At 35.4% G+C, this 72089-nt stretch overlaps 6 protein-coding genes across 6 annotated transcripts; 2 read left to right on the top strand and 4 right to left on the bottom strand.

Annotated features, from left to right (window-relative positions):
* Positions 1 to 3628: 3628 nt before the first annotated feature.
* Positions 3629 to 9551, bottom strand: LOC311607353 (olfactory receptor 8U3-like; the record flags this gene model as incomplete). The annotated part of the gene is made up of 2 exons (XM_084799005.1): positions 3629 to 4593; positions 8618 to 9551. 2 exons carry the CDS (start codon positions 9549 to 9551, stop codon positions 3629 to 3631), a joined length of 1899 nt encoding a protein of 632 aa, XP_084655131.1.
* A 5976-nt stretch (positions 9552 to 15527) lies between these two features.
* LOC311607354 (olfactory receptor 8K5-like) lies at positions 15528 to 18242 on the bottom strand (the record flags this gene model as incomplete). Its single annotated transcript, XM_084799006.1, has 2 exons — positions 15528 to 16504; positions 18197 to 18242. The coding sequence occupies 2 exons, from the start codon at positions 18240 to 18242 to the stop codon at positions 15528 to 15530; spliced, it is 1023 nt and encodes a 340-aa protein (XP_084655132.1).
* Positions 18243 to 22536: 4294 nt separating this feature from the next.
* On the bottom strand, positions 22537 to 37357 carry LOC311607356 (olfactory receptor 8K5-like; the record flags this gene model as incomplete). The annotated part of the gene is made up of 3 exons (XM_084799008.1): positions 22537 to 23516; positions 31261 to 31270; positions 37295 to 37357. The coding sequence occupies 3 exons, from the start codon at positions 37355 to 37357 to the stop codon at positions 22537 to 22539; spliced, it is 1053 nt and encodes a 350-aa protein (XP_084655134.1).
* A 462-nt stretch (positions 37358 to 37819) lies between these two features.
* Positions 37820 to 38758, top strand: LOC311607357 (olfactory receptor 5J3; the record flags this gene model as incomplete). Its single annotated transcript, XM_084799009.1, has 1 exon — positions 37820 to 38758. The coding sequence occupies one exon, from the start codon at positions 37820 to 37822 to the stop codon at positions 38756 to 38758; it is 939 nt and encodes a 312-aa protein (XP_084655135.1).
* A 9400-nt stretch (positions 38759 to 48158) lies between these two features.
* Positions 48159 to 49100, top strand: LOC311606815 (olfactory receptor 8K5-like; the record flags this gene model as incomplete). Its single annotated transcript, XM_084798225.1, has 1 exon — positions 48159 to 49100. One exon carries the CDS (start codon positions 48159 to 48161, stop codon positions 49098 to 49100), a length of 942 nt encoding a protein of 313 aa, XP_084654351.1.
* A 14626-nt stretch (positions 49101 to 63726) lies between these two features.
* Positions 63727 to 64650, bottom strand: LOC311606866 (olfactory receptor 8K5-like; the record flags this gene model as incomplete). The annotated part of the gene is made up of 1 exon (XM_084798270.1): positions 63727 to 64650. One exon carries the CDS (start codon positions 64648 to 64650, stop codon positions 63727 to 63729), a length of 924 nt encoding a protein of 307 aa, XP_084654396.1.
* Between the last annotated feature and the right edge of the window lie 7439 nt (positions 64651 to 72089).

Raw genomic sequence — 72089 nt, forward strand, 5'->3', positions numbered from 1 at the left:
TTTATTCAGTTAGTGTTTTGATTATTCTGTGGCAGGTGGAGTTTCTTTTCAGGTCTATATTTGTTGTTCTTTAGGCCTCTTGAATGTTTAAGAGCATATCTTTTTTTAGGGCGGGGAAATATTCTTCTATGATTTTCTTGAAAATACTTCCTGCTCCTTGGAAGCAGGAATGTTCTCTTTCATCTATTCCTATTATTCTAATGTCATGTCTTTTCATGGTGTCCTTGATTGTTTTGTATGGTTTGCGTCACAAATTTTTCTGTTTTATTATTTTCTTTGAGAGATATATTAATTTCTTCAATTGTGTCTTCAACTCCTGACATTCTCTCTTCTATCTCTTGGATTCTGTTGATGATATTTACCTCTACTATTCCTTATCTTTTGTCTATGTTTTCCATTTCCAGGGTTTTCTCTGTTTGTGGTTTCTTAATTGATTCTAATTCCATTTTCATTCCTTAAACATCTTTAATCATTTTATTCCTCTGTTTCTTTGTGGTTTCCTGTTTGTCCTTGATGGTCTCTATTCATTTTCTTTGTATTTTGCTGTAATTGTTGGAAAAAGGAAAAATTTCCTTTTTATATTTCTCAAATAAGTGCACAAGCATAACTTTAAGGTCATTTCTCTGAGACTCAGCTGCATTGAAATTTTTGGTGGAGCAATGCCGTCCTGGTTTTTATTGTTTGTGTTATTACTCCTTTAGCCACCTGCTGGGGGAACTCTGGTTTTCTAAGCTGGCAGTCAACGGGACGAGCCCCTTCAGAAGGCTGATAGTTGGTTTACAGGCTTAGCAGATACTGTCCTCCTGAAACTTAAATTCAATTGAGCTCTAACACCTAGGATCCAGGATCAGTAGGGCTCCTCTGACTACTTGGTCTCTTCAGGGGGATCAGCAGCACAGTACAACAGTGGCTTGGACCAGAGAACCTTGTATATGGGATCCAAATGCTGTTCTTGAGGATCTCCTAAGTGAAGAGAGCAAGGCATTTACAGTTCGTGGCTCCGGAACCAGGGGCTGGCTTCAACCACCCAGCTGTCCCCTTCTGTCTGAGAAGCACAAAATTCCGTGTTTCACATGCAGTAGCCTGTTCTCTCATTAGTTTCCCTGCGTTGGCTACATGTGCTCCTCTGCTCCCCGACGGGGCTCTGTACTGAGCTCTACTATGTGAAGGGTGCAGGTGGCCAGCAGTTCCTGATTCCTGAGCAGAGGCCCAGACTTCGGCTGCTGGAGGTTGGCGGTGGTGGGGGCGGGGCTGAGAATGAGAAGTTCCCAAGTCAGTATTTTGGATTGAGCAGCCTTTTCACTCACTGGCTTCATTGTGCGTATTCTTGGTTCCCCAGGGGCCCTGCACATGGCTCCAGTGTTCTGATCAATGTGGGTGCTCAAAGCCTGTGACGCCTGAACTCAGGGTATGTCTAGTTGTGATGCGGTGGGCTGGCTGGTTCTGATCCTCCCCAATTTCCTGGGTTGTTCTCTTCAGTCAGTTTCACAGGCTCCAACCCTCTGCTCCCTAGACCTCCTCCTCCTCTTCCTCCTCCTTGTCTTTCTCCTCCTCCTCCTCGTCTTCCTTCTCCTCCTCCTCCTTCACCACCACCACCTCCTCCTCCTCCTCCTGTTTTTCTTGGTCTTATTCTTCAAATCTTCCTTCTTATCCTCCATATCATTATTTTTCTTGGTACATTTTTACTACTAACGTTCATTTCTTCTAACATCGTTTCTTGTCTGTCTGACATATGTTACTCAATAATGTTACCTGGAGTCCCTTAGTAGTCTGACTATCTTAAAGATAAATGTAAACTGACACTATTTAAGTCTATTGGATAATGTACTTTGTGTGTTAACAGTGACATTACTCTTTAAACTTGTATTGGGTGCATATAGAATTTTAAAAAGAATTATTTATTGTGTGTGTGTGTGTGTGTGTGTGTGTGTGTGTGTGTGTGTTGTACGCAAAGCTTAAGATCACTATCTGTGTTTAAGTTCCTACAGAAGACAGATGCTCTCTAACTGGAATTATAGACCACTGTGATTTTGCCAGTATAAATTCGGGAAACTGAACTCAAGTCCTTTGCATGCTCTGTAAGAGTTCTTAATTGCTGCGATATGTCTTTGGCTCCTAAAATTATTTTTAATGAATGCATATGAAGAAAAAAATACTAAGATATTTTGAAAAGAAACCCCAACCACTGTTAGAGCTAAGACTAAGGCATGTAATCATAGTACTTGAAAGGTGAAAAAAGGAGAATGCTGTACATTTTCTCAAACATGCATTACATAGTGAGTTCTGTGATGATCTGGGTTCTAGTGTGGGCTTGTCTCAAAGACATGAAAAAACCATTTTAATAATGAAATATCAAATTGTGCCAGCCCATGTAGTCACCTATTTTAAAAATTTAGGTCAGTTCTACTATTTTTGTCCCTACACCATTTGGAATTAATTTGTTACATTGCTTCTTTTTAGCTTGAAGAACTAATATAACATAATACTGCTAAGAAATCTAGTAACAAGTTCTCAAAAATAAAATGTTTGTTTACTTAAAAGTAACCTTTTTGCATTGGAAAATGTAGAAAATGACTTTGAACAATTACATATCAGACTCACTGTAACTCAGGGGACTTAAAACCATCACATGAGAAAAGAGAAATAAGTGAAATATATACTATTACTTGATTTGTGACTCAGGAACTGGCTAGTACATTGAGATTGTCAACTAATGAGAATCAGTGAAATCATAGTTGTATAATGTTTGATAATGAGATATATAAACATATGGAAAAGATACAAAAATTATTTCAATGTGGTCTTTTTTACAGAAATATAGAAAACATACACTTTACTTAGGGTTTAACATACCAATGTGGATAATTTTTACAAACCTCTATTACTGGGCAGATAGATAACTAATAGGGCCAGCAACAGGAATACAAGCACAGTATAGTTATGAATGGCTTTAGAGTACTGATCATAAATGTTACATTCATGATTGTCAGGAAAATGAGTTGGGTGAGACAAGAACAAGGGACAGTTAGGATCTTTGGATTAGTGAGTTACAGGTAACAGAAATATGTGTTAAAATGAAAGTATTGATGAAGAAGCAATGTGGTGATAATGTCTGCGATAGTCATTTCTTCAAAGCCACGAGAATTCTATTTTATGTAAATGAATACTATAGAGTACAAATAAAATAACTATTTTGAAAAGTGAAGGCTAAGTCTAAGAGAAAGCAGTTGCAGAGTCCAGTGAACACCACAGGAACAGGAAACTTGAGCTTTATTCCAACAGGTTATAACCTCCAATAAACTTTATATATATTCATATACATGTATGTATATTCTCATTATTTCTCATGACTTATAATTGTTTCACACTCCTTAATGTTAATGTGTGTGTGTTTGTGTGTGTATTTAGGTGTTGATGTGTGTGCTTGTAATCTCTTCATATTTGTGTAAAATTAACTTAATATGCAAAAGATTAATTAATTTATTTTGAAATTTGTTTTCATTATTCTCTACGTATAGCAGTTAAAATAATGTGATATGAATATAATACATTGTATAAACTCACATTGGTAATATTGTTTTCTTATGTTTTCTGAATGTAGGTGAAACAAGCATTTAATTAGTGATATTTACATTTTATGAAAATTCAAAGAAAATAATTTATGCAAATTATTCAATGTCCTTTTCAGTGCATATTTTACATCTTTGTTCCTTAAGCTGTAGATCAAGGGATTCAACATGGGAATAACCAGAGTATAGAATATGGAAGCCACTTTATCAGTGTCAAAAAAGTGGCTGGAATGGGGCTGCACATACATAAATATCAAAGTTCCATAGAAGACAGTGACCACTGTGAGGTGGGACCCACAGGTGGAGAAAGCCTTCCACCTGCCCTCAGCTGAGTTCATCCTCAGAATGGCTATGAGGATTAGTAGATAAGACACAAGGACAACCAGAAGAGAGAAAATCAAATCAAAGGCTGCTAAAAGTAGAATTATCAGCTCAACTTCATGGGTGTCTGAGCACAGCAGGGGTAACAAGGGGAGACTGTCACAGTAGAAATGACTGATAACATTGTAGCCACAGAAAGATAAAGTGAAAATCTTAATTGTGACAAGAAGAGAAACAAACATGCAATAAGGATAAGGAATTGCCACGAGCACCCAGCATACCCTGTGTGACATGATGACAGTATAGAGCAGAGGCTTACAGATGGCCACGTAGCGGTCATAGGACATTGCAGACAGAATAAAAAGCTCACTAACAATGAATACAAGAAAGAAAGCAAGCTGTGTAGCACAAAGTTTAAATGATATTGTATTTTGATCCACAACAAAATTTACTAACATTTTGGGTCCCACGGATGTAGAATAACCAAGATCTGTGATAGCCAGGTGTCTGAGAAAGAAGTACATGGGTGTTTTCAGCCTGGGGTCCACTGTGGTAAGGATGATCATGCCCAAGTTGCCCACCAGCGAGATCAGATAGATGATGAGGAACAGCCCAAACAATGGTACCTGCAGCTCAGGGCGGTCAGTGATGCCCATCAGGATAAATTCAGTCACCACTGTGAGGTTGTGTTTTCCCATCCTGGCTTATTAGAAAGGCTGTTCAAAAGAGAGACAAGAGTCCTGTCAACAGATATCTTAGAAATTAACTGGCAGATTTTAGAATATCATGTAAGTATAAATAAGTATATTTAAATATAAAAAATTATGACTTGTAAATATAAACTCATGTTATTAAATGATGTGTTTTATGCATATAATTGCAAAGATAGACTCCCTATTAATTTTTATTTATAATATGAAGGTAAGCATGTATTGCTGCTATTGCACTGAAGCCAAATATGCTTCAACGCATCTCACTATATCCAATAACCTTTCCTCAAAAATACAGGTGATAATATCTCTTTGATCCAATGAAACATAGAGATAGATATCTAGGTAAGTGCTAGATAAATGTGTAAATAGATTTTAATTATATTGTAAAAAGAGATAGATAGATAGATAGATGATTGATTTATGACTAATGCATGGCAGACATGACTGCAATAGAAATATAAGGCAATGATTTATAAAATTTTAACAAGAGGACTCCGGGTTCATCTGGAGCGTCTCACAACGTCTATAACTTTAGAACAAGAGAAGGTGCCTGGAAGTGACTATTAGTCTGAGATCAACCAGGGATACACAGTGTGGTCTTGTCTCCAAAACCCAGAACTAAACAAAAAGAAAATGAAACAAATATAAATCTTAATATCATATGATTTTTGCTTTCTAATAAGAAAATAACATCTATAGCATTTCTAGATCCTTGACACTGAGCAACTAATTATAGGAAACGGATAAAATCTTGGTCATTTCACTTAGACATTGATATCTTTATAGTTTCTGTTTTTACTCTCAGTTTTGTCAGTTAGAGGAAACTTGCGCGTACCGACATAACATCTTTATATAAAGAACAGAATAATGACATTTTAAGAATATATGTTCTTTCAGCCTATAAAATATATAAAATATAAAAAGTTTCATGTCAATTCAAAGGAGAGAAGTCATATTTTAGCCCATTTACATTTGGTGTCAGGCATCACTGACTATTGAATAACAAATGACAATTTGCTATTTCCTTGCCATTCAAGGTAAACTGTACATAATGTCATTGACACATGATGTGTATATGTGACACATAATAGTCATTTTACCTGCTAAGTATCGTCTATCTTTCATGTCATGTGCCCTTTAGCATGGAAAAGTGAAGATAATTTATATATTTTTTTATGTTTTGATGTTCTCCCTTGGGAGATGAAAAGCAATATATTGAATAATCCCAGAGCACTTCAAGGTTTAAATAAGTGTCTAGAGGATATGTAATAAACAAGAGCAATCAATTTATCTTCATTAGTGTATTATAGTTTACAATGAAAAATGTGCATACACATGTATGCATTTCTTACAATTTGAAACTTCATCTCCAGATAGTTATAGAGGAGAGAGTACAACACAGTAATCATCCTAATACACAGGGTAAATGAAACTACAAATATGAGGCACTTCCAGACTACAAGTCGGAGATCATCCACGAATCCATCCTCCTATAAAATGACTCAAATATTTTTGAGCAGTTTAATATGTGTTTTAGTATGATTGAGAAATTAACAACATATTAGAAACAATCTGGAGTGCTTATTAATAAGTTACCCAATCATAAAGATAATAAGATTTATGTTGATATAATTTAAGCTAAGTACATTAGATGCTACAATGTGAGGGTATGAAAGACAGACACATGGCAGTAGCAGTGACAACCTATCAAAATTTCAGGATCCGACTGAGATAGAAGGTTAGCACTACCAGCTTAGAGAAGTCATTTTTATAATCCTTGTCTTCATCTTAATTGACTAATTCATAGGAAATAGTCTTATACCTGAGATAAAGCAAAAGAATATTATGCAATCTAGTTTATGTTGTGCGTTCACACACACACACATATATATGTATATGTATTACAACAACAATAAGGTTGTCATGAATTTCAGAGGTTATCTGGATGAAGGGATGGACTGCAAGGGAAAGAGGGATTGTCAATAATGCAAATGCAGTGAACTCATATAAAGTTCACAAAATATAAAAAGAATAATTGATATTAAAAATTTATAAATTATCCTTAGGACAAATATCTGGGCCAATAACTAAAGAGGAACCTTACAAAGATGTTCAAGGGGAAATTTGAAATTTATCATACTTCTGAAAGATGGTAGCTGCATTTCTATAGAGGTATTAAGATGAGGTTTAAAATGTAGTAAAGCATTATGATCCTGCACTAAAGTAACAATAGAAGATTCTTTTTCAGGTATATGACCTCAGTAGATCTGTGAAGCAGATCACATTGACAGAACCACACATGGCTTCCATAATATTGAGGAGACATTTTTTATTAGAGAGCTGTTATTTGCCACAGATATTTGACTTCCTGGATCTTTTCAGTTTTAAAACTGAGCATATGAATTTGCTTGCACTTGGAAGGTTGGTTCTATTCTCTTTGTGAGGATGGTTCGTCGGTACTAAACCAGAACATGAAGGCTTAAGCAGATACACCAGCACCTACGTGATTTCAGATATTACTCCAGCTGTAAAGAAATACCAGCCTAGGACATGAAGTTTCTCATAGTTGGTTATTTTATTAGTTGCTTTCTTACTGATGTGAAAAATACCACAACCAAGATGCTCATACAAAAAAGAGTTTATTGGAGCCTTCCATCCCATGGCTGTGATGGTGGGAGCATGGCTGCAGGCATGTGGGCAGGGTGCTAGAGCAACAACAGAGCTCACATGTGGGTTCACAGCAGGCAGGAGAAGGTAAATGTGCGTCATTACATGTTTAGAAACCACAACGCAAGCCCCTAGTCACACACCTCCTTCAGTAAGGCCACATCTCCTGATCTTTGCCAAAGAGTCCCACCAGTGAGGACCTGGTATTCAAATATAATTAGCCTTTGTGAGCCCTTCTCACTAAAACCACAGTGACTATTAATTGGAAACTCATGATTGGAGGATATGTCAGAGTTTACTAATGTTGATCAAGAGATCTACAAATACACCAACAAATAACAGACGGTTTCATTCACTTTTGGAGAAACAGAAAAACTTCTGATCAATTACTAATTTACATCCGTAACAAATGCACAGATATTCCTATTGAGCACATGTTACAATGAATATAAACTCTTTATCAACAAATTCACCAAGCCACAAAAATAATAGCAATAGAAACAATACTAAGAGAAGTAAACCTAGTGGTGGTGTTTGTTCATTGGAACAGGGTATTAAAGGGTGTGTGTGTGTGTGTGTGTGTGTGTGTGTGTGTGTGTGTGTGTGTGTGTTGTGGTGATATTTTTGTAAACTGGTAAAAACATATTCCTCTGATAATTCTTCTGATGATCTTGTAAGTAATCAGTAGAGATCTACAAAATAGTGAAAGTAACCACAGATGTGAGATATTTTAAAGAATAAACGGGACGAGAAATAACTACAAATGCATGACATTCAGAAAAAAATAAAAGGGCCATAAATAATGCCTAGCGTAGACCATCTATAATTACTTTCAAAAATAAATAAGTGTCTAATTAAATTTAATATGTCATTAGCACAGAAAAGCAGACAAATTAAAGATACATGGTGTTCAAAGACAGGCGGTCTATAGGACATCAATAGTGTTTACAGTAATTTTAGGTTCAAAATATAAAGCTAAAATCAGATCATGCAGAAAAATGTCGAAACTCACAAGAGAAAATGCACAAAGAAATCCATGCAAAGCAATCAACCAAATCATTGCATAGACATATAGTTAAACCTGAGTTCCCATTCACAAAATATTATTTCATAGGAAATGCTAAACACATATTGAATCAATAGCAAGCAATGTTGTGTGGGGGAAATGACAATGGAGTTCTTTCATCTAAGAAGTATTTTGTGAGACTACAAAGTATACATTCTTATGTTCTATAGGTCATCTCAATGTTGTTTTCTGTGCATCAAATACTAACATAAAGTTGTGGTATTGACTTATATTTCCTTTATCACATTTTATTAAAACATTCCATATTAAATATTAAGTACACAGTTTACATCGTTTGTTAAAGAGTCTTAGTACGGCATTTTTCACTTCTTTGTTTCTAAAGCTGTAGATCATGGGATTAATCATGGGAATCACTAAAGTAAAAAACACAGAGGCTATATTATCTGTTTCAGAGGAGTGGGTGGATTTAGGTTTTAAGTACACGAAGAGCAGAGGCACATAAAATATTACCACGACTGTCAGATGAGAACCACAAGTCAAGAAGGCCTTTTTTCTTCCCTCGGCCGAATGCATCCCGTATATGGCCAGTACAATCAGAAGGTAAGAGACTAAGATAATGAAGAGGGAGGAGATCAAATTAAATGCACAAAATAATATGATCATGAGTTCTATCTGCCGTGCATTTGAACACAGTAACAGTAACATGGGGGCGTCATCACAGTAGAAATGGCTAAGGACATTAAAACCACAGAAAGTCGAGGTAAAAATCTTAGTAGTTAACATCACAGCCTCGAAGACACTGTAGATGTATGGGATGCTCACCAGCGCAAAGCAGCGTCTCTCAGACATGATCACACTGTAGAGCAGAGGATTGCAGATGGCCACATAGCGATCATAGGCCATCGAGGACAATATAAAAAGTTCACAGATAATGAAAACAAGGTAGCACGCCATCTGTGTTGCACAAGCATAATAGGAAATGACATTTTGATTCATCGCTATATTCACCATCATCTTGGGGTAAATGACAGTAGAGTTACCAAGGTCAATGAAAGACAAGTGTCTGATAAAATAATACATGGGTGTGTGCAGGCGAGAGTCCAGCTTGGTCAAAATGATGAGCGTCAGGTTGCCTATCAGGGCAACTCCGTAGATGACCAGGAAGGCCGCCAAGAGCAGAAGCTGCAGCTCAGGCTTGTGTGTGATTTCTGCCAGAATAAATTCAGATGGCACTGTTGAGTTCCTCTGGCTCATTTCCACCTTCTGAAAAGACACACAATGGTTATCAACTTCTGCATAGAACCATTCAAGCACATTTAAAAATGATGAAAAGTTACTTTCAATGGCTCATAGAAAACTGATTAATATCTAATTCTAAAGGTTTAATAAATATGAGAAGCTCTGCTTTCCAATGGCAGACTTTAGAATACAATGTAAGTATAAATACCATATATATAAATTTTAATAATTATGACATGTGACTATAAACTCATTGTTATTAAATGGTATGTTTCATACATAAAATTGCAAAGATAGACTGAGTGTATTTATTATGCTTGGTTTCATTCACCAAATATTTTACACTCCATATTCATTTTTATTAGTAATAGGAAGGTATGTATCCTTTGCTGTTAATTCATTGAAGCCAAATAAGCTTCAATGCATCTCACTATATCCAATATCTTTTCCTCAATAAGACAGGTGATGTATCTCTTTGATTCTATGAATTTTGTATATATATTATATATAATATCTCTTTGATTCTATGAATTATAATATTCGTATTCTTGGTAAGTGGTAGATACCTGTCCATATAGGCTACTGTCATATTATAGATAGATGATAGTGTTATATTGACAGACAGTAATTAGATAGATGATAGATAGATAGATAGATAGATAGATAGATAGATAGATGATAGATAGATAGATGATAGATAGATAGTAGATAGATAGATAGCTTGGAACCTAGATAGATAGATTTATGATAGCTCTATGGCAGACATGACTGCAATAGAAATAGAAGGCAAAAATTCATAAAATTTTCGCAAGAGGACCCCGGGTTCATCTGGAGTGGCTCACACGTCTATAACTTTAGATCAAGAGGAGATGCCTGGAAGTGACTGTTAGTCTGAGATCAACCAGGGCTACACAGTGTGGTCTTGTCTCCAAAACTCAGAACTAAACAAAAAGAAAATGAAACAATTATAAATGTTTATATCCCACTTAATGTGTCATGTACAGGTCGTATCCTATAGATATCCTAATTAAAATAGAGATATTAGGTTTGCATTGAATATTATTACTATTTTAGACATGCAAAAATTCATCGTTGAATACTTTTAGAAATGAATAAAATTTACTTGAGTATGATTATCTGAAAATTCTAACATCTATTGTTTGTACAGGTCAAACTTTAACACACGGTACAGATGCTGGATATAAGTATAAATAAGACTAAAAGACTATGTCTCCATGTTAATCATTTGTAGGAAGTGTAGATTATATCAGAGGATTTGTAATGGAGAAAGTATCTGTACTGTTGCACTGCCCTCTATTTAGGAGACAGTTATGTTTACTTTGAACAAGCCTCTTTCCCCACTTTTGCCAACACTTAACCTTAGGCTCTACCTAGTGTATAATATGTTTAAATGTTATTTAGGAAAAATATTGCAAGGGATAAATAAAATATACCATAGACAAGATATGCAAGATTCACAGAATTGACAAGAATCTTTTTGATACTATAGGCAATAGGAGTTTTTTTTTTTTTAGTTATTATATTATGTGAGATAAAACAGGAAAGCCTATGGTTAACAAGTAGAACTTTGAGTGACAGAAAGATCAGAGTTTGAACAGATCATGCAATAAAACATATGTGGAAAAAGAATTATTATTATTGTTGATATTATTATTAATATTTATTAAATTTTGTCAAGAATAAAGATAGGTTCTCAATTCTTTGTTGCCTCACTACAACTCTGTGCATGGTTTCCATAAAGAAACAATGAACCTGTAACTCTAAACAACTTACATCAGTTAACGTGGATAACGGCATCACTTCCCTTCTTCTCGCTCCTCCCACCAGCTCTCCCCATGTTCATGTCCTTCATCTCAAATTCTCTAACCATTGTCCTCTTTATCACTATTGTTATATAAACGTATAAGTTGAACTTGTCTCGCGATTTAGTAAGTAAATTTAGTAAGTAAATTGTATATGGTTAGAGGTATGAACACTTTGTTATGCATAAAAAATTGGAAGTTAAACTCAAAAATTCTAAAAAAGAGAGAAAATTATAGACATATATGCCAGGAGGAAGTATAAGATCAATATGCTCAGGAATTGCAATTTAATGCAATATTAACATTTATTCTGAAAACTTGCACTTTTTAATATTTGGTAGCCAAAATTAAGTGAGAACATTTAATAAGTGTTTATCTTCCTTAATTTTTAACTTAGAGTACAAATTAATGCATCAGAGAGTACTCATGCATATGTGTAACTATACTTTGTTCTTAATTGTCATCCTCTTTATTTTCCATTCATCTTTAAATGAAGATCAGAAGGATCCCAGTTTTTCTCCATCTTGTTCCCCTTCATGATCTCAGGCCAGAAGAGGGTATTGATTTTCTTTTTTAGTCTGTAAACAGCAAGGACACTCCTTTCAGTAGCTTTGCATTTCTATGGGAAGAACCAGCTGCTCTTTTACATTTCTACTCTCAGTTGGTTCATCTCATGCTTTGGTTCTATAAAAACTCTTTACCCTATAATAAAATTGTGTGCACATTTGTCAGATCTCTTTGAAAATCAAAGGTCTTTCAGATATTATATTTACCATGAGACTGGCTGCTTACATATCTTCTGTCAATTTAAATATTTACTGAGAGCCATACGATTTTTGCTTTCTAATAAGGAAATAACATTTGTAGCATTGCCAGATCCTAGACACTGAGCAACTAATTGTAGGAAACTGACAAAACCTTCGTCATTTCACTTAGACACTGATATCTTTATAGTTTCTCTTTTTTACTCTCAATTTTTGTCAGTTAGAAGAATCCTGTGCATACAGGCATAGCATCTTTATATAAAGAACAGAATAATGACACCTTGTATTTTCCTTCAGCCTATAAAATATATAAAATATAAAAAGCTTCCTGTCAATTTAGAGGAGAGAAGTCATATTTTAGCCCATTTACATTTGGTGTCAGGAATCACTGACTACTGAATAACAAGTGACAATTTGCTATTTCCTTGCTATTGAAGGTAAACTGCACACAAAGTCATAGAAACCTAGTGGATATCTGTGACAATAATAGCCATTTTACCTGCTAAGAATACTCTATCTTGCATGTCATGTGCCCTTTCGCATGGAAAAGTGAAGATAATTTATATATTTTATTATGTTTTGAGTTTCTCTCCTGGGAGATGCCAAGCAATAGTTTGTATAATCCCAGAGCATTTTAAAGTTTAAATAAATGCCTAGAGGATGCCTACTAAACAAGGGCAATCAAATTATGTTCACTGGTGTATTAGAGTTTACTATGAAGAGTGTTTATGCACACATGGGCACAGTTTGCAATTAGAAACTTCATCTCCAATAGTTAGTAGAGGAGAGAATACAACCCAGTAATCATCCTAATGCACAGGGTAATTGAAACACAGATAGGAGCCACTTCCAGACTAGAAGTCTGAGATCATCCATGAATCCAACCTCCAATAAAATGACCCAATTATTGTTAAGCAGTTAAATATGTATTTTAACATGACTTGGGAAATTAACAACATAATAGAAACAATCTGGAGTGCTTATTAAGAATTGTACAATCATAAAAATATTAGGTTTTATGCTGATATTATTTAACCTTCATACATAGATGCTACAATGCAGGGTATTAAAGACAGACACATGGCTGTAGCACTGACAACCTAACAAATTATCAGGATCTGACTGAGATGGAAGGTCAGCACTACCAGCATGAATAAATTATTTTTTATAAACCCTCTCTTCACCAGAATTGAATAACTCTAAGAAAATAGTTTTATAACTGAGATAAAGGACAATAATCTTATGCAAATCCTGTTTATGTTGTGCATAGACACATTTATTCCAAAAATAAGGAAGTCATAAATTTCAGAGGTTTTCCTGATGATGGGACGGCTTGAAAGAGAAATTAGGATTTGTGAATAATACAAATGCAGTGAACTCATATGAAGGTCTCAAAAAAATATATATAAAGAAAAAAATTGATTGTAAAAATTAAATCTCTCCTTAGGACAAACATTTAAGCCAATAAGTAAAGAGGAACCTTACAAAGATGTTCAAAGGGAAGTTTAAGAAATTCGTCATATTTCTGAAAGATGGTAGCTGTACTTCTTTATAGGTATTAAGTTAAGATTTAAAGTGTGGGAAATCATTATGATGGTGCAGCAAAGGATAAGAGAAGATTCTTTTTCAGTTATATGACCTCAGTACATCTGAGAAGCAGATCACATTGACAGAACCACACATGGCTTCCATAATATTGAGTGGGCATTTTTTATTAGAGAGCTGTTATTTGCCACAGATATGTGATTTCCTGGATCTATTCAGTTTTAAAACTGAGCATATGAATTTGCCTGCACTGAGGGGTTGGTTCCATTCTGTTCGTGAGGCTGGTCGTGGGTACTAAACCAGAACATGAAGGCTTAAGCAGATACACCAGCACCTACATGATTTCAGATATTACTTCAGCTGTAAAGAAATACCAGCCTAGGACATGAAGTTTCTCATAGTTGGTTATTCTCTTAGTTATTTTCAAACTGATGTAAAAAAAAATACCACAACCAAGATGCTCATACAAAGAAGAGTTTATTGGAGCCTTCCATCCCATGGCTGTGATGGTGGGAGCATGGCTGCAGGCATGTGGGCAGGGTGCTAGAGCAACAACAGAGCTCACATGTGGGTTCACAGCAGGCAGGAGAAGGTAAATGTGCGTCATTACATGTTTAGAAACCACAACGCAAGCCCCTAGTCACACACCTCCTTCAGTAAGGCCACATCTCCTGATCTTTGCCAAAGAGTCCCACCAGTGAGGACTTGGTATTCAAATATAGTTAGCCTTTGTGAGCCCTTCTCACTAAAATGAACATAGCTATTAACTGGAAACTCATGATTGGAGGACATGTCATATGTTACTAATGTTGATCAAGAGATCTACAAATACACCAACAAATAACAGACGGTTTCATTCACTTTTGGAGAAACAGAAAAACTTCTGATCAATTGCTAATTTACATCCATAACAAATGCACAGATATTCCTATTGAGCACATGTTACAAAGAATATAAACTCTTTATCAACAAATTCACCAAGCCCCCCAAAATTATAACAACAGAATCAATTCTAAGAGAAGTAACCTTGGTCATGGTGTATGTGTGTTGAGGGAGGGGATTAAAGTGAGTGAGTGAGTGAGTGAGAGTGTGTGTATGTGTGTGTGTGTGCATTTGTGTGTGTGTGTGTTGTGTGTTCTATTTCTGTAAACTGGTAAACACATAATCCTCTGGTAACTCCTCTGATGATTTTGTAAGTAATCAGTGGAGATCTACAAAATTCTAAAAGTAACCACAGACTTGAGATATTTTAAAGAATAAAATGAGACCAGAAATAACTGAAAATGCATGACATTCAGAAAATAAAAGGCCATAAATAATGTGTTGTGTAGACCAACTATAATTACTTTCTAAAAAATAAATAATTGTCTAATTAAGTTTAAAATGTCATTAGCACAGAAAAACAGACAAATTAAAGATATATGGTTTTCAAATAAGGCAGTGCATAGGACATCAATGGTGTTTACGGTAATTTTAGGTTCAAAATCTACAGTTAAAATCAGATCATGCAGAAAAATGTCTAAACCCAAAGACAAAATAAGCCAATGAAATCCACGGAAAGCAATCAGTCAAACACAGTGCATGACATCTAGTGAATCCTGAGTTCCATTTACATAATATTAGTTTAGAGGAAATGCTAAACATAAAATAAATCAATAGCAAGAAATGTTGAGTGGGTGATGTGACAGTGGAGTTCTATCATCTAAGAAGTATTTTGTGAGACTACAAAGTATACACTTTAATGTTCTATATGTCATGACAATGTTTATTTTTTTACTGTGCAGTAATACTAACATAAAATTGTGGTACTGACTTAAATTTGCTTTATCACATTTTATTAAAACATTCCATATTAAATATTAAGTACATAGTTTACATCGGTTCTTAAAGAGTCTCATGACGGCATTTTTCACTTCTTTGTTTCTAAAGCTGTAGATCAAGGGATTAAGCATGGGAACCACTAAAGTATAAAACACAGAGGCTTTTTTCTCTGATTCAAGGGAGTGGGTGGATTTGGGCTGTAAGTACATGGAAAGCAGAGGCACATAAAATATCACCACAACTGTCAGATGAGAACCGCATGTCAAGAAGGCCTTTTTTCTTCCCTCGGCCGAATGCATCCCAAATATGGCCAGTACAATCAGAAGGTAAGAGACTAAGATAATGAAGAGGGAGGAGATCAAATTAAATGTTGCAAATAATATGATCATCAATTCTATATCCCGTGTTCTATAACACAGTAATGGTAACACAGGGACATTGTCACAGTAGAAATGGCGAATAACAGATCCACAGAAAGCCGATGTAAAAACATTACTAGTTATCACCAAGGACTGGAGGATACTATGGAGATACGGGATGCTCACCAGTGCAAAGCAGCGTCTCTCAGACATGATCACACTGTAGAGCAGAGGATTGCAGATGGCCACATAGCGATCAATGGCCATTGAAGACAATATAAAAAGTTCACAGATAATGAAAACAGTGTAGAATGCCATCTGTATTGCACAGCCATAATAGGAAATGACATTTTGATTCATCGCTATATTCACCATCGTCTTGGGGTAAATGACAGTAGAGTTAGCAAGATCAATAAAAGACAAGTGTCTGATAAAATAATACATAGGTGTGTGAAGATGAGAGTCCAGCTTGGTCAAAATGATGAGGCTCAGGTTGCCTATCATGGCGACTCCGTAGATGACCAGGAAGGCTGCCAAGAGCAGAAGCTGCAGCTCAGGATTGTGTATGATTTCTGCCAGAATGAATTCAGATGGCACTGTTGCGTTCCTCTGGCTCATTTCTACCTTCTGAAAAGATACACAATGGCTATCAGCTTCTTCATAGAACCATTCAAGCACATTTAAAACATGATGAAAAGTTACTTTCAATGGCTCATAGAAAACTGATTAATATCTAATTCTAATGGTTTAATAAATATTGGAAGCTCTACTTTCCAAATTTCAGACTCTAGAATACCGTGTAAATATAAATAACATGTATTTAAAATTAAAAAATTATGACATGTCAGTGTAAGTTCATTGTTATTAAATGGTTTGTTTCATACATATCAGTTCAAAGATAGACTGAGTGTATTAATTATGTGTGGTTTCATTCACCAAATAATTTTACCCTCATATTCATTTTATTAGTAATAGGAAGATAAGCATTGCTACTATTGGTGCTAATGAATTGAAGCCAAATAAGCCTCATTGCTTTTCCGTATATCCAATATCATTTCCTCAATAATACACATGATAATATCTCTTTGATCCTGTGAAACATAGAGATGGATATCTAGGTAAGTGCTAGATCCATGTGAAAACAGATTATAGTTATCCTGTTCATAAATTATATATAGAAACAATGCATGAATAGATAGATATAGATAGATAGATAGATTAATAGATAGATAGGTAGATGACAGATAGGCTTATGACAGATGCATGGCTGACATGACTACAATGGAAATATAAGGCAATGATTTATAAAATTTTAATACTAGCACTCAGTGTTCATATAGGAGCGTCTCACATGTCTATAACTTTAGATCAAGAGAAGGTAACTGGAAGTGACTATTAGTCTGAGATCAACCAGGGCGCAAAATCCGAAACTAAACAAAAAGAAAATGAAACAAATATAAATCTTAATATCTTACTTAGTGTTTCATGTACAATTCTATTCTTATAGTATTCCTCACTTTAATAGATCATCAGGCTTGCATTGGATATTATTACTATTTTGATCATGCTAGAAGTCATTGCTGACTATTTTAGAAATGAATAAAATTTATTTGAGTATGATTATCTGAAAATTCTTACATCTATTGTTTGTATAAGTACTAACTAAACACACGTTAAAGATGTTGAATATATTTATAAATAAGAAGCATAGACTATATCTCCCTGTTAATTATTTGTGTGAACTGTAGAAAATATTAGAGATTTTTAATAGAGAAATCATCTGTATTGTTCCTCTCGCTTCTTTTTAGGAGACAGGATTTCATTGAAAACTACAGCTATGCTTACACGTTAAACAAGCCTCCTTCCTCTTTTTGCCAACATGTAACCTTAGGCTCTACTTAGCATATGATATATTTAAATGTTAATTTGGAAATATATTACAGGAGATAAATAAAGTATCCTATAGAAAAGATGTGCAAGATTCACAGAAATGACATAGATCTTTCTGTTATTACAGACAATAGGAGTTTCTTTACATTATAGTATATGAAATAGGACAGGAAAGCCTATAGTTAATCAAGGAGAACTTTGCTGAATGACAGAAAGATCAGAATTTGACTAGATTATGCAATAAAACATATGTGGATAAAGAGTTATTATTATTGTTGATATTATTATTAATATTTATTAAATTTTGTCATGAATAAAGATAGGTTCTCAATTCTTTGTTGCCTCACTACAACTCTGTGCATGGTTTCCATAAAGAAACAATGAACCTGTAACTCTAAACAACTTACATCAGTTAACGTGGATAACGGCATCACTTCCCTTCTTCTCGCTCCTCCCACCAGCTCTCCCCATGTTCATGTCCTTCATCTCAAATTCTCTAACCATTGTCCTCTTTATCATTTTTATTATATAAATGTATAAGTTGAACTTGTTTCACAATTTAGTGTAAGCAAATTGTATATGATTAGAGGTATGAGCACTTTGTTATGCATAATAAATAGAACTTTATTCCTCAAAAATTCTAAAATGGAGAGAAAATTATAGAGATATATGGAAGGAGGCAGTATAAGATCAATAGGCTCAAGAATTGAAATATAAAGCAATATTGACATTTATTCTGAAAACTTGCACTTTTTAAAATCTGGTAGTCAAAATTAAATGAGAGCATTTAATAAGTGTTTATCTTCCTTAATTTTTTAGTTAGAGTGTAAATTAATGCATCAGATAATCCTCATGCATATGTATAACTATACTTTGTTCTTATTTGTCATGCTCTTTATTTTCCATTAATCTTTAAATAAAGCTCACAAGGATCCCAATTCTTCTCCAACTTGTTCCTACTCATGATCTGAGGACAGAAGAGGGTATTGATTTCCTTTTTTAGTCTGTAAACAGCAAGGACACTCCTTTCAGTAGCTTTGCATTTCTATGGGAAGAACCAGCTGCTCTTTTACATTTCTACTCTCAGTTGGTTCATCTCATGCTTTGGTTCTATAACAACTCTTTACCCTATAATAAAATTGTGTGCACATTTGTCAGATCTCTTTGAAAATCAAAGGTCTTTCAGATATTATATTTACCATGAGACTGGCTGCTTACATATCTTCTGTCAATTTAAATATTTACTGAGAACCATACGATTTTGCTTTCTAATAAGGAAATAACATTTGTAGCATTGCCAGATCCTAGACACTGAGCAACTAATTGTAGGAAACTGACAAAACCTTCGTCATTTCACTTAGACACTGATATCTTTATAGTTTGTTTTTTACTCTCAATTTTTGTCAGTTAGAAGAATCCTGTGCATACAGACATAGCATCTTTATATAAAGAACAGAATAATGACACCTTGTATTTTCCTTCAGCCTATAAAATATATAAAATATAAAAAGCTTCCTGTCAATTTAGAGGAGAGAAGTCATATTTTAGCCCATTTACATTTGGTGTCAGGAATCACTGACTACTGAATAACAAGTGACAATTTGCTATTTCCTTGCTATTGAAGGTAAACTGCACACAAAGTCATAGAAACCTAGTGGATATCTGTGACAATAATAGCCATTTTACCTGCTAAGAATACTCTATCTTGCATGTCATGTGCCCTTTCGCATGGAAAAGTGAAGATAATTTATATATTTTATTATGTTTTGATTTCTCTCCTGGGAGATGCCAAGCAATAGTTTGTATAATCCCAGAGTATTTTAAAGTTTAAATAAATGCCTAGAGGATGCCTACTAAACAAGGGCAATCAAATTATGTTCACTAGTGTATTAGAGTTTACTATGAAGAGTGTTTATGCACACATGGGCACAGTTTGCAATTAGAAACTTCATCTCCAGATAGTTATAGAGGAAAGAGTACAACCAAGTAATCATCCTAATGCACAGTATAATTGAAACTACAGATAGAAAGCACTTCCAGACTAGCAATCTTAGATCATTCATGAATCCAACCTTCTATAAAATTAATGAAATATTTTAAGCAGTTTAATATGTGTTGTAAGATGACTGGGGAAACTAACAACATTTTAGAAACAATCTGGAATGCTTATTAAAAATCATACAATCATAAAAATATTAGGTTTTGTGTTGATATTATTTAACCTTCATACAGTAGATGCTACAATGTAAAGATATTAAAGACAGACACATGGCAGTAGCAGTGACAACCTAGCACATTATCAGTATCTGACTGAGATGGAAGGTCAGCACGACCAACTTGGAGAAGTCATTTTTATAGTCCCCGTCTCCACCTGAATTGACCAATTCAAAGATAATGGTTTTATAACTGAGATAAAGCAAAGGAACATTATGCAATCTTGTTTATGTTGTGCACACACACACACGTTTATATATCAATGTATCACAACAATAGTAAGGAAGTGGCAAATTGCACTGGACGATGGGATGGCTTGCAGGAGACAGCATGATTTGAAAATAATCTAAATGCAGTGAACTCCTGTAATGTTCTCAAAACATAAAAAAGAGAAAAATTGATTTTAAAAATTCATAAATTCTCCTTAGGACAAACATCAGGGCCAATAACTGAAGAGAAACCTTATGAAAATATTAATAGGGAAGTTTAAGAAATTTGTCATATTTCTCAAGGGTGGTAGCTGCCCTCATCTGTAGGTGTTAAGATAAGATTTAAAGTGTAATAAATCATTACGATGGTGCAGCAAATGACATCAGAAGATTCTTTCTCAGGTATATGACCTCAATAGATCTGAGAAACTGATCCCATTGACAGAACCACACGTGGCTTCCATACTATTGAGTAGGCCTTAATGATTAGAGAGCTGTTAGTTGCCAGAGATATGTGATTGCCTGGAACTATTGATCTTTAAATCTGGGCATGTGACTTTTTCTGCATTTAGACAGTTGGTTCCATTCTCTTAGTGAGTCTTGTTTGTGGGTACAAAAGCAGAACTTGAAGGCTTAAAAACATATACCAGCACCAAGCGATATTCTATATTTCTTCAGCTGTAAAGAAATAACTGCCTAGGACAAGAAATTTCCAAAGTTGGTTATTTCCGTAACTACTTTCCGATTGCTGTGAGAAAATACTACAATGAAGATACTCATTGAGGAAGGATAATAGACACCCTATGAGCATACACAGGGGGAGGAGGTCCCCCTCAGTCACAGACGTAGGGGAGGGAGTAGGGGGAAGCGGGAGGGAGGGAGGAATGGGAGGATACAAGGGATGGGATAAAAATTGAGATGTAATATGAATAAATTAATTTTAAAAAAAGACTGCGAAAAGAGTTTATTGGAGCCGTCCAGTCCCTGACTGTGACAGTTGGGAGCATGGCTGCAGGCATGTGGGTGTGATGCTAGAGACATTACATAGAGCTCACATGTGGATTCACAGAGGCAGCAGAAGGTAAATGTGAGTCATTTAATGTTTAAAAACCATAAAGCAAGGCCCTAGTCACACACCTCCTTCAGTAAGGCCACATCTCCTGATGTTTGCAAGCAGTCCCACCAATGAGGACCTGGTATTCAAATCTAATTAGCTTTTGTGAGCCCTTCTCATTAAAGCCACCACAGCTATTAATTGGAGACTCATGATTTGAGGACATATCAGACCTTAGTAATGTTGATCATATGATCCACAAATATCCCAACAAAGAACAGCAGATTTAATTCACGGTAGGAGGATCAGAAAAATTTCAGAACAATTGTTAATTTACACCCACCACAGACACACAGAAGGTCCTATTGAGCACATGCTATAAAGAATATAAGCTCTTTATTACAAATTCACTAAGTAAATGAAAATAATAGCAATAGAAACAGTTCTAAGAGAAGTCACGCTAGTGGTGGTGTATGAGTGCTGGGAGAAGGGATTAAAGTGTGTGTGTACCTGTGTGCATGCGTGTGCGTGTGTGTGTGTGCATGCGTGTGTGCATGTGTGTGTGCGCGTGTGTGTGTGCGTGTGCGTGTGTATGCGTGTGTGTGTGCTATTTTTTGTAAACTGTTAAATATATAATCTTCTCATAATTCTTCTGATGAAATCGTGTATACACAGTTAAGATCTCCAAAATTCTGAAAGCAACAGCAGACCTGTGATATTTTAAAGAATAAAATGAGACCAGAAATAACTGAAGATGCATGACATTCAGAACATAAAGGGCAATAAATAATGCCTTGTGTAGACCATTGATAATTACTTTGAAATAAACAAAAGGTGTCTAATTAAATTTAAAATGTCATTCACACAGAAAAAAGAGACAAATTAAAGGTATATGGTATTCAAAGACAGGCAGTCTCTAGGACATCAGTTTTGTTTACAGTAATTTTAGATTCAAAATATAAAGTTAAAATCAGGCCAAGCAAAAAAATGTCCAAGAGAAAAATACACAACCGAAATCCATGTTAAGCAGTCAACCAAATCATTGCATAGACATAAAGTTAAACCTAAGTTCCAATTTACGTAATATTAGTTGAGAGGAAATGTTAAATACTTTCTGAATCATAAGCAAGAAATGTTGTGTGGGGTAAGTGATAATGGAGTTATTTCATCTAAGTATTTTGTGAGACTAGAAAGTATACATTTTAATGCTCTATATGTTATCAAAATGTTTCTTTTACTGTTCATCAAATACTAACATAAAATTGTGATATTGAATTATATTTCCTTTATCACATTTTATTAAAACATTCCATATTAAATATTAAGTACACAGTTTACATCGTTTGTTAAAGAGTCTTAGTACGGCATTTTTCACTTCTTTGTTTCTAAAGCTGTAGATCATGGGATTAATCATGGGAACCACTAAAGTAAAAAACACAGAGGCTATATTATCTGTTTCAGAGGAGTGGGTGGATTTGGGCTGTAAGTACACGAAGAGCAGAGGCACATAAAATACTACCACAACAGTCAGATGAGAACCACAAGTCAAGAAGGCCTTTTTTCTTCCCTCAGCCGAATGCATCCCGTATATGGCCAGTACAATCAGAAGGTAAGAGACTAAGATTATGAAGAGGGAGGAAATCAAATTAAGTGCTGATAATAATATGATCATCAGTTCTATATCCCGTGCTTTTGAACACAGTAATGGTAACACGGGAATATTGTCACAGTAGAAATGGTGAATGACATTAGATCCACAGAAAGTTGAGGTAAATATCTTACCAGTTATCAATACAGACTCAAAGATACTATGGAGATATGGGATGCTCACGAGTGCAAGGCAGCGTCTCTCAGACATGATCACACTGTAGAGCAGAGGATTGCAGATGGCCACATAGCGATCAATGGCCATTGCAGACAATATAAAAAGTTCACAGATAATGAAGACAAGATAGATTGCCATCTGGGTTGCACAACCATAATAGGAAATGACATTTTGATTCATCGCTATATTCACTATCATCTTGGGGTAAATGACAGTAGAGTTACCAAGATCAATGAAAGACAAGGGTCTGATAAAATAATACATGGGTGTGTGAAGGCGAGAGTCCAGCTTGGTCAAAATGATGAGGCTCAGGTTGCCTATCATGGCAACTCCGTAGATGACCAGGAAGGCCGCCAAGAGCAGAAGCTGCAGCTCAGGCTTGTGTGTGATTTCTGTCAGAATGAATTCAGATGGCACTGTTGAGTTCCTCTGGGTCATTTCAACCTTCTGAAAAGATACACAATGGCTATCAGCTTCTGCAAAGAGGCATTGGAGCACATTTAAAACAACACTAAAAATTACATTTAATGATTCATAGAAAAATGGTTTCAATATCTAAATCTAAATGTTAAATAAATATTGGGAGCTCTACTTTCCAAATGGCAGACTTAGAACACGATGTAAGTATAAATAGCATATACTTAAAATTTATAAATTATGACATATAAATATAAACTCATTTTTATTAAATGGTTTTTTTCATACATATAACTTCAAAGATAGACTGAGTGCTTTATCCAGGCATGGTTTCATTCACCAAATATTTTACACTCCATATTCATTTTTATTAGTAATATGAAGGTATGTATCCTTTGCTGCTAATTGACTGAAGCCAAGTAAGTGTCAATGCATCTCACTATATCCAATATCTTTTCCTCAATAATACAGGTGATAATTTCTCTTTGATTCTATGAAACATAGAGATAGATATCTAGGATGGTGTTACATACATGTGCAAATAGATTTTAGTTGTATTGTAGATAGATGACAGATAGATATGATAGATAGATAGATAGATAGATAGATAGATAGATGATAGATTTATGATAGCTGAATGGCAGACATGACCGTAATGGAAATATAAGGCAACGATTTACAAAATTTTAACAAGAGGACTCAGGGTTCATCTGGAGCAGCTCACACGTCTATAACTTTAGAACAAGAGAAGGTGGCTGGAAGTGACTATTAGTCTGAGATCAACCAGGGCTACACAGTGTGGTCCTGTCTCCAAAACCCAGAATTAAACAAAAAGAAAATGAAACAAATATAAATGGTCTATATCCCATTTAATGTTTCATGTACAGTTCTTATCCTATAGAAATCCAAATTAAAATAGAGATATTAGATTTGCATTGACTATTATTACTATTGTAGTCATGCTGTAACTCATTGCTGAATATTTTAGAAATGAAGAAAATTTATTCGAGTATGATTATGTGAAAATTCTTACATCTATTGTTGTACATGTCATAATGTTAACACACTGTACAGATGTTAAATACATGTATAAATAATAGCCATAGATTATGTCTCCCTGCTAATCATTTGTATGAAGTGTAGAAAATACCAGAGGATATTTAATGGATAAATTTTCTGTATTGTTCTCCCTCCCCTCTTTTATGAGACAGGATCTCAAAATGCTGTTACACTTTGAACAAGCCTCTTCCTTCACTTTTGCCAACACTTAACATTAGGCTCTACTTAGTGTACGATATATTTAAATGTTATTTTGGAAAATATCACAAAGAATAAATAAAATATACTATATAAAAGATGTACAAAGGTCACAGAAATGACACAAATATTTTTGTTACTATAGGAAATAGGAGTTTCTTCACATTATGACATTATGTGAGATCAGACAGGAAAGCCTATATTTCATGAGGTAGAACTTAGGTGAATGACACAAAGATCAGAATTTGAACAGATCATTCAGGAAAATGTATGCTGATGAAGGGTTATTATTATTATTATTATTATTATTATTATTATTATTATTATTATTAAATTATGTGACAAATAAAGATAAGTTTCCATTTCTGTGTTGCCTCACTACAGCTCTGTGCATGGTTTCCATAAAGAAACAATGAACCTGTAACTCTAAACAACTTACATCAGTTAACGTGGATAACGGCATCACTTCCCTTCTTCTCGCTCCTCCCCCCAGCTCTCCCCATGTTCATGTCCTTCATCTCGAATTCTCTAACCATTGTCTTTATCACTATTATTATATAAATGTATAAGTTGAACTTGTTTCACAATTTAGTGTATATAAATTGTATATGGTTAGAGGTATGAGCACTTTGTTATGCATAATAAATTGGAACTCTATTCTTCAAAAATTCTAAAAAAGAGAGAAAATTATAGAGATATATGCCAGGAGGAAGTATAAGCTAAATAGGCTGAAGAATTGCAATATAAAGCAATATTGACATTTATTCTGAAGACTTGAATTTTTTCCAATTTTATTACAAATAATAAAAAGGAACATTTAATATTTATTTTCACTGATTTTTAGTTAGCCTGTAAGTTAATGCATCAGATAATATTAATGCATATACATAACTACTATTTGTTCTTATTTGTCATCCTTAAATAAAGATCAGAAGGATCCCAATATTTCTCCAAATTGCTCACCCCCATAATCTGTGGACAGAAGAGGGTATTGATTTTCTTTTTAAGTCTGTAAACGGCCATGACATTTCTTTCAGTAGCTTTGCATTTCTATGGGAACAATCAATCAGCCTGCTCATTTCTATGGGAAGAATCAATCAGACTGCTCATTTACACTTTTACAATCAGTTGGTTCACTGTCATGCTTTAGTTCTATAACAGCACTTTACCCTATAAGAAAATGTTATCCACGTTTGTCAGATGTTGTTGAAAATCAAATGTCTTTCAGATATTATATTTACCATGAGACTGGCTGCTTACATATCTTCTGTAAATTTAAATACTTATTGAGAATCATATGATGTTTGCTTTCTAATGAGAATTTATCATCTACAGCAATATCAGAGCCTAGACACTGAGTAACTCTTTATAAGAAACTGACAAAATCGTGGTTATTTTATTTAGACATTGACATCTTTATAGTTTCTGTTTTTTACTCTCAGTTTTTGTCAGTTGAAATAACATGGATACAGACAGCATCTTTATATAAAGACCAGAATGATGACATTTCAGAATATATTTTCTTTCAGTCTATAAAATATAAAAATTTTCAGGTCAATTCAGAGGAGAGAAGTCATATTTTAGCCCATTTACATTTGGTGTCAGGAATCACTGACTACTGAATAACAAGTGACAATTTGCTATTTCCTTGCTATTCAAGGTAAACTGCACACAAAGCCATAGAAACCTAGTGGATATCTGTGACAATAATAGCCATTTTACCTGCTAAGAATACTCTATCTTGCATGTCATGTGCCCTTTCGCATGGAAAAGTGAAGATAATTTATATATTTTATTATATTTTGATTTTCTCTCCTGGGAGATGCCAAGCAATAGTTTGTATAATCCCAGAGCATTTAAAAGCTTAAATAAATGCCTAGAGGATGCCTACTAAACAAGGGCAATCAAATTATGTTCACTAGTGTATTAGAGTTTACTATGAAGAGTGCTTGTGCACACATGGGCACAGTTTGCAATTAGAAACTTCATCTCCAATAGTTAGTAGAGGAGAGAGTACAACCAAGTAATCATCCTAATGCACAGGGTAATTGAAACACAGATAGGAGCCACTTCCAGACTAGAAGTACGACATCTTCCATGAATCCATTATACTACAAATTGAACCAAAAATTGCTAAATAGTTTAATAGGTGTTTTAAAATGCCTTGGGAAATTAACAGCCGTTGAGAAACAATGTGGAGTGCTTATTAATAAATTACTCAATCATAAAAAATATGATTTTTGTTGATATTATTTAACCTGTTTACATTAGATGTTACAATGCAAGGGTGTTAGAGACAGACAAAGAGCAGTAGCAGCTACTACGTAGCAAATTTTCAGGAACTGCCTGACAGAAGGTCAGCACTACCAGCTTAATGAGGTCATTTTTACAGTCGCTGTCTTCACCTGAATTGACTAACTCAAAGAAAATAGTTTTATGACTGACATAAATGAAAAGAACATATGCAGCTCTTGTTAATGTCGTGCGTATAGACATATTTATTTGTATATGTATCACAAAAATAGTAAGGAAGTCATGAATTTCAGAGGGTATCTAGATGATGGGATGGATTGCAGGAGAGAGAGGGATTCATCAATAATACAAATACAATGAACTCATAGGAAGTTCACAAAATATAAAAATATATATAAAAAAGAAAAACTGATTTTAAAAATTCATAAACTCTCTTTAGGACAAACATCTGGGGCAATAACTAAAGGGGAACCTTGTGAAGATGTTCAATGTGAAGTTTAAGAAATTCATCATATTTCTGAAGGATGGTAGCTGCACTTCTCTATAGGTATTAAGATGAGATTTAAAATGTAGTAAAACATTACAATGGTGCAGCAAAGTAAGAATAGAAGACTCTTTTTCAGGTATATGACCTGAGTAAATCTGTGAAGCAGATCACATTGACAGAACCACAAATGGCTTCCATAATATTGAGGAGACATTTTTTACTAGAGAGCTGTTATTTGCCACAGATATGTGATTTCCTGGATCTATTCAGTTTTAAAGTTGAGCATATGACTTTGCCCTCACTTAGAGGCTTGGTTCCATTCTCTTAGTGAGGCTGGTTTGCAGGTAAAGAACCAAAGTGAAGGCTTCAGCAGACACCAGCACCTAAAAAATTGTCTATATTTCTTCAGCTGTAAAGAAATACCTGCCTAGGACATGAAGTTTCCATAGTTGGCAATTTTCTTAGTTACTTTCCTACTGATGTGAAAAAAATACCACAACCTAGATGCTCATACAAAAAAGAGTTTATTGGAGCCTTCCATTCCATGGCTGTGACAGCAGGGAGCATGGCTGCAGGCATGTGGGCAGGGTGCTAGAGCAACAACAGAGCTCACATGTGGGTTCACAGCAGGCAGGAGAAGGTAAGTGTGAGTCACAAATCATTTTACACTTGCAGCTCCCACATTATGGCTCTGAACACTAATATGCCCTATTTTGATAACTGTTTAATTTTTTATAATATTTACAATGAAGTATCTAGAATATGTTATATCTAATATTTCATTAATAAATACAATTATTCACATGGAAACCAGTTAAAACAATAATCTATTCTAATTAATGACAGAAAACCTAATGTTTTGAATGAACCTCCATTCACACTGAGTTATCATAATGAGATTTGGAGACAGACGGCTGCCATTTTTCCATGAAAGTAAAAACTGGGCATTTAAATTCTCATGTATAACGCACAATAGAGTAGTAGAAGTATATTGTCTAAGCATCAGGTAGAGACTCAGGAAATCTAACCCCAAGGCCCCTAATTATACTTGGGACCTGTAACAATGCCGTGCAGTCTGTGGTGGTTGGCAGCAGTCCTAGAAATCAGCTCATCGGTGTTGGGATTTACTTTCTGCTGAGGGCGTGAGGCCTCGGGAAGAGGGTGAATATATACTTCTGCTACAGATCTATGCTGTTTTCCAACCTGAAGTTGTTTGCTACCTCATCACTGATTAAATCAAACTTATTTTCAGATGATATTATATAATTTACTGAGATTTGAATTTTTGACCAATATTCTTTAATGACATAAAACCAACTTGTTTCCTCATTTGAGTGGACAAAAATCTTTACTCCATTCTGCCTTTACTCACAAAGAAAATTAGTTGTAATGAAAGGAATGAACTAGAAACCACAAGCAAAAAGTTAGCGAATTTTTACTTCAATATTCGTCTACTTAAGACACTACTAAGAGTAACTAGAAGGAAAGAAGAGAATTAGACCCAGTACCTACAGTAATTAAAAATTTTCATTTTTCTCAATATTTTGGCATTGAAAAATTATGATTTTGATCATGTTCATAATTGTTCTCCAAATTGCATTAAATCTATATAATGTCTTTACTTATTATTATTGTATTTACTCATATATGCTTTTGTGGTTTGTTTAAGTAAGGATTGTTTAAGTCAATTTTGCTTATCATTTCAAACAACTAACTTCATTTTAACTCTTTTTTTAAATTTTGTTTTTGAGATTATAATACAATTATCTCTCTCTCTCTCTCTCTCTCTCTCTCTCTCTCTCTCTCTCTCTCTCTTTCTCTCTCTTTCTCTCACACACACACACACACACATACACACACGTATTTGAATATATAATATCAGTGCGTATAATGTTATTTGTGCATTTGTTTTAAGAACTGATCATTTATTCCTTACAACACTAATTTTTTAATTCCATTTTTTATTTTATTAATTTATTCAAGTTACAACTAAATTGTTATCCCATCACTTGTTTCCTCCCAATCCTCCCTCTCTCCCGCTTTCACCCTATTCCCCTCCACTAGGTCTAAGACCGAGGGGTACCTCCTCCTCCACTATATGGTCATAGGCTATCAAGTCTCATCTTATTAGCCTGCTTATTCTTTCTTTGAGTATCATCAAGCCTGCCACCAGGGGGAGGTGGTCACACGTGGGTCACCAGAGTTCATGTCAGAGTCAGTCCCCACTCTCCACTCAACTGTGGAGAATGTCCTGTTCATTGGCTAGATCAGAGTAGGGGTTCAATGTTTACTATTGAATTGTCCTTGGTTAGTGCAATAGTTTGAGCAGACCCCCTGGGCCCCGATCCACCCATCACGATGTTCTTCTTGTAGGTTTCTAGGAGCCTCTGGTTCCTTCTATTTCCCCATCTCCTATATTTATTTTACCCAGAGTCTCAGTAGAATGTCTTTACATCTATCCCAATCTCCTGGTAAGTGAAGACTTTCGTGGGACATGGCTCTTCGGCTAGTGCCCAATTATAAGTGAGTATATACCTTGTGAGTCTTTCTGCTCATTATGATAATTTCTAGTCCCATCCATTTGCCCACAAATTTCAGGATTTCCTTGTTTTTAATAGCTGAGTAGTATTCCGTAGTGTAAATGTACCACAGTTTCTTTATCCATTCTTCAACTGATGGACACTTAGGCTGTTTCCAGGTTCTGGCTATTATGAATAAGGCTGCTATGAACATGGTTGAGCATATTTTCTTGTTGTGTGCTGGAGCATCTTCTGGGTATATTTCAAGGAGTGAAATAGCTGGATCTTGAGGAAGCTCTATTTCCAATTTTCTGAGATAGCACCAGAGAGATTTCCAAAGTAGTTGTACTAGTTTGTATTCCCTCCAGCAATGAAGGAGTGTTCCTCTCTCCCCACATCTTTGCCCACATGTGGTATCACTTGAATTTCTGATCTTAGCCATTCTGATGGGTGTAAGATGGAATCTCAGTGTCGTTTTGATTTGTATTTCTCTGATGACTAAAGGCGTTGAGCATTTCATCTTAAGGTTTTATTGATTTTTTTCTGCATACTTATTCAGGACTTGTTTTCTTTTTGCATTTATAAGCCCTTAGCCTGTAGTATTTATTTAATTGCGATATCTCCTCTAATTTTTACATTAGTTTTTTGAGGATTTCATAAAGTATGTCTTGGCCATATCATTCACTGTCTACAACTTCCCCTAGCTCCAGTTTACCTTTCCTATTAGGCCTATTTGTATTATCTGAAAAACATCAAGTCCATGATCCCCTAAATAGGTGAAGTGTGTGTGTGTGTGTGTGTGTGTGTGTGTGTGTGTGTGTGTGTGTGAAAGAGAGAGAGAGAGAGAGAGAGAGAGAGAGAGAGAGACAGAGACAGAGAGACAGAGACAGAGACAGAGACAGAGACAGAGACAGAGACAGAGACAGAGACAGAGATAAAAGTACAAACAGTTGTCATGTGTGGCACCTTGAACTTACTCATAAAAACACCAATGAGGTTAATTCCAGTAATATCTTACCTTATGTCACTGAGGTGACACTCAATAGCATTCATCTGTTTCAATTATTGTTTCTTTAACATTTTAATGGATTCAAACTGCTATATATTCTGTTCCTTATTGACTTGTAGTTAATTATACAGTTGGGAAATATTTGAGTCACGGGAAATCCTGAGGTCCCTTGAGAACAGAGTGTTTCTTCAGCCTTCATCTGCCAATCCACCTGCTCTGTGAGCTTCAAGAGCTCACCAGACATTGACAGAATATTTATATATCCATGATTCTCTTACCTAGTTTGTTCTATTAGAGAAAAAAAATTTTAAAATTTATTAATTTATTGCTTGTGTAATTGGTTGTGTATCAGCTTAAACTTTTATTTAATCATTTTACCTTAGGCCATCTTCAGTTACATACTCTGATATAATTCAATAGTTTAATTACCATAGAATTAACTAAAACTTATTTTTTCTAAAAGTTATTTTTAATAAAGGGAAAAACATGGAGAAAGGTCCAGTGTCTTTAAAGCTCAACCTATAAATTGATATTCAGTAAGTTATATTTATTTATTTGTTATTTCTGTTTTGGTTTTTAGACAGATTTTCTTTCCATAGACTTGGCTGTCCTTGACTCACTCTGTAGGTCAGGCTGGCCAAGAACTCACAGAGACCTCCATGCTTATGAATCGCAGAGTGCTGGGACCACAGGTTTGTGCCACCACAACCTTCAGTCAAGTTAGATATATATTGTAACAATTTCTCTCTCATTATTTGGATTATTTCACATTAAGTATATTATTTAGGAGTGTATTTTTTATATGATGCACTTGTATGTTGGTTTGAATGTTATAAGTCATTAAATCAATGCTTTCATGTTTTTGTTTTTACTTTGTTTTGTTTTTACATTTTATATGCTGCCTGAGACTCAATAATAATCTATATGAATAAATTTCCAAATTATATCTGGAACTCAGTTTACTTAAATGTGTTTGTGAATTATAACCATCTATCATGATAGATATTCTCTGAAAAAAAAACTTTCATTGTGGATTGAAATGATGGGTCCGAGAGTTAAAAGCAAACTCTCCCTACACAATTTTCTAACATGCTGGAAAACCAACTATTGCCTGTCCTGGTAGAGACTGTTCCCTACTCAAGTTGGCCTTTTTATCACTTTGTCTGGAGACGCGCCCAGTCCTAAAAATTTAAGTTAAGTTAAAAAACTTAACATATTTAATTTCATTTAATCATTTGCTTGTAGTTTTGAAGTGTCGTTTTAGAAATTTTAAAAGTACTATTCTGTTAAGTTCAATTTTAGTATTATAAAGATTTCTTGATAAGTCTTTTTTTAATTTTAGTTTATTAGTTTATTCTTGTTACATCTCAATGGTTATCCCTTCCCTTGTATCCTCCCATTCTTCCCTCCCTCCCATTTCCCCCTTATTCCCCTCCCCTATGACAGTTCCTGAGGGGGATTACCTCCCCCTCTATATGATCATAGGGTATCAAGTCTCTTCTTGGTAATCTGCTGTCCTTCCTCTGAGTGCCACCAGGTCTCCCCCTCCAGGGGACATGGTCAAAGGTGAGGCACCAGAGTATGTGAGAAAGTAATATCCCACTCTCCACTCTACTGTGGAGAATGTCCTGACCATTGGCTAGATCTGGGTAGGAGTTATACTTTTGTTATTATTGTGGTTTCAATGAAGATAATTTAAAAATATTCATATATATATTCATGTATGTATGTATGTATGTATCTATCTATCTATCTATACTCACTTTACATCTAGATCATAGCCTCCCCCCTCCACACCTCCCAGTCCCACAGTCTCTCCCTCTCCCTCCCCCTCCTCTACTCCTCAGAAAAGGATTTCCCCCCTTTCCACGCGTGCCAGTTCATGAAGTTACATCAGGACTGAGCTAGTCCTCTTCCCCGGCGGCCTGGCAACGCAGTCCTTCCAGGGGAAAGCGATGAAAGAGCAGGCAACAGAGTCCATGACAGAGACAACTCCACTCCCCATTCTAATAGACCCACAGGATACCTGAGCCGTCCATTGGCTACAGCTACGTAGAGGACGTAGGTCCAGTCCACGCATGCTCCTTGCTTGGTGCTTCAGTCTGCACAAGCCTCTCTGGGCCCTGGTGAGTTGGTTCTGTTGATCTTCTTGTGGGTCTCCAGTCACCTCCGTATCCTTTTCTCCTTCCTACCACTTTGCACAAGACTTCTTATGCATCACACAGTGTTTGCCCGTAAGTCTCATGTGTTTCATCCGCTGCTGTGTGGAGCCTCTCAGAGGACTGTCTCTTCTTAGCCTCCTTTCTGTAAGCATAGCAGAGTATCTTTAATAGTGTCAGGGGTTGGCTCTCTCTCATGGCATGGGTCTTGGGTTGGGCAAGACATTGGTTGGACATTCCCTCTCTTCAGTTAATTTTCATCTCAAACTTAGTGCCATTTGCTAAATTAATACATTTTACATTATTTATAATTATTTGATGTCTACCATTCCTCCAAAATATAAAACAAGGTAAATAAATAAAAATATTCACATAGATTTTGACTAGGTATATATTTCTGACTTAGCCATCTATATTATTATTGGTACACAATTCAGCACTTATAATGCATCCGTTGCAAAGCTAAGAAAAAATTAGATGAATCCACCAATGTAATACACTAAGTTAAAGCAACATACTGAATTCCGGGGAAGGATAATGTCGATCCATCTCTCTTTATTACAATTACAATATATTAAGTATGTTAAGTTATTAAAAGTGATATAGAGATAAACATTTAGTCATTTATCTCTTCATTCTGAAAAATACAGTTTTTATCTACAAATATAATGTGGACAATTGTAACAAATATAGATAGATAAAAGTGAGTTCTATTCAAGAGAAAAAACTCATAAAATAAGTTTAATCAACTACTGAATAATAAAACTTAATTATTTGTGATGGAAACTTAATTAAGCAATAAAAGAATTGCAGGTCAATTGAAAGTTCCAATTATATGCATTTAAAATATTAACTTACATGTTTGTATGGAAAAAATATACATAATTAAAATTTTGTATATCATAAATATTATACATGAAATCTTATATGTTACTTATGTAAATATTTATAAGTCAATAGTAAACATGAATAGAAATGTAAATTATATTTATTCTAAATGTTTCTATCCATTTAGTCCGAAGCTTTTTTTGGAGCTTTTGCTTTGAAACAAGATAAGACATCGGTCCTTATAGTTGTGTGATTCCAATTCTCTCTTTGTTGTCTTAGAATAACTGACAGACCTATACTTGAAGAATACCATGTTACTGTTTCTGTTTGAATCCTATATTCAAAATGATAACTCACAGAAAGCCTGAACTTAAGTGGCCAACTTCCTCTCATTGAGAATACCTCTTGGACCTTTCATCTTTCTGTAGAGAAAGGCACTTGAAAGTTACATAGAAACATTTGACACCACAAAAATATTTCTATGCATTTTCTTCAATAGCAAAATCAATTGACATGACCATGATTTAATACACAAACATTTAATTTGTATAACTTATTTCTCCTAAGCAGCTTGATAGACCTTTCAAAGCATTGGAAGTAAACCTTGTATTATAATTGTTATATGGGTACAATAACTCATATTAGAGTAGAAATATATATAATGTGTGTGAAGAATAATATTACTTTTGAATTCTATGCCACTGTACCTAGAACTTATTTTACCTCTATATACAAAATTCTATATCAGTGAATTAAAAATATCTTGTGAGTGACAAAGAGGCATTAAGTTGAGGAGCAGATTCACTAATCTACTTTTTGTTCTATCTTCCCTGTACATTTCTATATTCCCCTTCTTTCTTTTCAACCACTTTCTCCAAACAGGATGTCAATGTCCAGTATGATGCAAGGAATGCATCCTGTCAGGTCTGATCCAATGTCAGTGTCTGGTTCTTTTTGTTGTTGTTTTTGTTTTTGTTTTGTTCTGGAAGCATACAATTTCTCATAAGCATTATACAGCTCTAAATTAAATGTTAGTAGGTTAAATCATTTTCATGGCAATTGCTAGTCTACTTTTATCACTAGAATATATATTTTAGGTACAGCAGATGGATATGACTCTATAGAAAGACAAGGTCTTCAAAAACCCCAGAGACATGCAGAATATGGCATTTAAAAACGTTTTTATTACCTTAAAGATTCACTGACAAAGAGACAGGTTAACTCCTGGCAACACCCAGCCTACCTCAAAGAATATGATGAGCATCAAAGAACCTCCTTATGGAGGTGGGCTCAAATGTGCCAACGTAGCCATTGGGCAAAAGGTCCTCATTTCTAACACAGACAAAATTCTGCCTAAAAAAAAGGGCAAGCCTGGGTGCAGGTAGAGTTGATGACTAAACTCTGCCATGACAGGGTAAGCAAGTCTTCAATAAGTTCCTGCATCACAAATATGTCTGTCAGATATATTGGGCCACAAGGCTGAAGATGGTGCTCCAACGTTATAGAGAGTTTTGGGTTAGTATTCAGGTACAAAACTGTCTCTAACATCTTTTAGTTTGGAAAGCTACTAACCTGCACTCTCAGATAATCAAGTCTACTCCGTCTTGAGTCTCTGAGGGAGCTGAAGACCAGTTAGCTTAGTTTTATAGTGAAGTTTAATTGATTAGGAGTTAAGATGTTTTTAGGTCTAGATAGGTGTTCTAAGTCAATAATGACAATCTGTGACGGAGATTGATTTATTTTCAGAAGTTTAGATGCATCAAGATAGGAAAGATGTCTTCTTCAAGTCTGTCAAATACAAATAGATGAAACACTAAGAATGTTCATCTTTATAATTCCTGATTGTGTCACAGTTCTTCTTGCCATAGGTAATTGATTGTATATATATGTAAAAATATAAATGTATATGTGCAAAAATAAAATAATTAATAAAAAGAGTTTTAAAAGTAAACAAACAAAAGAAACAATGTAAAAACAATATAGCACCCCATGTGTTTGAAAAATATACTTATATATTTTAACATCCATAATAAATTATTTTAAAAACTTTTTATATAGAATTCAAAAAAAGCAAAATCAATGTGCATCACTGAAAAGTGAAAGTCAAGTACTAAATTTCCTAGTAAAATTTTAATTTAACAAAATACTTTTTGTTTATGGGAATTAAATGGTGTATATTACCCATAAAATTACAAATATAAAACATGGTAAAATAATTGCCAAAAAGATGTTAAGAATTGGAGTCCTGAATGTGTTAAATCTTTTTTCTTTAGTTAATATTTTAATTATGATATAAGTAAATCATTACTACATTTCTATTTCCTCACTTTCCCTCACTATTACACCGACACACTTTTTTATTGTGACATTTTATTGGTGTGTGTGTGTGTGTGTGTGTGTGTGTGTGTGTGTATGTGTGTATGTGAATGAATGTACATCTTTCTGAGTGTGTTTTGTGCATAGGGTTTCAGGATTAACCACTTTTTACTGCATAACTTTCAAGGTGCTCTTTCCCATGGAAGAAATGGAACTCAGTAACAACTGTACAGTTCTCAGGAAAGAATCTCAGGAGAGTTCTCTTTCTCCAACTGGTCATTATGTATTACTTGCCTGTGAGTTGTGTGGCTGAATTTCACCCTTGGAAACGTCCTGTTTTCTTGTGGACAGATACACTGGTTTGCCGTTGCTCCTTGGCTTGCTTTATACACGTGTTTCAGGGAGAGGCTGTTTTACAGAAAATGTTGTGGATCTGACTCTTACATCTTTCCACACTCTCCTCTGCTTTGTTCTCTGAACCAAAGATGTGGTACTTAGATGTAGAATATTCACTGGGGCTGGACTCGTGACAAGCTGTTGGTCCTCATTAGTTGCAAACGGAGTCATTTTTTTTTTTGCTGAGTCATATGTAGTTATAAGAGTAATGTATAGAATATAATGATGAACTGATCTGGATTAGAATGGTAGCTGTAGCATTTTAATTTCAAATGTCCATGACACCACAGGCCCAGTGAAGCTGGCTAGGTTTTTAATATTCAGCAAGATATCCTTCCTGTTGATTTGGCCTTAAGTCTACTTGTACTATTGATGGTTATTGCCATCATGTGTCTGGCACGATTGTACCTTTGTGACTGTCTTTGGGGGAGTGTTCGTTGCTGTGGGTCGTAGCAGTCACCACTCTATAACACTGCTGATTGCTTCCCTCCCTTGGCAGATTGCAGAGGACTTCTGGTACTGTTGGAGCTAGACCAGAGAAAGGAAGCTTTTAAAATAGATGAAGCCCAAACTCTGTCCAAAGCGTATGATACCGTCATCAGCAGTGGCTTACCTTCAACCGCTTAGGGGCAATAAAAGCCAACAACAGCAGTATATCAATGTTTTGGGCTACCATTATCAAGAGTATGATTCTTATGCTTAGAATTAGGAATTTTATTAGTATATGGTTCTTGTGTAAACCACTGTCGGTGCAAAAGGCAGATATATATATATATAATCTATATGCTTAAATATATGCTTAAAATTTCAGGTAAATATAAAATAGTATGGTTTCTTGAGGCTTTATTAGAAAACCTAGGAGACATTATGTGACTCTCATGCCCTGTTTCCTTCTGTTTAGCTCTCCCTTTCCTCCTCGGCTCTATCCACAATACTTGTTTTTAATGTTTCCTCTTCATATCACATCTGCTCTAATATTCTCAAATGGAGAAATGTTGGTCAAGCAATACAGCATTTATTTATTATTTAAGTATTATCACACAGTGTACTGTGTCTCTGCTTCAACTTAATAAATACCGTATTTATCCCTGTATGCACTAAGCTCTTGTCTTTGCCTCCTCAGGTGTGAAAAAAGGGAATGGCTTCTGAGAACTGTACAGTTGTTACTGAGTTCATCCTTTTGGGCTTGACTGATCGTGCTGAACTGAAGATGGTACTCTTTGTTTTATTCCTGGTGGTTTATACTGTTACCTTGGTAGGGAATCTGGGCATGATTCTCTTAATCAAGATCTCTCCTAAACTTCACACTCCCATGTACTTTTTCCTCAGTTGTCTTTCATTTGTGGATGCCTGTTATTCATCGGTCATTGCACCAAAAATGTTGACTAGTTTCTTGGTAGTGACAGAAACGATCTCCTTCTCTGCTTGCATTGTGCAACATTTGTTTTTTGGCGTGCTTGTTACCACCGAAGGCTTCCTGCTGTCAGTGATGGCTTATGACCGTTATGTGGCCATTGTCAACCCGTTGCTGTATATTGTGGCCATGTCTAAGGGAAAGTGTATCATGCTGGTCACTGGGTCAGTCATAGGTGGGACTATTAACTCATTGACACACACCATTAGTTTGGGTAGGCTGTCATTTTGTGGGCCTAATGTCGTGGGTCACTTCTTCTGTGACATACCATCTGTGCTGCTACTCTCATGTTCTGATACCTCCATGAATGAGTTTTTGCTCTTGATATTCTCTGGAGTGATTGCTATTGGCACTCTCTTGATTGTGGTCATATCTTACTCATTCATTGCTGTGGCCATTTTGAGAATCCGCTCAGCTTCTGGACGACAGAAAGCCTTCTCCACCTGTGCTTCTCACCTGACTGCGGTGACTATCTTCTATGGCACCTTAAGCTTTAATTACATTCAGCCAAGTTCCCAGTATTCCATAGAACAGGAGAAAGTGGTATCTGTGTTCTATACACTGGTGATTCCCATGTTAAACCCGATGATTTACAGTCTCAGGAACAAAGAGGTAAAAGAAGCTGTAAAAAGAGCCATACAAATTAAGTTATTCTCACATTAATTTCACAGTAGTCAAATTTCTGACACACTTATAAGCCAGTCCACACTCAGTAACATTTATGTTTGATCAGTAAATTCTAGAATTTGTGGTTAAAGTTATAGTCTCAATATTTACCTTTTTGACATGAAGAAACAAAGTAGACAGTCAAATAATTTGATATGTAATTTAATCTAAAAAGTAACTTCAGTGAATTTTGAAATATAATTATTTGAATCAATAAGAAAATAAAAAATTTAAATATATCTTAAAATTTGAAAACTTAATAAACAGATTAGTGTATGATGTCTTTTGGAAATAAATAATAAGAATGAGTTATATATTATTTATTATAATGACTGTGTTCAAATGTACATTAATTTTTAAATATTGGTGGGACTTCTGTTTAATAAGGTATTTAAACAGTATATTGCTTTACTCAACAATCCACTTTGCATTTATCAATTTATTTTTCTCTTTAGACATGAAAAGACAAAAATTCAAGTTTAATTGCATAGAAACAAGCAATAATTAATAATTTCTAACATTCTAATATGAAGAGGTTTATAGGTCTGATGACAATGTCTATAGTAGGTACAATTAGGCACCCTTTAAAATTCTTGCCTATCTTAAGCAAATTGGTTCACATTCTGAATCTACACATATATTCAGAAGTCTTTGAATAATTTGAGGATATAATGCAACATGTTAGTTTAGGTCTTTTACTATAAATGAGTTGCTCATATTGGTACACAAATTTTAGTTATTTAAGAACATACATATTACAAAAAATACTGTTAGTATAACAGTGGATTTTGTACATTAAAATATGTGATATTATCTACCACTTTCTGCTTTTTAATCAATATATAACATTAAATGAAGGCATTTTAAATAAGCAAATGTTTCACAATAATTATTTAAAGTACACAAATGTTCCACAAACAGTTTAGTCAGTTTATATTGCTACACTTCATCTGCCAGTAGAGATATACTCAATGTGACAGAGAGCATCACAATTCAAAATTAAAAGCACAATTTAATATTTATTTCTTGAACTACACTAAAATATATTTATAAAAGGTAGGCTCGTTGGTTTGTTTTCTAAAGTGAGAAAGGCTGTGGAGCTGAGTGAGTGAAGAGCAAGGCAGGATCTGGGAAGAGTTGAGTGACAGAAGAGTGATTAGAATACGTCATATGAATTTTTCAATTAAAAATAGATTATTTTGAATATATAATTTTTAATATAGCAATCAGTGTTACTAAGAAGTTTTTAGGTAGTGGGGATGCTCACCACCACATGATGGAAGTTACGTTCTTTAGATGTTTTCTAACAGAACAGCCATCTTCACTATGTAATGTTAACAGTTGATCTCAGCATTGACATGCTTAATATTACTTAAATACTGGAGATTTTATATTTTGTGTGTATCTATGTGTGTGATGTGCATATGCTTGCATATGTATGAGGATGACTATGCACATGTGTGTATGTGCTTGCCCAGAAATGAATTTGGTAACACAACTCTTCCTCAATCAGCCATTCAAATTAATCTCTGAGTTTGCATGTCTCAATTGACTCCATATTCTCCTCTTATTGATAATTTTACCAGGCACGTTGCTCAACAGATTCCTTGTTTTTCCCCAATTTCCTGGGCTGCAATTAGAAGATGACATCCACACCTACTTTACACTTACCTAAATTCTGGTTTGCCCAGGCAGCATTGTCTCCCTAGCTCCAATACTTGAATTTGTGAGAATAATATTTATTCATGTACAAATATTGAAGATTAAATGATAATATAAACATATAAAGATCAATTGTGGAAATGAACTTGTAGATACTTAAGCTCCTAACTATACTGTGCTATTGTAGTTGATAATCACAACTTGAACCAGGAACATAAATGTACATTAGTAAATCTTGCTTGTGTTTAGAAGTTACAATTTTAGTTTTTCCATGGACATGATAATCTTTTGAGAAATCATTCATGAACTTGGCTATGTGTAAGGTCCCCACTTCAGATACCTGAAGTCAAAGAGTATGGGTTGAGAAAGTGATTGCAGTTCTCACTGCAGTTGTGACCACTGTTTAAAACCCTCCCTACTTTCAAGTGCAATTTCTGTATATTTCCTCTCATATATGGCTGAAAAAATTACTTTTACAACAAGAAATATTAGCTAAGATAGGACAAAGTCTTGAGAGACAAAAGAGGATGGAAATAAGAGAGCAGGACATGCTTAATTGTGAGCCAGTGGTACATAATGAAATTAAGGCTCAAGATAGACAGCCCACTGAACCTACAGCACCACCTCCTGATGAAATTGAGGAAAGACAACCCCCACTCTCTTCAAGTTCCCTGGGAACAATTTTTTTTTTAAAGATGAAATTTCAAAAAATGAACAACTAGTCTGAAATCCTGTTAAAATAAAAGATTAAATATATTTTTCTCACATTTTAAAATTATATTTTATTCAGATTACACTCCAATTGTTATCTCCTCACTTTTAACTTCCTGTTCCCACCCTCCCTCCCTATTTCACCCTATTATTCCCCTTTAGACCTCTGACAGAAGGGGACCACTTCCCCACTACTTGACCATAGTCTGTCAGGTCTTATCTAGATAGTCAGCTTCCTCTTTCTCTGTGTGATGCTGGTAAACATTTCACACTATCACCAAAATTTCAACGCTATAAAATGCCCTCTGGATTTCATGGACCTTTAACCCCACAGACATTAGAGACTGTTTCTGGAAGAATGAGCCTAACAATTCAAGCATCCATATTACAACCAGAAGTTATGGATGAAGACCTCAAGGGAGATATGGATATTATGTCTCATGTAAAGAAAAATCTGTAGTTTAAAGTATGATACAAGATGCTGAGATTCTACTACATCCACATGCCACAGACAAAGCAGGCCTAATTGAAAGAAAAGAAAGATATAGAAGACAGATTATAGATACTTTGCTGCTATCAATGACTAGAAAGCAAAATATAAATTAAAATTAAATGGTATTAAAATTAAAGGTATGGTAGACACAAATAATGGAACTATAAAGCTAGAATTTTGGGATTCACATTGGCCCATTCAGAGAGTATCTATACATTTTGTAGGGATTAAAACATTATCTCAAGTACAACATACTATAAAACAAATTAAATGTTTGGGACCAGAAGGTCAAATAAGAAGATGAAAGCTAAAAACCTATTGGGAAAGATCTCCTACAACAATGTGGAGCTCAGATCAATACTCTCTCAGGCAATACCTCTTTTAACTGGCAATGTACATTGGCATGCATGAGCCATGTGGTATGGCTTGATTGTTTACATGTTTACATTGGTGAGAAGCCTGGCTTTCTGTTGTGGAGCTGGGCATGGAATGTGAGTGCCTAAATGTCTAGTTTATGTGTGGATTCACAAAGATGTAATTTTACTTTGATGAAAAGAAAGGGCAAATATGATTAGCTGAAAGTCACTGGATTGTAGGAAAATAAACCTGTAGAATTAGATCAACCTGTATGCTTTAAAGATGGTAATCAGAGAATGTGTTACATTGGGAACGAGATTTTGGCTATGTTTTCACAGGTGATGAAAGTCTATGGGTTCCATTAAAATTGATAAAGATCCAATATGAGTCGGAGAAGATTCCATAACAAAGGCATGGCTAAGGAAAAAGAGATAAAGAAACACAGCAACACAGATGATGCAAAAAGCTGACCTTCCTATATGGCAACAGCTCAATAGGCAGGTTGAAAAAGTACAGATCACTCACTAGACTGGAAAACTCTGATGCTGAATGTACATTTGCTGAAGGACAGATGATCAGTATTTCAGTTATGAAGGATCACTGCATCACCAGATTTTCATAAGGACATTTAGACTGTCTTTGTTGAGTTTGTGGGATTGGTCATTGTTTCTCTTATAAAAAGTTAAAATATATAAAAACTTTAGCTTTAACCAAAGGTAGATGATGCAGAGAAACTTTAATCCAGCAAAATGGCCCCCTCACACCTTTGCTCCCTCTGTATGAAATACAGAAAAACTTTTAGCTCACGTTTTTCAGGTAAAATTCATTTGTAGAAAGAAGCAGTGATGTTCGAATACGATATCTAACTGAGGACAAAGTGAGGGATCAGAGAAACATTTGACAGAATAAGTTAGAGATAGGGTAGGCACAACTCTCCTAAAAAGAGAGGTGACTTAAAAGAGCAGCACAGGGAAAGAGGGTCAGTCAGTTTCATTGATTTCAGTAGAGTACAGAATAATTGAGCAAAGTTCTATTCAGGTCTATGCAGTCAGTGCCATCAGTTGTGGAGTTCAGAGGCAGTCTTGTCAAGCAGAGCAATTCAGTCAGAAGATGAGAGAAACCAGTGTGAACCAGTTGTTTTGGGGGAGGAGTTGGGCCAGGACAACTAAGTTGAACTAGCCAGCCAAAGTAAAGAAAGTCCTAGAAATGGTGAGCATATTCAGCAGTGAGCCTCTGAGATGACAAATACATATGAAAAGTAAAAGATACTTTTATAGGAACCACTTCATTTCTCTCTCTCTCATTAGAAAAGACCAGGCTTCTTAGAGATAACAACCAAACACAACAAAATAAGATATGATAAGATGAATAAAAAACTATCATATAATAAGTGAGTATATACCATGTGAGGCTTTCTGGGTCTGCATTAATTCCCTCAGGATGATCATTTCTAGTTCCATCCAGTTGCCTGTAAATTTCAGGATTTCCTTGTTTTTAAAAGCTGAGTAGTATTCTATAGTATAAATGTACCACAGTTTCTTTATCCATTCAAAGCATTACGAAGACATTTATTGTTATAATATATAGAGAAAATTTTATTGACAACACATAAAGTACTTTATAATATTTAATGATAGTATAAAAAGACAATCTAGAATAAATAATATGCTTTATGATATTTCTGTAGCTGTCCGATAATTTAATGTGATCTGTGTTTCTCCTAGGAGGAAGATATATACCTAGAAGCTGGTAAGAGTTAAGGTGGTCTCAATATCATAAGCAATATTTAATTTATTTAGTTTCAAGTCATAATTAATGAGCTGCAATGAGGTGTATGCTTTTTTTATCTCACAGTTTACTTAGAGCCTTTTCCTACCATTTTTATTTACCAAGTATTATTTGTGTGTATTGCTTGAATTGTCTCTTTTAAGTCAGTGTTGGTACCTACTGTGTCTTTAAGATATGAGACTAGTTTGTAAGTAGTATATGCCTTCCTCAACTCAGAAATTCTTCATGGACATGTGAGTTATAAATCCATAGGAAAAATAAACTTTTGAAATTATCAGTTTCACCAAAATAACATTTTATTAGAATTATAAAGTAAGATATAGCACTGATAATATTGCTATTAAAATTTTATACACCCATTATGTGTGTAAATGTATAGAATTACTATTAATTTTATAGTCAAAACACAATTAATGTAAAATAAAATGTAACACAGAAATTCTTACAGTAACATTTATAGTATCCACTCAGATCTTTATCCTGATCCTATAATCCGTTTTCATATTTAAAATTTTTATTAATTAATTTATATACAATGTATAACTGAATAATTGGCTGCATGTATTTGTTCCACCATGTGCAGACTCAGAGCAGGCCATCTCTTGTCACCGAATGAAGCTTCCAGTACCAGCACTGGATTAGGTACATTTGAGTTATTCACTAAAGATGCCCATAGAAATCCATATATAACCCATGCTGTTAGCAAAAGAATAGGTTGTTCTTCACAAACTAACAGCAAGTTCTCATTGCTGAAGATAACAACACAAACACAACTCCTTGTAAACAGAGTTGTCAGGCTGGGGCTTATATAGTACTTTCACCTGGATTTTCTAGTGTGTGTGGCACAGAAAGACACTCTGCAGGCTACCAAAAGAGAAACATATACACCAACCTAGCCACAGTCCCTTTAATCTAAAATGTTGCTCTGCCTGCAACATATACCAGGACAATGATAGGACAAATTTGTGGGAGTAACTAACCAATAATTGATTTGTTTAAAGCTTGGGTGGCCAAGAACCTGAGACTAGATAGTCAGAGACCTAGAAATAAACCAAATAGGACTGGTATTTAAAAAGTAGTGTTAAAATCACTCCTAATAATATTTTGCTATACTCAGAGAGAGAGAGAGCTTTAATCTTATGGTTTTGAGAAGAGCATAGCTGAGTGTCTTCAGGAACTGTAAGTTCAAACTCGTGGGTTGAAGAATAAGTCTCATGTCTTCCATATGTTTTCCTGAGTAATATTTCTTAAGGTATCTTATGTGACAGTAATGATGTATACATAATTCTATAATGATTCTGAAAGTCTTCACTTTTATGGGGTTTAAGCAGACTTCAAATTATTTCTCATGCTAACATTAATAATTGAAACTCTTTACAAGAATGAAGAATCATTTAAGTTACTCAGGTCTCTGTGGAAATCACAGCCTGTGGGTCTCTTTTTGGCAGTTTTCTCTTTATACTTCTCCTTGGGGAATACACAAAGGGGCCAAGATAATTAGAATAACACAACAAAGTATTAGGTCTCTAAGATAATCTAGCTGTGATCATTTGAACAAATTGCATGATACTTCCCCTGGGAACATCAGGAAGAGCAAAGGAAACCATAAATTCTTGCTACCTGAAAGAGAAAGTACAAGTGATTTAGAATATGTGAATTTGTTCTTTTCTCAAAGGTAAGTGATTTAATATATTTCATATAGATTGTCACCAGTTTGCAAGCACATTCAATCATGCCAGGCCTCTGTCTGTTGTCACTCTTTGACTCCTTGAACTACATGACAAAAATAGTGCATGCACTTGTATTTCCTGGAGTTGTACAGTGCTCATAGGACATTAAATTGTATCATTTGAACAAATATTCTCAGTCAATTATATTTATGAAAGTTTCCAGTGATGAGAAGTGGGGGATATGTAGATAATTCATTATGTGTCACATACAAACAACACACACACATGCATGTATATATGTGTTGTCATCTGGATCCTATATAATGTTATACAACAAAATCCTATTTTTATATTTAAAATAAACTCATTCAACAGACATACATTTACAATACATGTAATTCAAACAAGAAATATTTCACAATAAAAACTTCCTACTGAAAAGATAAATTAGCCAAGTGTGGTGGTACATACCTTTAGTCTCAGCACTCGGGAGGCAGAGGCAGGAGGATCGCTGTGAGTTTGAGGTCAGTATGTTCTACAAACCAAGTCCAGGAAAGCCAGGACTGTTACACAGAGAAACCCTGTTTTGAAAAAACAAAAACAAAACAAACAAACAACAACAACAACAACAACAAAACAAAAAGAAAAAGAAAAAAAGAAGAAGAAGAAAAGAAGAAGAAGAAAAAAAGAAAAGGTTAAATTCAAAAAGAACCTTTGAACATGGATATTTCAATAAAACGTCTTATGCACTAAGCACACTTACTGAGTATTTAGCAGTGTGGCATGCCTGACAGTTGGAGGTTAGTGTTAGTGCTGCACATGCTGCAAGCCTACCCTGCAATTGTCTGGATGAATCACTAAACCTAATTATGCCAACAATTAAAGCATACTGACAGTGGGGAAGGTCATTCTCACTGACCAAGGTCAGAAGGAAGCACAGGGAATTAATCAGGTGGAATGAACCAATGCAGCTTCACCTTCCCCTTTCAGAGAAAAACTACTTTTATTCTCACTTTTGCCTGCATTTTTTTTTTAAGGAAGAGGCAATGCCATAGCACTACTTTCAATCATGATGTGGAACTTTACAAATACTGCTTTGTTCAGTTGCATTAGTAAGCACATAGAAATACGTGATGTAAAAATGCCAAATAAATATATCTTACAGGCTTTATAGCTTATTCTATGTGGTTTTATACAATAATTATGCAAAACTATACAAAAGTGTTTGAAAACTAATACTTTAGCAGGAATGTATCCTACATTTCAAAGCTTAAAATACGTGAGTATTCTATTGAAAGGATCAAAAAATAAAGTTATAGACGCAAGCTGAGATGTGAGCGATCAAAACTTAAATCCCAATGATGCGTACACAATGGTTATTGCGTGGTATTTTAGTACTATACTATTGCTCACAATTCAACATATTGTGCTAAGTGTATTTATAGAAGACTTTTCTCTACCAGACTAGAAACGGTTATTGAGTGATAAGTGTTCAAGTCAATATTCAAGACAACAGGAAAGCCCACTCACCAATGAATCTTATAATAGAATAAGTAAAATTTATTGAAGAGTGACATGGGATATTGAAATTAGCACATTGACTATGGGTAAAATACATTTATATGAAAATATTTATAAAGATATACAATTATGTATTTCTTTAATTTATGTACTTTTTAAATGAATAGGTATTATTTATATATATATTTGTAATAGAGAACATAACACTTTGACTCAGGTATGAGTTGGTTATTAATTTTAGTTAACTAGCATATTACATTAAATTATATAATTTTCCTGTAGTGAATGTATTAAAAATTCTTTCCTCCAACAATTTTAGATACAACAATTTTATGTTTATGTTTATTTTTTCTATTAATTACTTTCTTTTATTTCTTTTAAAATATAGTTTATTAATTTATTCATATTACATCTCAATTGTTATCCCATCCCTTGTATCCTCCCATTCCTCCCTCCCTCCCATTTTTCCCTTACTCCCCTCCCCTATGACTGTGACTGAGGGGCACTTTTCCCCCTGTACATGCTCATAGGGTATCAAGTCTCTTCATGGTAGCCTGCTATCCTTCCTCTGAGTGCCACCAGGCCTCCCCATGCAGGGGCCGTGGTCAAATAGGGGCACCAGAGTTCGTGTGAAAGTCAGACTCCACTCTCCACTCAACTGTCGAGAATGTCCTGTCCATTGGGTAGATCTGGGTAGTATAATGGGCAGATCTGGGCCCAGGGGTCCTGCTCAAACTATGGCACCAGCCAAGGACAATACATGCAGTAAAATTTATTTTATTTCAATATGTCCTTCAAAATTGGAAGGATTTAAGGCACTATAATAGTTAAAACAATTTAGCTTCATTCTGGCTCTGTCGTACTCTCTTAGAATACCAAATTTCCAAGTAAAATAAAAAAAAATGAAGATACACTCTAAAAACCAGGCGCTTTGAATAGAATAATACGTTAAGATTAATATCCATGATTTACATGTGTATATGATTCCAATGTAATGATATACAAGCTATTGAAAATTGGCATATATTTTCAGGAAGAACTAATTTGAAAGGTAAAATCTGTAAATTCATTTTAAAAATCAGTGCAAAGTTTTGTTTGAGACCATTTATTTTGATAAGGAAGTTTTTATGCTAAAAATAAAATTTAAAAGCTAAAAACAATGTTTGCTTCTTTCTGGAGGATACAGTTGGACGAAATGAGGCAAAAGAATACAACATCACTGCCTGTGTTCATCTTGATGGGAATCACACAGAACACAGAGCTTCAGCTTCCGTTGTTTGCAGTCTTCTTCATCATCTATGTGGTCACTGTGGTGGGAAACCTGGGCATGATCATTTTGACTAAGCTGGACTCTCGCCTACACACCCCTATGTACTTTTTCATCAGGCACCTGGCTCTCATTGATCTTGGAAATTCTACTGTCATCTGCCCCAAGATGCTGGTGGATATTGTTGGGGATCAGAAAACCATTTCTTTCTACGCATGTGCCACACAGTTATCATTCTTTCTTCTGTTTATCATCAGCGAATTCTTTATCTTGTCAGCAATGGCATATGACCGCTATGTGGCCATCTGCAACCCTCTGCTGTACAGTGTGGTCATGTCTCAGAGAGTTTGCAGTGTGCTTGTGGGCATTCCATACCTCTACAGCACCTTCCAGGCCCTGCTGTTCACCAGTAAGATTTTCACACTCACTTTCTGTGGCTCCAACATCATCAGCCATTTCTACTGTGATGATGTTTACTTGTTGCCTTTGTTGTGCTCAAATGGTGAAGAAATACAGTTGCTGATCATATTGTTTTCAGCATTGAATCTGATCTCCTCTCTTCTGGTAGTCCTTGCATCATATGTTATGATACTGCTAGCCATTTGTCATAGGCGTTCTGCACAAGGCAGGAAGAAAGCTTTCTCTACCTGCGGGTCTCATCTGACAGTGGTTGTGGTGTTCTATGGGACTCTGCTTTTTATGTACTTGCAGCCTAAATCCACTCACTCCTTAGAAAATGATAAAATTGCCTCTTTGTTTTACACTTTAGTGATTCCCATGCTTAACCCCTTAATCTACAGTTTAAGGAACAAGGAAGTAAAAAATGCCTTCTACAGGGTATTAAATAACCAATTTAAAATTAACACTTAATATTCATTATTATCTATCATAATAAATTATAACAAGACAAATTTTATTTTATAATATTCTATTATGTTTATCTGTCACTAAGACAACTTGAATTTTTCACATTCTTTTCTTGTTTGTATGTTTGTTTATCTGTTTGTTGTTTTTTTCCAGATAAGGTTTCTCTGTGTAGCCTTGGCTGTCTTACACCAGGTTAGATTCAAATTCTGCCTTCCTCTGCCTCCCTGAATGCTTAGAGAAAGGGATGTGCCACCATTCCCAGCTTTTCTCACATTCCTTTTCTTTTACATCAACAAACTGTTTCATTTATTTATATTTCTATCTTTTTAGAGGGTTTTCAATTTTTTTGAGATTTTAATTCTTTCCTACAAACCTTCCTGTATACTTCTTCCCATTCTCCTTCAAAACTATTGCCTTTTCTTATCTGTTACTGTACACACATACACACACACACACAGACACACACAGACACACAAACAGACACACACACACAAAAACACACACACACATATATATACAATAATATTCCTATATATCCCATTCAGTTTATTCAATGTTACTTTTATATTTTTGTGTGAAAGTTTCCCTTTGTAAAATTTAATATTTAATTCAATTCAATTGTCTATAATACTCAAGCTGTATCTTAGGTCACTAGAATGTCCTTTATATCTGAAACTCAGCATCCTGCCACGCACAGTTTTCACTTTCATTTTGTATTTCTAGTAATTTGTTCATTATTCTTTTTAATCTCCACATACAGGTGTGATCCTCTAGGATCTTTAGTTCTGTATCTTATTTTCATTAGCATACTCTTCAATAAACTAATCTGTGTAATAACAAAGTGCAGTTCCTCTTCCTATTTTAACCTTGTATAATCATTCCTTATGTGTGTGTACAGATGGATGATAATGACATTAACATAGGATTGAGATATGTTTAATAGGTTGTCGGTTGTTTTTTTGTTTTGTTTTTGAGACAGTGACTTCATTTTCATCGCTATATCCTCAGAGGAAGAATATTAGACTATGTTGTGCTTTTTAATAAAACCCTAAAAACTCTATACTTTGTGTCCACAATGGTTGCACCAATGTCTGACACAGCCATATCCACTAGAAGTGGACAGAGTCTTGATGCAAGCACAGCTTCTTGACACAGTGTCACCAATCACAGGCTTTATCCCTTAACTTTTGTGTTTTGGTCTTTGTATGTTGCATTATTGGCCACTTTCTGCATTGTGATACAATTTATGTCTCTTATGGAGAAAAAATAAGTATAAGTCTTTTTAGAAAAATTCTAAAAAATAACTTTATGTGGACACTACTTGGAACTTCTCCTTATGCCCTGAAATCATTAAGCACAGATTAGCACACAGCTAGAAGAGGTCATCATTAATAGTGTCAAAGGTTGGCTCTTTGCCGTGAGGTCGGTCTTAAGTTTTGGCAGTCAATGGTGGGCTCTTCCCTCAATCTCTGCTCCATTTTTATCTCTACACTTCTTGTAGGTAGGAAAATTTGGGTTTCAAGGCTTTGTGTATGGTTTGGTGTCCCCCTCCTTTCTTTGGAATTCCCACCTGACTACAGGAGGTAGCCACTTCATAATCATTTTACATTCTTTTTTTTTAAATTTTTTTTATTATTAATTTATTCTTGTTACATCTCAATGGTTATCCCCTCCCTTGTATCCTCCAATTCTTCCCTCCCTCCCATTTTCCCCTTACTCCCCTCCCCTATGACTGTTCCTGAGGGGGATTACCTCCCCCTCTATATGTTCATGGGGTATCAAGTCTCCTCTTGGTAACCTGCTGTCCTTCCTCTGAGTGCCATCAGGTCTCCCCTCCAGGGGACATGGTCAAAGGTGAGGCACCAGAGTATGTGAGAAAGTAATATCCCACTCTCCACTCTACTGTGGAGAGTGTTCTGTCCATTGGCTAGATCTGGGTAGGGGCTTAAGGTTTACCGCCTGTATTGTCCTTGGCTGGCGCCTTAGTTTGAGCGGGACCCCTGTGCCCAAATCTGCCTATCATAATGTTCTACTTGTAGGCTTCTAGGACCCTCTGGATCCTTCTACTTTGCCTTTCTCCCATGATTCTCTCATCTAGAATCCCACTAGAATGTCCTCTCCTCTGTCTCAGTTTCCTGGTAAGTGAAGGCTTTCGTGGGACATGCCCCTTGGGTTAATATGCAGATATAAGTGAGTATATACCATTTGAGTCTTTCTGCTTCTGGGTTAACTCACTCATTATGATCATTTCTAGCTCAATCCATTTATCCACAAATTTTGGGAAGTCCTTGTTTTTAATAGCTGAATAGTATTCCGTAGTGTATATGTACCACAGTTTCTTTATCCATTCTTCTATTGAGGGACACTTCGGCTGTTTCCATGTTCTGGCTATTATGAATAAGGCTGCTATGAACATGGTTGAGCAAATTTTCTTGTTGTGTGCTGGAGCATCTTCTGGATATATTCCAAGGAGTGGAATAGCTGGGTCTTGAGGAAGCCCTATTCCCATATTTCTGAGATAGCACCAGATAGATTTCCAAAGTGGTTGTACTAGTTTGCATTCCCACCAGCAATGAAGGAGTGTTCCTCTCTCCCCACATCCTCGCCAGCATGTGGTGTCGCTTGAATTTTTGATCTTAGCCATTCTGATGGGTGTAAGATGGAATCTCAGAGTTGTTTTGATTTGCATTTCCCTGATGATTAAGGAGGTTGAGCATTTCTTTAAGTGTTTCTCAGCCATTTGATATTCCTCTGTTGAGAATTCTCTGTTTAGTTCCATGCCCCATTTCTCGATTGGGTTATTTGGTTTGGTGGTATTTAATTTCTTGAGTTCTTTATATATTTTGGATATTAGACCTTTGTCAGACGTAGGGTTGGTGAAGATCTTTTCCCAGTCTGTAGACTGTCGCTTTGTTCTCTTGACAGTGTCTCCTGCCTTACAGAAGCTTCTCAGCCTCATGAGGTCCCATTTATTAATTGTTGACATTAATGCCTGTGCTGTTGGTGTTCTGTTCAGGAAGTTGTCTCCTGTGCCAATATGTTCCAAGCTCTTTCCCATTTTTTCTTCTAAGTCACTTAGTGTCTCTGGTTTTATGTTGAGGTCTTTAATCCACTTGGATTTGAGTTTTGTACAAGGTGACAAACATGGGTCCAGTTGCATTTTTTTACACATAGACATCCAGTTAGACCAGCACCATTTGTTGAAGATGCTATCCCTTTTCCATCGAATGGATTTAGCTTCTTTGTCAAAAATCAAATGACCATATGTGTGTCGATTCATATCTGGGTCTTCGATTCGAATCCACTGATCAACCAGCCTGTTGCTGTGCCAGTACCATGCTTTTTTAATTACTATTGCTTTATAGTACAGTTTGAGATCACGTATGGAGACTCCTCCAGAGCACCTTTTATTGTACAAGATTGTTTTAGCTATTCTGGGTTTTTTGTTTTTCCATATGAAGTTCAGAATTGAACTTTCAATGTCTTTAAAATTTTGTGTAGGTATTTTGATAGGGATTGCATTGAATCTGTAGATTGCTTTTGGTAGGATGGCCATTTTTATTATGTTAATTCTCCCTATCCATGAGCAAGGTAGATCCTTCCATCTTCTCATGTCATCTTCAATCTCTTTCTTTATGGTTTTGAAATTTTTTTCAAACAGGTCCTTCACTTGCTTAGTTAGAGTAACTCCTAAGTACTTTATATTGCTTGTAGCTAATGTGAAGGGTGTAGTTTTCCTAATTTCTTCCTCTGCAAGCTTGTCATTTGTGTATAGGAAGGCTACAGACTTTTATGAGTTAATTTTGTATCCAGCCAAATGGTGAGATACTCAAGGAAATTCCTCTAAAATCAGGAACAAGGCAAGGCTGCCCACTCTCTCCATATCTTTTCAATATAGTACTCGAAGTTCTAGCCAGAGCAATAAGACAACATAAGGAGATCAAGGGTATTCAAATGGGAAAGGAAGAAGTCAAATTATCCCTATTTGCAGATGATATGATAGTCTACATAAGTGACCCTCAAAATTCCACCAGAGAACTCCTACAGATGATAAACACCTTCAGCAAATTGGCTGGATACAAAATTAACTCATTTTACATTCTATATCAACCCTGCTAGGATTCTTTACTGGGTTCACCCCCATAGAATCTGAGAGGCCTCCCCAGTCCCAGGTCTTTGGCTCCTTCCAGAGAGCCCCCCACTGATTTACATTCACTCTTCTGGCACTCCCCCGACTACCCTCACATCTGATCCTTATCCCACAAGGATCCCTCTATCTAGTTTAGGTATCTATTTTATTTCCCCTTCTGAGTAGGTTCAAGTATCCTCCCTTTGATCCTCCTTGTTACTTAGCTAGTTTGGGTCAGTGGATTGAAACATGGTTGATTCTGTACTTTATGGAAAACATGCACTTATAAGTGAGTACAAACCACGTACATGAGTTTCTTTCTGGGTCTTAATTACCTCAGTTAGGATTATATTTTCCAGGTCCATTAATTTGCCTGCAAATATCATGATGTCCTTGTGTTTACTAGCTGAGTAGTGTTTCGTTGTGAAAATATACCACATTTTCCTTACTTATTATTCAGTTGAGGGACATCTAGTTTGTCTCCAGTTTTGGGCTGCTATAATAAAGCTGCTATAAACATAGTTGAGCAAGTGTCTCTGTGGTATGGTAGGGCATCTTTTGGGTGTATGCCCGGAGGTGTTATAGCTAGATCCTGAAGTAGCACTATTCGCAATTTTTTGAGAAATCACTAGATTGATTTCCAAAGTGGTAGGCTGTACAAGTTAACACTTCAACCAGCATCCTACTGACATGTTTATTATGATGTGATCTTGTTTTACACATTGTTATATCGGTTGTGTTAATGATTTGTTGATATTTATAAGCATGCATTGTTTATGATTTTATTTCATTTTATTTTAGAGATCATATTTGTATTTTAATTTTTAAATAATTTATTCAGATTACATCCCAATTGTTATCCCCGCACTTGTGTCATCCTGTTACCCCTCCCTCCCTCTTTCACCCATTCCCTTTTCCCAGACCTGTGGTAGAAGGTGATTTCCTCCTCTACTATATGATCATAGCCTATCAGGTCTCTAGAGATTATAATTTAATATCAACATTTCTCCCTCACATTTCTTCCCTCTGAACTCTCCCATAAATATCCTCACATTCTCTTTCAAATTCATAGTATCTTTTTTCTTCATTGATCGTTATTATAATCATATATGTATAAACATACATATTGCTAAATATAAGCTATTCAATCTTTATATAATTCTGCCTTATGTACATTTTAATATGTACACATGCTTTAATACCAAATATACCCCCAATCACTCCCTTCTAACTCCTCTCATACACTCTGACTATTCTCTCAGAAATTCATGTATGTTTTTTTCTAAGCCAACTGAATCCACTTAATGCTGCTGGGTATAGAAGCATCAGCTGTCGTCATTCTGCCAAATATTGCTGGTGTTAGGTTGATTCTGGTTCCATAAGATATTTTTAAGTATTCTCTTTTTTGTGTTTCTTAAAATACAATACAATAAAAATGTGATTGATTAAAATACATTTTAATTAGCATGCAGACAACAGGCACATTTATACACAGTTTATTTTTATTATTAGTCTTCCTTTGTTTCTCCAATACTTCTTTCCATCCCTCCCAGTGCGATTCTGCCATACCCCTAGTAATGTAATTTCCTTGTTACCGTCTGTAGAGTCTGTTACTATCCTTAACTATTTTACATAAGTCATCCTGTTCTTTTCTCATGCTCTGCTTTCTAGTTTCTAGGCCTATTTACATTCATATAAATACATACATATGAACATCAGTGACCACAGGTCATATATCAGCTAGAACCTGCAGTGTATGTCTGAATGAATAAGATGGACTTGAAAATATAATGATATGTAGTTCTATTTCCCTCCAACTTTCCTATTTCATTTTCCTTTTTGGTTGAATAAAATTTCATTGTATATATGTGTCATTATTCATTTATCTGATTGGCATTTTGGCTGGTTCTAATATCTAATATTGTAAACATTGCACCATGAACAAGCATGTGAAAGTATCTCCATTGCAGGCCATAAAGTCATCAAAGAGGTTTTAAAGAATTATATTCTCTGTTGAGATTTTTTTAAATTACTATTTGTATGACATCTTAATCTTGTAATTTATTCTCCTGGTTTCAATACTATTCTACTGATTATTATGGATTTGTCTACTGAATATTGCTATACTTCATGTGATCTTAATAGATAATGTATTCCTAGCAATTTATTTATAGTATTTTATTTATGTAAGATGACTAATTTTTGTCAGCTAAATTAATCACAATCCTTTCACATGGAATGTTATTTATGATGTTTTGATTTTTATTTCTGATTTTCTTGAAAATTTCCTCTTATTTTTAAAGTCAATCATAGTTTTAAAAGTCTGATTCACTGTTTTTAAAATATCTTTTGAGACTGGAGAAGTAGAACAGCAGCCTAAGAATGAGAAAATATTTTTGCCAACCCCACATTAGATAACGGACTAATATCCAAAGTGTGTAAAAAACTCAAAAAACTGTATATCAGAAAAACAAATAGTCTAATTAAAATGGTGTACATATATAAACAAATAAGTCTCAAAAGAGAAATTTCCAATAGCTTAAAAACATTCAGAAATGTTAATACCCTTAGTCCTCAAGGAAATAAATAAATAAGAAAAAAAAACCTACTCTGAGAACCCTTCTTACACGTGTCAGATGGCTAATAGAAATAACACAAATGACAGTTCATGCTTGCAAAGACGTAGAATGAGGGAACCGTCTTCCATTGCTGGTCGGACTGCAAACTTGTGCAGCTAATACAGAATTCAATATGGAAATTCCATAGAAAGTTGTGAATAGATCTGCTCAAGAACCATCTTACCACTCTTGGGAATATACCCAAAGGATATTCCATCCTACTACAAGGAAACTTGTTCAACCATTGTCACGCCCCGCTCCAGTGGAATCTGTGTGACAAATACTACACAGGCCTGAGGCAACGACCCCTGAGCAGGGAGAGACTCCGGGCCTGGGGCTGACATTCTTGTCAGGAGAAATTGATTGCAGTTCTTCTCTTCCCTTTTTATGGTTCTGTTCATATTCTTTCTTAACTCTACTCCGAAATCAGGACTTTTCAGGCAATGACAATGTGCTGTGAGAGGACCCTAACTTGGGACTGCAGCCGTGGACTGTTCACATCCAGAGTAGCTCTACTTCACTTCCACTTATTAAAAGAAACATGACTAGGAATTAATCATTAGTTAGTAAGTTATATTATGGCCTACAAAGAAATAAAGTGTTTCAAAAACTCCAGATAGTGGTGCTTAGATATGAAAAAAGGGAAACTAAAGAAAAACAGTCTTGGCACACAGGTGCTGAGCATAAGTTCTATTAGGGAGAGAACACTGACCCTGGACAAAGGAAGCACATGCATATTGGTACCAACCCAGTAACTTACAAGTGATGACATCTTTGCTGTGTGTTCTGTACCCTGTATTGTTTTATGCAAAGTTATAATTCAAAATATGACAAACCAATAACTTTGCATTCTGTACCTGTACTGTGTATGCTTGATTGCTCACTGACTTCCCTGAATCTACTCTGTGGGAAAATATATGCACAACCCCCGTCCCTTGTTTTTGAAATGTATGTATAAAAGTTTAGAATGCTTCCTTGAAAAAATACACTCAGATGCAAAATCAATCCTGGGTTTTGTCTCTGTTTATCACCCATCTTATCTTTGTCCACCGATGCCTTGAGAACTTCTGATCCCAAGGACCAACCGAGGTAGTCTGCGGCAAGTCATGTAGATTTAAGCTTTATTCATATTACCCAGAAACTAGAAAGAACCTAGATGTCCATTAATTGAAGAATGGATAAATGAAATGTGCTACATTTATATAATGAAGTATTATCATACAAGTAAAAAAAAAAAGACATCATGAAATTAATTTGCAAATGGGTAGAATTAGAAGAAATCACCCTGAGTGAAGTAATCCAGATCCTGAAAGAAAAATGTGGTATGTACTCACCTATAAGTGGATATTAACTGTTAAGTAAATGATAACCATCCTACAACCCATAGACATAGAGAAGTTATGCAAGAAGAGGGTCTAAGGGAAAATCCTGGATATCCCTGTAAAAGTGAAATAAAATAAAATAGATTTTATGAGTGGACTGGAGACTGGTGAGAACATGGAGGGAGTGATCAGGTACTGTAGGAGATGATATGGAGAAAGAGATTTGAAGGAGAGATCATTGGATTTGGGTGACACTTGCTTGGCTGGGTATGGAAACAGCTGAGTGGAAACTTCCTTGAATCTATAAAAGTGACCAGAATAGGTCTTGTAGTAATGGCAGAGACAATGTTTCAACTGGGCATCTCTTCTAACCATTAAAGGTTTCTAGTGGCAAAACAGGGTTGCATTCAAATGAGTTGTTGACCAAGGGGGTACCATTTAAATCCCTAAACAACCAAGACTGATGCAACTATAAAGGGGTCCTCTGTGCAAACTACAGCAATGCTCTGTTATCTAGGAAAACAACAGCAACACAACTCATTGACCTTGGAGAAGATGAGCTGACACATACATAAAGCCTTCACGCCTATGTTTTAGTCTCTGTTGTGTGAAGGTACTATGTATGGTATGAAAAGAGAAATGTGGAAATTAACTCAGCCTAAAATATATGCTAGGGCAATGGTGGCACAGATTTCATGGGAGTATCCCACCAAGTCTAATTTGACTTAAGCACTATTCTCTGAGAATGAATCCTTACTTATCCAAGACTGCTGGTGTAACCATGAACCATAGACAAGATAGCCCAGAGACCTAGAATAAAAGAAAATACTACTGATCAATTTATCCTGCTATACTCAGAGGTCAGTGCCTTATCCAGTGATCATTGGAGAACTCTCCTCAAGCAGATATGGGAAACAGAAGCAGAGAATCATATCCAAACATTATGCAAAGAGATAATTTAAATTGGAGATACTCCCTTCCTCCCTCTTTCACCTTATTCCCCTCCACTAGGTCTGTGAAAGGAGGGGGCCTCCTCTTCCATGGTATGGTTAAGAGCCTATCAAGTCTCATCCTGTCAGCCTGCTTACCCTTCCTCTGAGTGCCACCCCACAAGGGGAGGTGGTCAAATATGGGGCACCAGAGTTCATGTCAGAATCAGTCCCTGCTCTCCATCCACTGTGGAGATTGCCCTGTCCATTGGCAAGACCTTAATAGAGGTTCAATGTTTACTGTATTTAGTGTTCTTGGTTGGTGCAGTAGGTTGATCAGACCACACTGGATCCAGATCCTCTCATCCCTCTGAATCCTTCTATTTCCCATTTCCCCCATATTTCCCTCAGTATCTTACACTCATCAGAATGACTAAGATCAAAAACTCAAATGAGAGCACATACTGAGAAAGAGGAACATGCCTCCATTGCTGATGGGAGTGTAAACTAGTAAATCCACTTTGGAAATCAATATGGCACTTTCTCAGAATACTGGGATAGAGCTACTTCAAGACCCAGCTATTCCACTCCTTGTAGTATATCCAGAAGATGCTCAACCACACAACAAGGACATATGCTCAACCATGTTCATAGCAGCCTTACTGATAATAGCCAGACCTGGAAACAACCTAAATGTCCCTCAGTCGAAGAATGGATAAAGAACCTGTGGTATTTAACCTATGGAATACTACTCAGCTACTAAAAACAAGGAAAACCTGGAATTTGTGAGCAAATGGATGGAATTAGAAATTATCATCCTTAGTAAGTCCCTCAGTCGAAGAATGGATAAAGAACCTGTGGTATTTACCCTATGGAATACTACTCAGCTACTAAAAACAAGGAAAACCTGGAATTTGTGAGCAAATGGATGGAATTAGAAATTATCATCCTTAGTAAGTTAACCCAGACCCAGAAAGACTCACATAGTATATACTCACTTATTATATGATAGTTTTTGTCACCTTATCCTATCTTATTTTGTTGTGTTTGGTTGTTATCTCTAAGAAGCCTGTTCTTTTCTAATGAGAGAGAGAGAAATGAAGTAGATCCTTTTACTTTTCAGATGCAATTGTCATCTCAGAGGCTCACTGCTGAATATGCTCACCATTTCTAGGACTTTCTTTACTTTGGCTGGCTAGTTCAACTCAGTTGTCCTGGCCCAACTCCTCCCCCAAAACAACTGGTTCACACTGGTTTCTCTCATCTTCTGATTGAATTGCTCTGCTTGACAAGACTGCCTCTGAACTCCACAACTGATGGCACTTACTGCATAGACGTGAATCGAACTTTGCTCAACTATTCTGTACTCTACTGAAATCAATGAAACTGACTGACCCTCTTTCCCTGTGCTGCTCTTTTAAGTCACCTGTCTTCCCTCTCTCTTCTTGTGAGAGTTGTGCATATCTTATCTCTGACTCATGCTGTCAAAGGTTTCTCTGATCCCTCACTTTACTCTCAATTAGATATCATATTCAAACATCCCCGTTTTTTCTACTAATGAATTTTACCTGAAAAGTGTGTGCTTAAAGTGTTTCTGTATTTCACACAGAGGGAGCAAAGGTGTGAGGGAAGCCATTTTCCTGGATGGAAGTTTCTCTTTGGTTTAAGCTGAAATTTGTGCACCTTTTTTTTTTTTTTGAGTTTTTAAGATAATTGCTTTTAGTACCAATTATATGACAGTGAGCAGTCATGGAGTATTTAGAGTTGAGTTACTGAAATGACTAGTCTTTTTTCCCTGCTTTGGTTTCTTTTTAAAAATATTTTATTAATTTATTCATATTACATCTCAATTGTTATCCCATCCCTTGTATCCTCCCATTCTTCCCTCCCTCCCATTTTCCCCTTACTCCTCTCCCCCATGACTGTGACTGAGGGGGACCTCCTCCCCCTGTATATGCTCATAGGGTATCAAGTCTCTTCTTGGTAGCCTGCTATCCTTCCTCTGAGTGCCACCAGGTCTCCCCATCCAGGGGATGTGGTCAAATAGCAGAAATAATTTCCAATCCCACAAACTTAACAGTCTAAATGACCTTATGAAAATCTGGTGATGCAGTGAGCCTTCATAACTGAAATCATGATCATCTGTCCTTCAGCAAATGTACATTCAGCATCAGAGTTTTCCAGTGTGCCAGTCTAGTGAATGATCTGTACTTTTTCAGCCTGCTTATTGAGATGTTGCCATATAGGAAGGTCAGCTTTTTGCATCATCTGTGTTGTTGTATTTCTGTATCCCTTTTTCCTTAGCCATGCCTTTGTTCTGGAATCTTCTCTGACACAGATTGGATCTTTATGAATTTTAGTGGAACCCATAGACTTTCATCACCTGTGGAAACGCAGCCAAAATCTCATCCCCAATGTAACACATTCTCTGATTAACATTCTGATGTTAAAACATCTTTAAAGCATACAGGTTGATCCAGTTCTGCAGGTTTATTTTCCTACAATCCAGTGATGTTCAGCTAATCATATTCCACCTTTCTGTTTATCAAAGTACAATTAAATCTTTATGAATCCACGCATAAACTAGATATTTAGGCACTCACATTCCATTCCCAGCTCCACAACAGAAAGCCAAGTTTATCACCAACGCAAACACGTAAACAATCAAGCCATACTACATGGCTTATGCATGCCAATGTACATTGTCAGTTAAAATAGGTATTGCTTGAGAGAGTATTGATCTGAGCACTTTGTTGTAGGAGATCTCTTCCCAAAAGATTTGTGGCTTTCAACTTCCTATTTGACCTTCTGGTTCCAAACATTTAATTTGTTTTATAGTATACTTTACTTGAGATAATGTTCCAATCTCTACAAAATGTGACACATAATACTTATTTTACCTGCTAAGAATCCTTTCTCTTGATGTCATGTGCTTTTCACATGGAAAGATTAAGATAATTTTTATATATTTTTTATTTTTGAGGTTCTCTCCTGGGAAATGCAAAGCAATGGTTTGTATAATCCCAGAGCATTTTAAGGTTTAAATAAATTCCTAGAGGATGCCTATTAAAAAAGGGCAATCAAAATATGTTCACTAGTGTATTAGAGTTTACTACAAAAAGTCAAAAAGTGTGCATACACACGTATGTATAGGTTGCTTTTTGAAATTTCACCTTCAGATAGTTATAGAGGAGAAAGTACAACCAAATAATCACTCTAATACATAGGGTAAATAAAACTACAGATATGAGGCACTTCCAGACTATATTTGAGATCATCCATAAATCCATCCTCCTATAAAATGAACCAAAAATTATTAATCAGTTTAATATGTGTTTTATTATAACTTGTTAAATTAATAACAGTTTAGAATAAGTATGGAGTGCTTATTAAAAATTACCCAATAATAAAAAATAATATGATTTTTGTTGATATTATTTAACATACTTACATTAGAAGATATAATTCAAGGGTGTTAAAGACAGACACATGACAGAAGCAGAGACAACCTAACAAATTTTCAGGCTCTGAATGAGATAGAAGGTCAGCACTACCCTCTTGAAGAAGTAATTTTTATAATCCCTGTCATCACCTGAATTGACTAATTCAAAGAAAGTAGTTCTATAACTGACTTAAAAGAAAAAAGTTGGAAGTCATCTGAGTCAACTAAGTAAGATGTAAATTATCTTACAGAGACTGAAGCAGCAAACACAAGGCCTACATGGGTCTGCACAATGTCCTCTGCATATGCATACACGCGTGCCACACATATATGCATACCTACGAACATACATGCTTAGTATTTTTATGGGACTCTTGACTAGGAGAACAGGTGGACTCCTTACTCTTATGGGATTCTTATGCTCTTGGGACTCATTCTGCTGCTGGACTACCATGTCCAACATCTATATAATAGTTTTTCCTTTATCTTATTCTGTCTTATTTTTTCATGTTTAGTTGTTTCTGGGAAGCTTATTCTTTTCTGAGGAGAAACAGAAAATGAATGGATCCAGGGAAGAGGGATGGTGAGGAGGAAATTGGTAGAGTGGAGGAAGGAGAAACTATAATCAATGTATGTTGTATGAGAAAATAATCTATTTAACTAAAAGGGAAAAATAAAAAAGAGTATTTTAAAGTAAAAAAAAAAAAAAAAAAAGATACACCAGCACCCAAGCGACTTTCTATATTTCTTCAGCTGTAAAGAAGTACCTGATCATGGATGGTAATTTTCTTAGTTACTTTTCTAATGCTGTGATAAAAAAAATCACAACCAAGATACACATACGAAAAAAGAGTTTAGTGGAGACTTCCATTGCATGGCTGTGATAGTACGGAGCACGGCCCAGTACTACAGCAATAACATAGAGCTCACAATTGGATTCACTAGAGGCAGAAGGAGCTAAATGCAAAACATTTAATGTTTAGAAACCACAAAGCAAGCCCCAAGTCACACACCTCCTTCAGTAAGGCCACATCTCCTGATCTTTGCTAAACAGTCCCACCAATGAGGACATGGTATTCAAATCTAATTAGCCTTTGTGACCCATTCTTATTAAAACCACCACAACTATTAATTGGAAACTCATGATTGGAGGACATATCAGACCTCAGTAATGCTTATCATGTGATGTACAAATATACCAACAAAGAACAGAAGATTTAATTCATGGTTGGAGAAAAAGAAAAACTTCCCATCAATTATTAATTTGCATCTATAAAAATGCATAGATATTTCTATTGAGCACATACTTCAAAAAAATAAACTCTTTATCACCAAATTAATTAAGCAACCAAAAATAATAGAAACAATACTAAGAGTAGTAACCCCAGTGGTGGTGTATGTGTGTTAGGAGGGGGTGTTAAAGGTGTGTGTGTGTGTGTGTGTGTGTGTGTGTGCATGCTATTTTTAAACTGTTAGACATATAATTCCCTGATAATTCTTCTGATGATCTCATGAGTAATCAGTGGAGATCTATAAAATCCTGGAAGTAACCACAGACTTGAGATGTTTTAAAGAATAAAATAAGACCAGAAATAACTGAAAATGCATGTCATTCAGAAAATAAAGGGCAATAAATGGTGCCTTGTGTAGACTGTGTATAATTACTTTCAAATAAATAAATAATAATCAAATTAATTTTAAAATGTTCTAGGATAGAAAAACAAGTCAAATATATATGGCGTTCAAAGCCAGGCAGTCTATAGGACAACAATTGTTTTTACAGTAATTTTAGGTTCAAAATTTAAACTTAAAATAAGATCAGGCAGAAAAATGTCCAAACACGCAAGACAAAATAAGTAAGCAAAATCCATGCAAAGCAATCAACCAAACATTGCACAGACGTATACATAAACATGAGTTCCCATTCATATAATATTAGTTCAGAGGAAGTGCTAAACACGTATTGAATCAATTGCAAGAAATGTTGTGTGGGGGAGGTGACAATGGAGTTCCCTCATCTAATAACTACTTTGTGAGACTACAAAGTATACATTCTAATGCTCTATACGTTATCACAATGTTTTCTTTTTGGACATAAAATACTAATATAAATTGGTTTATTGACTTATATTTCCTTTACTACATTTTATTTAAACATTCCATATTAAATATTAAGTACACAGTTTACATCAGTTCTTCAGGACTCTTCTAATGGCATTTCTCACTTCTTTGTTTCTAAAGCTGTAGATCATGGGATTAAGCATGGGAATCACTAAAGTATAAAACACAGAGGCTATTTTATCTGTTTCAAAGGAGTGGGTGGATTTGGGCTGTAAGTACATGAAAAGTAGAGTCCCATAAAATACTACCACAACAGTCAGATGAGAACCACAAGTCGAGAAGGCCTTTTTTCTTCCTTCGGCCGAATTCATCCCGTATATGGCCAATACAATCAGAAGGTAAGAGACTAAGATAATGAAGAGGGAGGAGATCAAATTAAATGCTGATAATAATATGATCATCAGTTCTATCTCCCGTGCTTTTGAACACAGTAATGGTAACACAGGGACATTGTCACAGTAGAAATGGCGAATGACATTAGATCCGCAGAAAGTTGAGGTAAAAATCTTACTAGTTATCATCACAGCCTGGAAGATACTATAGAGATATGGGATGCTCACCAGCACATGGCAGCGTCTCTCAGACATGATCACACTGTAGAGCAGAGGATTGCAGATGGCCACATAGCGATCATAAGCCATTACAGACAACATAAAAAGTTCACTGATAATAAAAGCAATGTAGAACGCCATCTGTGTCGCACAAGCATAATAGGAAATGACATTTTGGTCCTCTACTAAATTCACCATCATCTTGGGGTAAATGACAGTACAGTTGCCAAGATCAATGAAAGACAAATGTCTGATAAAATAATACATGGGTGTGTGAAGGCGAGAGTCCAGCTTGGTCAAAATGATGAGGCTCAGGTTGCCTATCACGGCGACTCCGTAGATGACTAGGATGACCCCCAAAACTAGAAGCTGCAGCTCAGGCTTGTGTGTGATTTCTGTCAGAATGAATTCAGATGGCACTGTTGAGTTCCTCTGGCTCATTTCTACCTTCTGAAAAGATACACAGTTGCTATCAGCTTCTGCATAGAACCATTCAAGCACATTTAAAAACATGATTAAAGATTACATTTAATGGCTCATAGAAAAATGATTTTAATATCTAATTCTCAATGTTAAATAAATATAGGATGCTCTGCTTTCCAAATGGGGATATCCCGGTTAGATACATCTAGGGTTTTTAAAATTTTTACTAGCGTCAAAGACAAGATAAAATTTGTATCCTATGGCTGAGGGAAAATTATTTTACTATTTAAGTCTATCTCAAAGAGGATTATGAGCATCAAAGAACCTCCTTATAAGGATAGTTTCAAATGTGGCAAACAAGCCACTAGGAAAAATGTTCTCATTTCAACCACAGACAGACTTCTGCCTAAAAAAGGGCAAGCTTGGAGGCAGACAGAGTCAATGGCCAAATTCTGCCAAGAGAGGTTAAGCAAGTCCTCAGTAGTTCCTGCCTCACAAATAAATCTGTCAGAAATATTGGGCCAGAAGACTGAAGATGATGCTCCAACATATAGAGTTTTGGGTGACTGCTCAAGTAGCAAACTGTCTCTGTCATCTTCTTACTTGGGAAGCTACTAACTTGCACTCCTTGTATACTCAGGTAATCAACTTTATTCCTTTTTAAGTCTCTGGTGGGATTGAAGACTGTAGAGCTTAGTTTTACAATTAAGCTTAGTTATTTAAGGCTTAAGATGTTTTAAGGTCTAGATAGATGTTTTAAGTTGATAAAAGTGAGATATGATAGAAATTGATTTACATTCAGAATTTTAGACACACCAAGATGAGAAATGTTTTCTTTAAGGATTCCAACTTCAAATAGCCGAAACACTAAGAATGTAACATTTATATAATTCCTGATAGTTTCATTGTTCTTGCAGCAGATATTTTATTATATATGTGTGTGATTATATAAAGTATGTTAAAATATTTAATTTTAAAAATGCAAACAATACAAACAAACAGAGAAGTCAGAAGAAACTCCACCCCTATATACCCCTGTGAGGCCATGCTTCAGAGAGTTAGGGAGGATGGGGTCATCTGTGTGATGTTAGATTCCTAGCTTTCTCCAGGTGTTTACAGTATCCTTATTTGTAAACGTGAGAGTCAAAGTCTTATTCTTTCCATCAACATCCAGTAATTTCTAGACCCTTAGTATTGAAAACATGCCTGCAGGACACTAGATACAACGAGGTGTCCTGACATATAAACATATGGAATTTTGATTACTTGAAGGACTTAGGGCTGTCGAATGCAGAAAGTAGATGTTCTCTGGTTTCCTACATCTCTTACGAGGTGAGCTAAGAGATTTATTGCTACTTCTAATAAAACTAACGCTTATTAAACCCCTGCAAACTAAAAGAAACAAAAGTAAAAAACTTAAAACCCAATCAGACTAAAAAGATATTAATTTAAATAAGAAAATAGTATAGACCTCAAAACACACAAAATATGAATATTTTCTTTCTAATACATATGATTTATGTTGTTATCTATAGATCATTAATTTTAGTTGTGTGTACTTTATTAATAGTAACACTACTAAGACATTGTGGTGAGTCACAAGTCATTTTACACTTGCAGCTCCCACATGATGGCTCTGAGCATTTATTATGCTCTATTTTGATAACTGTTTACTTATTTATAACATTTACAATGAAGTATCTAGAATATATTATTTCTAGTATGTCATTAATAAATACCATTTATTCACATGGAAAACCAGTAAAAACATATAATCTATTCTAATTAATGACAGAAAAACTAATGTTTTGAATGAACCTCCATTCACACTGAGTTATCAAAATAAGATATGGAGACAGACAACTGCCATTTTCCATGCAAGTATAAATTGGGCACTTAAGTTCTCATATAAAGCGCACAATAGAGTAGTAGAAATATGTTGTCTAAGCATCGGGTAGAAACTCAAGAAATCTACCTCAAGGTCCCTAATTATACTTTGGACCTCTAACAATGCCGTGCAGTCTGTGGTGGTTGGCCACAGTCCTAGAAATCATCTCATCAGTGTTGGGATTTACTTTCTGCTGAGAGCATGAGGCCTTGGGAAGAGGGTGAATATATACTTCTGCTACAGATCTATGCTATTTTCCAACCTGAAGTTGTTTGCTGCCTCATCACTGAGTCCTCTTATTTTAAAACCCTTCCTCACTCACAAATGACAACAAAAACCCTGTCTCTATTAAAAAGCTTGCTTTATTAAGCTACAGAGCCTGATATATTATTGTAGCATTATGAAATGTGTTGAACTAGTAGAATAATTAAAATTGGAGCAGCAATTTTGCTTTGCTTCGATGGGTTTAACTCACTCCAACAGTTCCTCTGGACCATTCCTCAAACGTGTCTCCATTGTCAGTGTCAGCTCTTGTACACTCTGAAGTGTACAAGGCATCTGAAGATGCCTATCTGGATTTCCTTACATATCTCAGCTTCTTGCTTAACAACAGGAATCTCCATTTTTGTTTCTTTAATATTTTTGTTTTATTTTATTTCATTAGAGTATATTAAGATAGACAAGCAAAATAACCTCACAAAGGATTAAACTTAGAGCTCACAGAGCATAAAGGTTATGAAGAAGAGGCACCCGTTTCTAAACCATACACGTGCTGATAACAATCAGGAATTCATCAGTGCTCTGTGTTTTCTTCATAGCTCCCTAACTCTTTAAAATCACTATATTTTTCTACTTGGTCAGTGTTTCCCATGTTTAGTATTAGAAAACCCCTCAGAATTGACACAGTATTGTAGGACACAAAAACAAATGATAAAAGTTGTGATGTTTGTGCATATTATGTCTTAAATAAAACAATTTTCAGTTTCTGACATTACCATGAAATACCTTAAAATATTCCATTTTAAAGTCACGGTTTATATATTCATAATGAAATATATGTTATTTTAATGAATTGCACAATATATACTGTTTGCTTTTCATTTATCTGAAAATCAAAGTGAAACTGCACATCTTAAATTTTTTTACCTGAAAATCTGATATTAATATTTTTAACTGGGGTGATCAATGATAGACATTTTGGGTTTTTAAAATTTTGTTTCTCATTTCCATTATCCAGATCCCACCATCATCTTTCAAAGAGTGTGCAGCAGCTGTTAATTTCATTTTTCCTCTGAAGGAAGTACTTATGTATATGATAACACTTATGAAAGCAGATACTTAATTTATGCAACATGCCTGAAAGCCAGAGCTCTTGTGAACAGTAAAAAGAATCTTAGTAGAACGTAAGCATCGGTGAAGATTATAAGACTCAGGTTATGACATAACATTTGACAATTCCTACTCACCACTCTGAAGGATTCTGACTTCCTTCTTTGAAGTTATGTTCCCTTTTGCTCCAGAGAGGGGTAATTTATAGTTTTCCTCATTATTTGTGATGTTCCCGGAGGTGGTTTGTTTCATTAACTATCCTTAAATTGTCTGCAAGATTATAAACAAAAATTCACTGATGTCATACAAAATTTCCCCAGTGAGAAAACTCAAGGCAGCTCATGAAAAGGATCAACATGGGACAGAGCAATAGTAAAGATTTATTCAGAGAGACATTGGAAAATAAGCTTCAAATGAGAGGAATAAGGGTAAATAAAGAACAGTTGGATGAATTTTTAGATTTTGTCAATGAAGTATGTCCATGGTTTTTTGAGAAAGGGATGAATTTTTAGATTTTGTCAATGAAGTATGTCCATGTTTTTTTGAGGAAGAAATGGTTAATTTTAAAACGCGGGATAAAGTTGGTAAAAAAAAATTGCAGGGTCACTATGTTACTAATGGATCCGAAGAGAAATCTGCCATGTTCTATGTTCTTTTTTCCCTTTGGGTTTTGGATCAGGATGTTCTTGATCCCTGACGTGAGAGTCACAAGATGAGAGATTTATTATCCCTAGTCTTGGAAGGAGATATAAGGGAATCCAGGAATCTTGATGAGGAAGATCTAAAGAGGAAAGCTGCTTGCTCGCAGGAGCATGACAGGCGGCCTCCGCCTACAGCACCCCAGAGCAACAGTATCCTGTTGAAAAACTTCAGGGACAGCAGGTTCAGACCCTGGAAGAAGAAGTTAGCTTATCAAAGAGAGGGAAACAGTTAGAGAGAGAATTAAAAAGAATAAGGATTGATGATGATGTTGAGAAAACTCATTGCGAACAGAGAGGGAAGGCTTCCAGTCTAGTAAACAGCCCTCAGAGCACGTCTCCACTAGAGACTGCAATGCCAAAAGCTAGAAAGACAGGATGAGAGATGAGCAGTGAGCTCACTTCTCCTGCTGTAGGAGCGCTAGCTTTTCAGGGCAACCGAGTCAAACAGTATGCTCCTGTAGAATGGAAACAACTCAAAAAACTAAAGACTGCTTGCGCTCAGTAGGGACTGTTCCATTTACCATAGCAATGTTTGATGCACTAACTAATGCCACCCTTGCCCCTGCCGATTGGAATACTTTAAGCAAAGCCTATTTCGATGGAGGAGATTATTTGTTGTGGAAAGCAGAGTTCATGGATGCTGTAAAAATGACTGCAGAGCTTAATGCTCAAGTGGGGAATCCTCAATGGAATGTTAACATATTAGCAGCAGAAGGGCCGTTTGGAGATAACTCTAATCAAGCTAGTAACTCTCCTGGAGTATATACACAAGCCGCTATGGCTGCTCAAGGAGCATGGAAGAAACTACCTAGCAAGGGAAATCTGAGCATTAGCTTATCCAGTATTAAGCAAGGACTGATGAGCCGTTTCAGGAGTTTGTAGATAAATTACTTAAAGCAGCAGAGAGAAATTTGGTAATCCTCAAAGTAGAATTCCTCTCATAAAACAATTAGCCTATGAAAATGCTAGTGCTCCTTGTCATACTGCAGTTAGTCCCTATAAAAATACAGCAGATTTGATGGAATATATTAAATTGTGTGCTGATATTTACACATCCTTTAATCAAGAAAAGGTCACAGCATGCAGCCTAAGCACAGGATTTCTGACATGGCAGAATTTGGCATGGCTCCCCACAAAACACAACAAAATGACCTGAGGAGTTCAATGAGTACTCTATGGGCCTAAGGGTTTATGGGCCATGACCGACTAAGTAACAGAGTCACCTGTTGAGGCATTAATGCAAAACAATGTTTATTCCCATAAGTGGAGTTTTTTAATGGGGTTGTTATTACATAGACGATTATGAATATGTTGTTCCAAAAAAAATATTTAGTAAGCTGTCAGTGTTGTTGGCCTGGGGGAACCAGGGCACCATGTAAGGTACCATCACAGTATGATAGAAGTTCATTATATGCATTACTTTATTCTCAGCTTCTCTTTAGTTGTAGCTATTTTCTCTTCATTTGTAAGTGAACCAAAATTATATTTAAGATAAAACCATCTCTTTCCTGGCATCGCTTTGTGCTTTTAGGTGCTCATCACTATCAAAGAATTGTTGCTATCCATGATGGCATATGTTACTACCCTTAAATAATTATAATATGATGATTAGAAAAATATACAGCCCTGCTAATTATATTGTATATAGGTGGAATGATCAACTAAATAAAACATAAATAATTCCAAGGAGAATATGTTCACAATTTTGCTGATATCTTTATGCAAACATATTCATAACTAATTACTTCATATAATAAAGTATTTCAGTAGCAGGGATCACAAAGTATAACTGTGAAATATATCATCCTAATGTAGGAGGAACAAGGCCTGCCATTGAGTACAAACAAAACCTGTTGCTAGATAACACACATGCATGTCTGGGCTGTCCACACAGAGCAGGCATGAGAACTGCCTGGGCATTCCCAGACACTGAGTACATAGTATCTGGGAAGAGACGCAAGTCAATGAGGAAGAACCACAGCTGCAGCACAGTCCAGGAGCAAACGGGACACTGGGTGAGGAGTACAAAGGGGCATCTCCTTCCTGGAATAAAAGTGTCTGTTTTGCCATTTGCCTGACTCCTGGAGTCTGTGTCCTTGACTCTGTGCCAGCTCACCCCTACCCCCAAGGGTCCAGGACCTGGGTTCAAGCAACAGCCAAATATGTGAAAGTTGACATAGACACAAAATATTCTCAGATGTCAAACATGACTAGTTGCTTCAAATTTAAAGCAATGTTTGATGCCTACACAAGATTTTGTAACTCAGCCCTCATGACATACTCTTTTCTCTACTCTCCATGTTCGCTTCCCAAACTCTTTTTTTGATTTATCAATAAAAATTAAATACACTCAACTAACTGAATGGTGTCAGTGTACAAGTAAAATATTATTACTGAAGAAAAGCATATGCTTTTTCCCTCATTCATTGATGTGTTTTATCCCGAGTAGGTAAGTGGCAGGTTTAAGACTGTATGTAAGACTGTGTGGAACTACTTCATGCTTACTACTTCTCCAAGAAATATTCAGAACATGTTTAATGCTGCCAGTCACATTAAACACAACTTCATCAAATAACAATACATCATAATAGTTAACATTTTATAGCATGTGTCATGTAATTTTCTGAAGTTGTAAATCCTAAGTCCCAATATGAATATAACAATATAAAACACAGGAGCTAATTTTTCATTGTCAAAAGAATGACAACATGGGTTAGAAATACATCAATACCAGACAGTCAGGCAGTGTACTATGAAAACAGAATCAGAGTATAGTTTGGCCAAAAACCACATTGATTGATAGTTAGAATCATACACCTAAATTAAAATTTGTATTGGTGAACAGTGTTCTCTGAGATAAATGATAAATAGGTGTTTTCCCTCGAGGAGTTGAGAAATCATGTTCAAGCTATTCAGACTTGAAACTGAAAAGGCAATGGAAGAAACATCAACAAAGCTAACAATATAAGTGACTGGTATAAATGCTCTTTAGATATGAACAATTGGATTATTATTAAATACAAACTTATAAAAGCTAGAGTTACAGATGCCGTTTCATGTGCTATCACTTGAGTGATATTTAACATCTGGAAGAATATATAGCATTTGGAATATATTCATCTGGGGGAAAAGATAATATTTTGACATTTAATTTCTGAATATACCATGATTTACAAAATATGTTAAATACAGTAGAAGAGATTAAAATCTATTAGAGATTTCAAACAAGATTGAATAAGGGTTATTAAATAAAAGTTAGTTAAGGAAGAAAACCAGAAGTTTGGAGAGCATGTTAACAGGGCTCCTCAGGCGCAGTTGGTGGGAAAGGGGTGGTCTGTTTGATCGTATTTCATTGTGTATATATATATAAATTAAAGCAAATTAAAAATAGTTAATAAGATATTAAGGCAAAACAACACAGTTGTATTTCAAATATTTTGAGAAGCCAGATTCCTTGAATTCAATTGCAATAGCAGGAAATACTGTAAAGCTTCAGGTCCTATTTCTACCATTCAGAAGAGTATATCTATCAAAAATAA

The sequence above is a fragment of the Acomys minous genome (genome assembly GCF_964271855.1).
Source record: "Acomys minous genome assembly, chromosome: 10".
NCBI lineage: Eukaryota > Metazoa > Chordata > Mammalia > Rodentia > Muridae > Acomys > Acomys minous.